Below are 72,089 nucleotides of genomic sequence, written 5' to 3' on the forward strand. Positions count from 1 at the left end.
TCCGCCCATATGGGAATTCTAAGAGGTTGATGCTTTTAATTCATTTTAATTCTAATAGAATTACTTTTTATAGCCTAAATGCATTTGATTAGGACTGATATACATTGCGCTGGAAATGCATACCAAATGTTCCATGTCTATTGGAGGAGACAATATATTCTTTATTGCAACAGCAGATGAAATGTAATGAATTTAGTGTCACTAGTGTTATACATGCGGAAATTTACGGCATATGGAAGTAGTCTTCGGTAAATCTTAAAGATGAATGAGGAAATTCCAAAACGATCAAATTTTTCTTACAATGTTTATAACGAGAGAAACTAATAAAGTTATTTGATAAGCTTTTAGCTAAGATCAATATGAGAGGTGATCAAAAAGTTCGCCAACTAATTGAATAACTTCCTTAAAAGAAAATGAGGTTTCAGTGTTCATTATTTTTTAACGTAGTCTTCTCCAATTATAATGCACATCTGCCGTTGTTCTGACCATGTGCGAATCACGTGATCCAGGCGGTCACGTGACATGCTTCGTAGTGGTCCGTTCACAGAAGATAAGAGATTTTTCCTAGTCTTATATTTCTTACCATGCAAGTTATTTTTTAAAACAATAACAAACCATCTGTCAGAAATGGCCAAATCTCGGCAATAGAATGGTTGGATAAGGATATCCCTTCCCAGAATTAGCATGGTGACCATCACATTCCGTGTCTTCTGTCTCGGGAGCGTCGTTTATTCAATGTGGAAAAAGTATGGGCGCCTTCTTTTTATCATATCTGATGTTTTTAAAGTTTAAAATAACGATATTTTAGAGATTTGATAATCATATTATTGTTCAGATATTCAACTATTTTTCTAATTTTATCTTGGCGATCTTTCCAAACAAATTGCGCAACTAAGGACACATCTTTTTACCGGCTTGCTTTCGCTGGGCAACAGAACAAACATCATTTTTAACCATCTCCCTGCCTTCACTTCAATTAACAATTGAACTTCTTGTAAGTCTTTTGTCTTCATAAACCGTGTACAAATTATTATATTCTACTGCAAAGGAATTTGCGAGATATATGTTAAACTTTACAGCCGTTCGTTGCTCGAGTACGACTGAGTCAACCATTTTTTTGTCACAAGTCACCTACATATTGACGTCATTTTCACATTGTGACGTCACAAACACGACGCAAAACATTATATAACATCTGCTATTTATAGAACATGTGTATGACTATATGTGTGCTAAATTTCATACTGATCTGAATTGTTGTTTTGTAAATATAGAGATAGAACTTTTTGATCACCCCTCGTATTTAATGCACATTTCCTAGAGAAAAATGATATCCAACTGCAGGCAATGATAAAAGTTGCAAGTACTTCATATACCTAAAAAGATCGTCCTGTGACACATGAATGTGAAGTTTACAGCTGGGAATCCAATATATGTTTCACTTTCAACTCCGTAAAAAGTACAACCCGATATGTACTAACAATAAATACATAGATGTAACTATAAAGCATATATACTATGAAATTAAAATGAATATATTTCATTATTATCAATTCTTAAATACTGTAGATTGGCAAATAATCACGAGGGTTTTTATTTCACTAAGTTCAGCAATTTACCATTTTTCCGCGAAATCAAACCCATCGTGAATGCTATTATTAGTTTTTAGAAACGTTTAAATGCTTATACAAAATTTTAATTAATTTCTTGCAGCGTGAAATTAAAACCTTTGCGATTGGTACTTTTTGAGAAATCGTGAAATTTTAACATCGTGAAATTAAAACGACTTACAGTAAACCATTTTGATACAAAGAGGTAATATTACATGCATATTAAATGATTATATCCAAAATTACCATATAATTGTTGATAGGGACTTTGAGAAATAATAATGCTTTAAATTTCAAAACATGTTCTAAAGTTAAGATTCATCTTAATTCAAAGTACAAAGTAGGTACTATGAAATATGAAGATAATGAACAGCATTCAATCTCGAATACTATAGTTAGATATTTTGAAATATAGTTTATTGCAATTTTGTTAGGGTGGTCCCTATCTTGTGGATAAAATTAGTGCTCTAGTAAGTTTCTAGCCAACAATAGAAAAACAGGTGGTCCATACGTTCCACAGGCTGATGCATCCTGCACAGTTTGGCGCCTGACTTAAAGACTTGGAACCATGATAAAAAAATATTACACACTGAAGATTTTTTCACTCGTTTTCAACATCCTTTTAGCTGCTTCACCAATCCAAAACATGCTAATGTCCTTTGAATAAAATTTGATTTGTTTTCATAAAAAATGTTATTAAAAATTGAAGTTTACAATTCCAAACCTTTATTGTCAGACTTCATCATGAATAATGATAAGCAACGTGAAACAAATAAGTATGACATGGTTTTTGAAAGTGTAGGGAAATTACAATGTACATTTCGGCCATTATAAAGCGCACGGGGGAGTTACAGGTATTGTTATTTCCAGAGGTTTATCATTTGTGATCAATTATTTATATTCCGAACGTATAATATATCATTACGTTATCGATGGCAGAAAACGGAAAATCGCGAATAATGATGGATTCCTTTCCGAAATGCAATCCAATTGCGATATTATTTTAAACCGTAAAAATGCTTTCTCAAAAATATATGCGTATAATGCGTAATGTATGTAGTGCTTTTAAAGAAATAACCTTTCTAAAGAGTACGTGAGGGTCCGTACGTTTTACATACATTTAATGTAAACGATATAATATCGGCTCATAAAGATACAACGGTTGTCATGTAAGCGTTTTTTTTTTTGTCTTATCTAGGATTTTTAATAAATTGAAGGTGTATAACACCATCCAATAGGTACATCGGTAGAAGGAAAAATGACACATTTACAATCCCAAAAATATTTTATTTCAATGAAATATAGTACAGTGTATTTATGAATGGGATTTAGAGAGTACAATGTATCAAAAAGCACTATGATGCATGAAAAACAATATAAAATAGCAAACAAATTATTAAAAAAAAACACTTATGAAACATTTAATTACAAATTCTCTTTTTGCAATACATAGTCATTTCATGTATTATTCCACCATATGTACTGTGAATGTCCTCATTTTAACTTTGGGAGTTTTCCTTATTCATCAACATGCATGGTCATTTCTCGAGGATATCCTTGGAATTTTCTAGTAACTCGTGTTAACATTTTCTTCAGCAGAGAAATCTAGAATTTCGATTTAGTATAAATAAACTTCATATTTTTGGGTTAACGCAGAGCGAGCCTGTGTTCATAATTACATGTGCAATAAAATACACTACTGGGGACTTGAATTTACTGATTTGTTTATGACATGCCTCCAAAGCGTTACAAACGTTCTTATTATTGACCTCAGCTCAGCGGTAAAACTATCATCGGATAGCTTAATTTCTGAACAATAACTGTGACTAGGGATTTTTAACTGATGCATTTTATTATCAATAAATTTTAAATTTTATGTAAGTTGAGATTGGTTTTTCTGGTATTTTTAGGTTGTTCTCACCTATAACAATGCATGGTTGGGACATTTTGTTTTCAAAGATAAGGGTTAAAAATACAATATATTTCATCACATTTCATGCGTAGGAAAAAAACTTTTTCTTATTCTCAAAAATACCCTTGCAAATGGATGAGAAAAAAAGGATTTGTCACTGATGCATTTTTTTTTTCAATAAATTGTTAATTTTATGTAAGATGAGATAATTATAAGTTTTGCTGGTATTTTAAGGTTATTTACACCTATAACAATGAATGACTTGGACATTTCGTTTTTATAGACAAGGGTTGAAACTACAAAATTTCATCACTCGTCTTGAGTCGTACGAAAACTGTTTCTTATTCTCAAAAATATCCTTGCAAATGGAGGAGAAAAAAGGAAATATATCAAGGGGTTAATGCTGTTATTACATAAAAGAAATAAATCAAATAATTCATGCAATTCCACAGAGCACAAAAATCCCGTATCAGTCAAATGTAAAGCATCGAGAATCGTGTAAAGGAGAGGATAACTAATCGTGAAAAGATAAACCATGATAATGATAAGAAGCATTACTGACATTGAATGGACGATTCTGATTCGATTTTGTCTTTCTGTTACGGATAGATTGTGTAAATGACAAACTTTTTTCACATGGAAATAAACTATTAAAATAAAAGGAGCTCCAGCTATATAGATAGCAAAAGCTAATTCACTCCAGTTTCTCATACGTTCGGAGAATATGTCTTCTAGCAATAATATCTGTTGCACGGTATATATTGCTGTCATTACCAAGGAAAACATCCAAATGATTTGAGAGTACTTTATAATTTTTCTGGAACTCATTCTTAGACTCTCTAGAGGCATTGCAATAAAAATATAACGAATATATGATATAAGTACGGTATGAAAGTTTGCAGCATGTAAAAATAGAAAAGTGAAAATGTCAAACACAGATTGCCGTGGAGGGATTTTGAAAAATGAGCTTACAGGATTTGGTAAAACCATGATATAGCGTGACGTCAAGGCAAAGACGTCAGTAAAAGCCAAACAGGCGATTGTTATATAAGTCGGGGTGTGTAGCTTTTCCGTCCTGATGATTACTGATAGGGTGATAATATTTCCAACAAAACCAATACAAAAGAGCATGGTTCCAAAGATAAAAACGTGTTCGTCCCAGCTATGAACATTCTGTGAAGATGTATTCATGCATGGAAACGAATCAGCAACTGTGGCATTGCTTTTAGAGCTGTTTTCCAAAATCTGGTCGACTGAGTTGCTTGTGAAAGTGATATTCCCGGGGCAAACTACGCTTGAGTTTTGCATTTTCACGTATCACCCTGCAAAATATATAATTTGTACAGATAAAAATCTGTATTAACTACTCATATTTTTACATGAAAAAACATCAAACAAGATATGTAAGAACAAAAGCAAAATTTAAACTGCTTACAAGGACTTACACGGTACACTGTAACACACCTCTCGTAAAAAATCCTATTAAACCAGAGAAATATGGGGCAGCTTCGACTCCAGGAAAACAAGTAGGCTCCAAATAGTGTAATATTCTAAGACTCAGCAGCTCTTTTTCACCTGTGTAAACAAAAATCAAAATAATCAAAATAAATTTATATCGTCATAATCATAAATAACTAGTTTTAAAGAAACAGTCGTAAACATTCCCTATTGTATTTGCCACATATAAAATAGTGCACATGCTTAATAGAACAGACTAACCCATCAAATGTATGTTTTATATCGGCATCAAACTATTTTGATAAGTAGTTTAAATGTCAAGTTGAAAAGTCACGAGATGGGAAACCATGACATTTTACAGAGGCCAATGAGCCAAGCAATACCTGACAAAAGTATCAAAGACATACATCCAACAGTTTTCAAGATGTAAGGTGTGACAAACAGCTAGACACACAGAAAGGCGGGCGCCGAATCAAGCGATTCCAAAGTTTCGATCTGCTCTGCAGGCGACATAAAAAGCACTTTAAGACTCACTGAGAGGATTGCGGATGTTTTGTTTGAGAAGATAAAACTCCCACAATTTAAGCTAAATGATATCAGGCCACTATTGGATTGATCTATTACATATGTTGTTTCAAATCCCATTAGAGAATTTTTTTACTCATATAGAGGCACCACTGCATATCAATGAAAGGCTTCAAATTTAGACCTTTACTCGGCCTCCAGAGTCATTCAGCAATCATGGCTCTTTAGCATGCCAACGCCTATAGTCTGGTCCGATTTATAGAAAAAAAATACTTCTAACAGCAAATAATTATTATTTGGTCCAGCATAGTTTTTTAACCTATTTTGAGTATGCTGAATCCGAAAAAAATATGCTGGCCTTCATGAAAATGGCGTTAGAAAGGTCAAAATGGCGGATATCCAATTTTTCTAATTTTCTCTTAATAGTTGTACAAATAGGAGAAAGAATGTGTGAATATCTCACTGAGTGTAATGCAACTATAAAATGATAAAAGAATGCTAATATTATTACTTTAATTCAGAAATTTTAGTCGTTTCTTCACTTAATTCGAATTTTCTCCGATTTATTTGTCTATTGTTTCTATATTCTGCTTTATTTATTCAGGATTTTACATTTGCAAAATATCCATACACTGCAGATTGGTTTTTTTCCTCTGCATCTCACTATTCTACATCTGAATGATGGTACAGCTGTAAGTTATAGTTTGAATTTCTGAAAAATCTCTGCAATGGCCCATTCATAAGTTTGCAGCAAACAACCAAGAACATCCAATCCATCTCATTGGACTTAATAATGTGAGGTTACCACTACATCTGCCTATCTTTATATCACGTACTGCCTGGCATTGTGCTCGCTTTACATGCATATAAAAATGGGAAGCGTATGTAATTCCTTAATTTTTTTTCGATGCACGTTAGTGGACACTGTGTATTTGTTCCGCAACGTAAAGACGATTTTTTGGGGTTTTTGATCAGTTAATTTTCCTTCTCCTCAACCTTCTATTGATATGTACTACAATGAGTGAATTGTATTAAATATATTTTTCTGAAGCTCTGAAAAAGGCAGATTTATCGCCGAAGCAATTTAAAAGGAATAATAGCAAGCTTTCGAAAAGTTCCACTCACAGTGTTCACGTGTCTATTTCTGGAAAGAATGAGCAATGACACCTCCATATATGATATGCTAGTATGAGAACAGCTAAAGGTGCAAGAGGGCACTCAAGAACAGTACTAGAGCACTGCTTGAAGAACTACAGACTGCTTCTTCACTTAGCGCAGAATGCATTAACCAATATCATTCTCGCATTTCACTCAATCTTCAACCATCCACTCACCCCTTCCCCCTCCCTCCCACATACATAGCGAGCAGTAACAATGTTTTTCATAATGGGTGGTGGGAGGAGACAGGTTAATATGTTTTTTTCCCAAGGAATAGCAAAGTTAATAGGAAGAGGAATTTCTCTTGGTGTCCCTTTGTTCTGAGTGTTACTGATTATATTGATTAGTCCATTTAATGATCAAACAAAAATAATACTAGAAAAGTTTCTTTTTTTTCTGGAAATAGTTAAAACAAACTCGACTTGTTTTGACCGTGTTCCAAAGCTCTGAACCCCTGTCCACCTAAAATCACTGCTGAATCCCTGTCATTATCAACTCGCACTTTCACTTCAACATCCCTCAGCACACCATTAAATATTAGTGAAGAAATTCTTGCCCGACTTCATTGAAACCTTTGCACTAGCTTTTGAAATTAGCACTTGTAAGAGCTTAGTATCCCCCCCCCCCCCCAACATCCTCTCTCAAGCATTAAATGCTGTATGCTGTATGTTCAGTCAGTCTTCGGAATTTTGGTCTTCTAAAAAGCTCAAGGAACAACACATTTATGTTCAAATGTTAAAAGACTATTTTGTTGTCCAAAACCTTATGCAAAATGGAAAAAAAAATCTCCGATAAGACATAATTATAGCTTTCTTTTTTGTGACCATATAGATTATATATATATATATATATATAAACTAAATTCTATGGTACAAGCATTTTAAAAAAGTAGAAAGAACTTACAGTGTATATAGATAGCTTAACAGCTTGAACATGTTGAATTAAAAACTTAATTCAACTATTAGGTTAATTTAAAAGATAGTCTTTACCATGTTTACTAGCATAAGTTTTATACATCAAAATTTGCAAAATAATTTGATAGAAAGCAATCCAAATATAGCTTGACAGAGGCCGGTAGCAACGTTTTTTTCATGTAGGGCAGAGGGACATCTGACGTTAAGAGCATAACGAAAACATACGCAAGTTTTGACTCCACTCAAGGATTAGAGCCCGTACTCCATTCCTTTTTTTCATTTTTACAACAACGCTTTGCTTTTGAACAGAAACGCCAAAAGCATTCATTTTTTGATGACTGAACTAATAAAAAAATCATAAATCTGCTTAATACAGGGGACTTGCAACTGACAAAACTATGGACTGCCAATTATTGCTGTTTAAACTAGTATCTCTGAACACTCTGAAATTCGAATTTCGATTTGCAATTCCAATAACCCCCACCCAATCCTGAGTCTCGGACTACAATTTCCAGAATTGTTGATACAACGGATGCTTTCCCATCCCAGCTAAAAATCTTAACTAGTAGTTATGACCATATCATACAAACAGCAAACCGCAACGTGCAGCTTAAAGCGAATGCAACAAATCTAAGAGATCAAGATAACGTAAATTCGTGTATACTAATAAGCATAGCAAAAATTTCAAAGAGAATTTTGCTTTAACATTCACTACCTTGATCCTTGAAATTTAAACTTAACGAAAAATAGGCCACATCATTCTAGTTCATTGGGATCATTATGCTAAAGTATGAATTCGCCTTAAACAAGACATTGGAAGTTAAGGACCGAAAACGTCTTTCTGGCAGAGAGACGATCAGCCAGAACCAATATGTCTCCAACAAAATGAAAGACATTTTTTAAGATTTTTTTTTGTATTAAGTAAGAAAGAAAAAGGTTTCTAGAAATCTATTTTGACAATGCATCTATGGGATGTAAGCTACCTTAAAATGATGAAATAAATAAAGTCATACTCACATTTACTTGTAGATTTTAAATCGTGGATACACATTAGCAGAACATCTTTACCAATGAATAAGCACAGGAATAATCGAGAATGAATTAAGTTTGATTTATTGTTCTGGTAAGGCATGAATACCTGAAATCTTTTTTTTATATTTCAACGAAGCTTCAAAACTTCAATTATAACTTAAACCTCCATTGCAAATAAAACAAAAAAGATAGAAATCATTTTTATCGAATTACACATGAAATTTTCAACAGGAGAAACAAAACTTTTTTCAACTGTATACTATTTCATATTTAATAATACACAAACATATTCTAAAGCTCTAAGCTGAAAATAAATCAATACTTGGGTATAATTCTAGGAAATTTGTCCTGAAAAGATTGACTGCTTTTTAACGTTTCATTCGACAATTGTTTACACATAGAGAGTTCACCAAATCACGGTGAAGTTTGATTCAAATTAAGACCTTCATTCGGCTCTCGATACCATTAAGCAGAGGGGGGCTCTTGACCATGATACGAGACCGTCTTTTTAAAGATCTCGTCTGAGAGACCCGTACTTTCACTTCTAATGCGGGGCACGGCGGAGGAATAGTCACTAGCTATGTTTACGCCGTAGATTTGACGAAGTGAACGAGAATCGAAACCGGGACTCCCTAACACGAAGCACGCACCCTTCCACTAGGCTACCCTGACCTTTGTCCTGGAAAGACAAACTTCCTATCATCAATATTCATGATATAAATTAAATTTGTACTATAATTGCCAGTAAATATAAGGAACACTTTCGTTGTTTGACTCTGTATTTGAATAATGGACTCAATGCACATCGTTCGGTGATCTGATTAAACACTTTAATATAAAAATATTATAATTGTCTTTCATTTCTCTTACATCGATACGCTATGATTTGATAAGATAAACAATATAATAAAAAAATTAATGTAGATTTGCACGTAAACATGTACTAGCGTATACGTTTTATCAATATGGAACACATAGTGGAAACCCATGTACATGAAGGTCTTAAAAAATTTTCTACAATATCCCTCATTTTTTCCTTTCTGTAAAATCATTTTCTTTGGTTATTTACCGAATAGTTCTTAATAAGCATTCAAAACAATTTAAACCGAGGCAAACTACTGACAAATAAGTTGATGTTACAATGATCTCAACAAGCTCGTTTAATTCAATTTTTTGGCAAATAAAACGCTCAAAGTGTTGATGCGTTTTGTAAATACAACCTGTTATTGGGTGGTGTTTTATCTGACATGATTCCTACCAATTGTTAGGTCATTGCTTTTATATTAAAGTTAACTACAGAGTACTCTGTCTACCTCATCAATACATAGGGCTCATGGCGGATGTGACCGGTCGACAGGGGATGCTTACTCCTCACTCGGCAGCTGAATCCATCTCTGGTGTTTCAGGGTTCTTTTTTTTAGCCCTGTTGATGATTTTTTTACTGGATTTATGAGATTGATCAATGATCTTTATCTTATCTTCACATTTTCTATTGATCAATGTTCGTTATATACATTTACATTACTAAAATCACAGATTGTTCTTTTCAAATTTGTTTAATACTCTTAAGCTTCGAGAGTTTGCTTACAACGCTGAATATATCAGTTAGAACCGTGATTTTTTTTTTTTTTTTTTATTTTTTTTTTGTATTAATTGTCTTCCTTGTAAGCTATATTCGCGTAGGCCTAGATAAATACATTTCAGTTTAACTAATAATGACGCAGATGGGAAATAGACATCAAAGTAGTGAAAACTGTAAATTATTTTTCATTTAATTGTCTAAAATTGACTTTTTTTTTACCGTTGCATGATACATGCCAATCACGATAAGGAACTAACAGATCAGGAGAAATACTTTATTGCAGATAAAAACAATTAAGTTGTAAACAGAAATCACTCAGTGTAAATCTGCATTTTACTTACTATTTTTCTAATTTACAAATAGTTTGAAAATAGCAAATATCATAAAAGATAATTAATCAATCAATGATATATGAAGGTGTGACTACCGATTAATACTAGAAACAGGCTCCTGCAATACATGCATGACACATCATTTCTTCTTTTGGGGGATTGATTGATTGATTGATTGTATGTTGTTTAACGTCCCTCTCGAGAATTTTTCACTCATATGGAGACGCCACCACTTGCCGGTGGAGAGCTGCAAATTTTGTCCTATACTCGGCACTTACGGCTATTGAGGAGTGAGGGATCTTTTTCGTGCCATCACCTACTGCGACACGGGACCTCGGTTTTTACGGTTTCATCCGAAGGATCGGTATCCACGTCCCACAGTGGGATTCGAACCCGCGACGTAAGGATCAACCCCTTACTTCGCGGCTCTAGAGCAGACGCTCTTTTGGGTGAAAGAAAAGAATATGTACAATTTTTAACTATTCAAGTGTAAAATGAATACCATTCGTCATGTCTCTATTTGTAATGCGAATGGTATGCAAGACATTCTTGATCCAACCCAAAAACAAAAGAAATTGAAAAAAAAAATTAAAAACAAACCTTAAAAGGGATTTCCAAAAGTAAAATATAGAATAAAAATAATACGTACATGTCATGTTAATACAGATTTATTTTGATTTATATGTTAAAACCTAACTACTTGGGTAAATCAATTTGTTAGAAAATGAACGGAGAATCAAATTCATGTCTATCCAGAGAAAATGTGCAATCCTTCTGTGAAGTCAAATATTATTTTACAATCAGGATAAAATATGTCCATCGTAGATTTTGGTGGATATTTTTTCGTAAGAGAACCTGTAATTCCAAAAAAATGTAAATAAAATATATTTGCAATAATAGCTGTTATGCTATGGAATGGGTTGTATTACAGAAAGAAGTTGTTGAAAATACAATATAAGGAACTTCTTTTTACATACATTTGGTACATGTAAAAGCTGTTCCAGCTCCTTCTTTCCTTCTTTGTCACTTTTGTTGCCAGTATGAAGATAGACTTATCTAGGAACCACATCTATTATATACAAAAACATTGAACTTGCATGCACATATATGTATTTATTAGGTCACCTGAGTCACTCAGGTGACCTATTGCTATCCGTTTTTGTCCGTCGTCGTGCGTCGTCCGTCGTGCGTTAACATTTAAACATTTTCAGCTTCTTCTCTGAAACCGCTCAACCAATTTCAACTAATTTTCGCATATAGCATCTATGGGTAAAGGGGGACAACAATTTTAAATTTCATGGTCCCTGCCCCCCTGGGGCCTGAGGGTTGGGGCTAAAACCACCAAAATTAATGCAATCTTTAAAAATCGTCCTCTTTACTCCTGGACATCAAGCAGTCAAACTGCTGGCATGATTGTAATAAGCATTGAGCCCTCTACCAAATTGTGAAATTCATGGCCCCAGGGTCAGGGGTTCTGGTGCTAGGGTGGGGCTACATATATATCATATAGTGAAAGTGCATTATTTCTTTGAAAATCTTCTTCTCTCCTCCTGGGTATTAGATAAACTAACTAAGTACATAGTTATGTAGAGCAAGACTGCCTCTTCCAAATTTGTGCATTTCATGGCCCCTGGGTCAGGGGTTCTGGTGTTAGGGCGGGGCTCTATTGATGATATAGTGAAAATGCATTAATTCTTTGAAAATCTTCTTCTCTGCTCCTGGGTATTAAATAACCTAACTAAGTACATAGTTATGATAAGCAAGAGTGTCTCTTCCAAAATTGTGAATTTCATGGCCCCTGGGTCAGGGGTTCTAGTGTTAGGGCGGGGCTCTATTGATTATATAGTGAAAATGCATTAAATCTTTGACAATTTTCTCCTCTGCTCCTGGGTATGAAATAAAGAAAGTAAGTACATAGTTATAATGAGCTTGGCTGCCTCTTCCTAAATTTTGAATTTTATGGCCCCTGGGTCAGGGGTTCTAGTGTTAGGGCGGGGCTCTATTGATTATATAGTGAAAATGCATTATATCTTTCAAAATCTACTTCTCTGCTCTAAGGTATGAAATAAAGTAACTTAGTACATACAGTGGCTGCAACGTTATTGTTGACAAACCAATCGTGTAGAATCGTTCGTGTAACGTGCGTGATCGTTCGTGTAACGTGAGAGATCGTGCGTGTATCAGGCTCAATCGTTTGCGGTTTGAAACGTGCGTGATCGTGCGTGAAGAAACGTGTAAATTTCGTTTTGTAAGTTTTTATCGGAATGTTATTTGTTATACAAGCATTTCGCTTGTCTTTTTTTTATTTTTTTTTTTTCAATCCAAATAAAATAAATGAAGCGCGATTTATATAATTGAAAGCAGAACGAACTAATTATCGCTTGGAAATAAGCAATATAGTAAGTCGTACAATATTATGTTCTCGTCAAACAGCGTGATTTTTTATGATTAACCGTACTTAGATGTTTAAGAATTTTTTCTGATGTTAATTATGTTTACTGCTAATTATGGTCAAGATATTTTTTTTTAAATCAATAGATCAAAGATAGATATTTTTACAAATAAATAAATAAACAATTCTCAATGCTTACATAAATATTTAGTCACCGAATGTACATGTACAAGACATGATTGTCGGGGTTTCGTTTATCAGTGTTTATCTCTGGAGCTTACTTTTATTTTTTTATTTTTTTTTTTTTTTTTATAATTTCTGCAAATAAATGATTTGTAAAATAAATGTTGATTTTAGAGATTCACAACTGAAAACATTTAATTCATTTTTATGCCATTTTTTTTAAATTCATCCCTTTCTGCATATTATGAAATCCAATTCAATCAAAAGTCACGGTCCATCTACGTGTACATCTTCTGATAGAACAAAACAAATCAGTTTTCTTAAGTCGGAGAAATATGAAAATAATTATTTGTAATCTAAAATAATTAATAAGCCTTATATGTATTTAGTTCCAGAAATATCCATCTCTATTTTTTTTTTTTCATTTTTCAAACTCGATGAAATAATAGCAATAATTATTTGTAATCTAAAATAAGTATTAAGCCTTATTTCGTTTTGAAAATATCAATTCTTAAAGAATTTGAACTATTTTACGTGAAGAATCGTGCGTTTGCGTTAGCAATCGTGTAAGATCGTGTAACGTGTAGAATCGTGTGCGTGAAGGATCGTTCGTGTAACAGATTTTATCGTGCGTTAATCGTGCGGAATCGTTCGTGTAACGTGATCGTTCGTGTAAGTTGTCAACAATAACGTTGCAGCCACTGTAGTTATAATGAGCATGGCTGCCTCTTCCAAAATTGTGAATTTCATGGACCCTGGGTCAGGGGTTCTAGTGTTAGGGTGGGGCTCTATTGATTATATAGTGAAAATGCATTAATTCTTTGAAAATCTTCTCCTCTGCTCCTGGGTATAAAATAAAGTAACTTAGTACATAGTTATAATGAGCATGGCTGCTTCTTCCAGAATTGTGAATTTCATGGCCACTGGGTCAGGGGTTCTAGTGTTAGGGCGGGGCTCTATTGATTATATAGTGAAAATGCATTATATCTTTGAAAATCTTCTTCTCTGCTCCTGGGTATTAAATAACCTAACTAAGTACATAGTTATGATAAGCAAGAGTGTCTCTTCCAAAATTGTGAATTTCATGGCCCCTGGGTCAGGGGTTCTAGTGTTAGGGCGGGGCTCTATTGATTATATAGTGAAAATGCATTAAATCTTTGACAATTTTCTCCTCTGCTCCTGGGTATGAAATAAAGAAAGTAAGTACATAGTTATAATGAGCTTGGCTGCCTCTTCCTAAATTTTGAATTTTATGGCCCCTGGGTCAGGGGTTCTAGTGTTAGGGCGGGGCTCTATTGATTATATAGTGAAAATGCATTATATCTTTCAAAATCTACTTCTCTGCTCTAAGGTATGAAATAAAGTAACTTAGTACATAGTTATAATGAGCATGGCTGCCTCTTCCAAAATTGTGAATTTCATGGACCCTGGGTCAGGGGTTCTAGTGTTAGGGTGGGGCTCTATTGATTATATAGTGAAAATGCATTAATTCTTTGAAAATCTTCTCCTCTGCTCCTGGGTATAAAATAAAGTAACTTAGTACATAGTTATAATGAGCATGGCTGCTTCTTCCAAAATTGTGAATTTCATGGCCACTGGGTCAGGGGTTCTAGTGTTAGGGCGGGGCTCTATTGATTATATAGTGAAAATGCATTATATCTTTGAAAATCTTCTCCTCTGCTCCTGGGTATGAAATAAAGTAACTTAGTACATAGTTTTAATGAGTATGGCTGTCTTTTCCAAAATTGTGAATTTCATGGTCCCTGGGTCAGGGGTGTTAGTGTTAGGGCGGGGCACTATTGATTATACAGTGAAAATGCATTATATCTTTCAAAATCTACTTCTCTGCTCCTGGGTATGAAATAAAGTAACTTAGTATATTGTTATGATGAGCATGGCTGCCTCGTCCAAAACTGTGATATTCATGGCCCATGGGTCAGGGGTTCTGGTGAAGGGGGGGGGGGGGTACTCTATTGATTATATAGTGAAAATTCAAAATTTCTTTCAAAATATTTTTTCTACTCCTGGTTAATATAATGAAAATGTGTGAATTCTTTGAAAACTAATTGCATAGTTATGATGATGAGGGCACCTCTTCGAAATTTGTAAATTTTCAACATCTGGACCATTTAGTCAAGTGTTCTGGTCCTGGCCAGGGCTCTATTAATTTGTATTCTATTGAGTGAAGTTATTCCCCTTTGCCATTCACTTTTGATAATTAATCACTGTAGATAATGTATTTGAAAGGTTAATAGAATAAGAGAATTATGCAAGAACATTTATTGTATAATATAAAAAGTGCTTTCATAGTTTTAATAATCTGGTAGACTTGGAAATAATAGATAAATAAAAATGAAACAAAAATAACCTATCTTCTTAAATGTTCTTCAAAGGCAAAGTGAGGCCAATGTGAGGGGTAATAATGTAGACATTTTGTTGAAAGTCTGCATGGTAATAGTGAGAAATGGGGGGCAGATAGAAAGATACTAGACCAATTATTTTGTTGATCTTAATCATACTAATTTTTTTGCTATTTGGTAACAATTAAAGCTTCATTTATCAGTTAATGGATCCTCTAAATTGTTGTACTCAGGTGACCGTTAAGGCCCTGGGGCCTCTTGTATTAAAATTATATTTCATGAGATCATATTATTTCATTTCATGCTTACTCTGCTCAAAGAACATGCAATTGCATAGCATCGACATTTGTTTTATCTCAGGTTGTAACCTATGTCATTCAACTTAAGAGTTCAAACCTTTGACACAGCAGCAGGGAGACTTCAAGGCATAGTTAAGCAGATATTCATTAAATGAAAATGAAATATGGAGATAATGAACAGTATTCAAGCTCAGAAGTCCATTCAAATAAAACAAATCAGGAGCAGAGCAAACACCTGCACGGACCTCTAAAACATGGATCTTCTGGATCAGATGCCATATAGGAGTAAGCATCTTCTGGCGACCGGATACACCTGCCGTGTAATCCTTGTCATGATCTGGCTATAACGGAAAGATACGTAGACAATTCAGTGTGTAAATAATGGACTAACAATTAGTATGAAAAGGTTCAGTCAGCATTTGACTTAATGGTAGATTGTATTTGCTGACAAGGTCATTGAATCGACCATAGAACTTGCAAAATGATGACTTTTGACGAGACTGTTGATAATTTGGTTATCTCAATTTGTTGGTGAATATCTTGCCCCGTTTTAGAAATTGTTCGTAAGTAGAGCATGCTCTTGCGTATTGAATCAACTGAGAGACATATACCCCACAGCAATTGATAAGGGTACATTGCTACATGTACATTAATAAGGGTAGTTGATGATTAAAATTTTAAGTTATCATGTTTGTCATAAAATCTGGTTGTTAGGTTACTGTAAGAATATAGCTATACATGTATTTATTGTTGATACTCATACTAGTAGGTAGTTGAACATAATTTACGCTTTTGACATCACCCCCTAAAGTTTGATTTGTGCTTTTTGTTCTATGATGCGTATTTTGATCGTTTTGTCGTTAAACGTATAAATGATGTGTGAAATAATTTGTCAACTAAGTAAAGCCTAGTTTTATACAGCATAATTACCTGAATTCCATTGTTTATACTGATTTCATGTTTCTATGAAAATATCTGTTTTGTCCAGCCTATTAAAATAAACACATCCATGATTTCAGTAAATTCTAAGCTCATTATTATTAAGAGAGCTCGTTACCTAAGGTAACAGCTAACATGTTTATTAGCTTTGGGTCTCTCTCTCTCTCTCTCTAGCTAGCTATCTAGTTCTGTCTAGCTGTCCGTATCGCTGTCTGTCTGTTGACAAGGCATATGTGTTTTGTTACGATTTGGGAGTTGTGAATTCCTCATTTATTAAATATTAAACATTTTTCTTTTGGAGCAATTTGTTACTGTATTTGTATTGAAAATGGAAATTGTCTTTTCGTGATCAATACGTGCAATTTTATTGGCAGCTCGAAGAGATATTTTATACCTGTGAAAGATGGATTCTTCTCTTATTAATATTGCATAACAAAATCCATATTCAAAACTTTTACAGAATTGCTTTTAACAGAAAAGATCGATTGGTGCATTTCAAAAGCATGTAAATTTCATCTGTTTCAAAGAATTAGATCAAATTACAGGAATGGTCAGATTATCATGTATAATCCGTCTCATTTTGACCATGTCTTTCAATATTGATCTGAAAATAGCCAGTTGTGGTCTACAATCCTGCGTTGACTGTTTCATTGGAAAGAAACTTTCGATAACCCAAATCAAAATCCTGCCTGACATTGGCCTGGAAACCTGTTTTAATAAGTGCCAGGCTCATGCTGATTGTCTTTCTGCAAATTATAATCGCTATGAGTTTGTTTGTCAGCTAATAAGTCGAAAAAAGAGCTATAATGAAAAACTCATAGATGATTTGGATTTTATTCACGTGGAGTTGCCAAATATTGTAAGTACAAATATAAGCTGAAACTATTAGGTTACACAGATGCATAGTTAACCATCGCCAACCCTTTAAAACTCGGAAATAATAATCAAGTCTTGGTTTATTAAGGAAAATTTTGAATACCTAAAAGTATTCAATAGTTTTTTTTGTTTTCATTTACTTCAAGGAAAATGTAAAAAAAAAATTCTGATTTTTTTAATGATTTCATATTCTCAAACAATGGATGAAATTCAACTACCATATCTATCGGCAGTTTGGTTATAAAATGAAGTGTCTGCAGATAAATCAAATTCATATGTTGATATTGAATTTTTTTTAAATTAAACTATCTTGCATATTATTATAAACGTAAAGTATTCGAACTGCTACATGATTGTATCTTTTTTAAAAGTTAGAGCTCAAAGAAGTACATTTTGGAAAAGTTAGCAAGTTATTTAAATCAAAGTCTGCAAATATTTGAAAGATGCTAATTTCCTTATCTAAGAAATTTAATAACTCAGATGTGAAGGTAATTGGAGATTCTAATATTGGCCAATAGAATGCGTCTAGACATACATGTATCATGCAAAATTCATGGAATAACTAAATACATAAATTTTAGTTTACATTAGATTTCTTTATTGTAATCAATAAGTGTCCTTGAATGTTAAAGTCTGCATGAGAATTTTGTTTCATGTCTTTGGAGCGGCAGAGATTGACCAACCAAATTCTAACAATTAAAAATCCGGCCAGGCGGCGCGTCACTCCGCCTCTTCTCCCACCTACAGCCTTGAAGGACGGATGTTTTTCTTAAACTGGTGATTTACCTTCTTCATCCCCGCCTCCGCCAATTTTTTTTTTTTTCTTTTTTGGTTAAGAAAAGAAATAATGAAAACTGTTCCAGACCTTTCTTCCGTTTGTTTTTTTAACAACACTTTTCTTTAAAAGGGATAATGCTAAGTACATGAATTTTTATATACAAATGCTTACCTGGTTGAAAGCAGAAAAGTTTTATTTATTTCAAATGTTTGTATGGCAAGAAAATTGCATCAAATGTTCCAAACAACATATTGATAAAACGCTGGAACTAACTGATGTCTTAGATGTCCTACAATGTTGATTGTGCAGACATTTGAAAAAGAAATTAGAGTAAGCATGGTATGGTCATTTTTGTCGCTCTTATGACATACATGTATTGCTTTCAGTTCTCGTCCGTAAATCTTTCACATTTTATTAATCTATAAAGCAGAAATATCAATCACATTATCCACATGGCATTTCTGCCAAAACCTAGCGGTCTAATTAAGGTCTTTTGTTCCAGACGGAAGACCTTATAGTGATTGTACTGTTTATTATTATTATTAGGGTCTTCCGAACTTCCGTCGGAAGATCCTTCTGTTATTCTACTGTTTCTTATTAGGGTCTTCCGAGCTTCCTTCGGAAGACCCTACTATTATTCTACTGTTTCTTATTATTATTTTATTTTTTTTTTCCCGCCGATTTTCAGCAGGCGATTTCTCGGAGACCTTTTGTCCGATTGCTATGAAACTTTCAGGGTAGATACAATGTATTATTGCCTAAAAACGGTTTTTTCAAATTTTTGATATGTACCTCCGTTCATGAGTTATTGCCCCTTAATCGATATTTGGAGGGTCTCTTGTCCAGTAGAATTCTCAATAACGACACATGATATTTGCATGAAAACTGGAGAACTTGTAACTAATACATTGCAGATGCGCAGAACATTAAAATTGTAGGCTAATTTTTTTAAGTTTGGAAGCTATGTGACGGCAAGTTTTAGGAATTATTTTTCCATGAAATTTTGCTGCTTTTTGTTTAATAACTTTTAAACTGATAAAAATTTGGTAAGACATATAGAATGAAAGTTGTGTGTAATTACGAGAGCTTTCAGATAACATCAAGAAAAAGGGGCTGGTTCCTATATTCAGGGGACAGCAGGCCATAAAAGTATTTTTTTGATAGCTAAAAATATTAAAACATTATGAAAAAGTTTGAATGACATAATTTCTAACATATTAAATCTTGTCATGTGGTATAAAGAGAAACAAGCTCCGTGCTATATTTTATTCTATTTTATATAATAATTATTCGAGAATCGTACAGGAACAAGTTGTCTACAAACCAGCCACGCCTTTTAGGGCATCGTAACACGTGCTTGTACGGTTTTAGATAGTTGTTGTGTTTTAAATAAATTGTTTTGATTCGATTTCTCTGTTTTCTGTTATCTAAATCGTTTATAAATGCAAGTTATTTACACAAGTAAAGGTAAATCAACATTTACAAATGCATCCGTATAGAAAGAGTCCTAATCGGGGCCTCTTGTTTGTAACCTGGATGTAAACAATCACGAGCGGCATTGTGGGAAGAAGACACTAAAGACCCGATATACGGAAAACGTGATTTGATCTGATGCTTTGTTGGCAAATATTTAAAAAAAAGTGTAGTTTAGTATAGCATAATGCTTCATAATCAATAATTTTTAAAAAATAAATCATGTATAACACTCAATCTGATTATTTTATTTTTTGAAAAATCATCAGGTCGAATATCAGGTTCTTTAGTATATCAAGTCTTTAGTACGTCCCCGGAAGTAGCCATGCAAGTCGGAATTACAGAAAATATGATTATATGTGAAGTTGACAGTTGTACATTTTCTTAACGTACGAGCCGTATGTAGAAATGCACGTTTAATCCACATCTACGAAGCACATAAAATCCTTGGTTGCGTACAGGGAGCATTAGTTTTAAAGGGATATATATATTCTTGTGCAAATTGTTTACGAGGAAATTCTGACGATCACATTAACAGCGATGAACAGTCTTGTGTCGGATTTTCTGTGATAAATGTAGCGAGTGATGAAAGAGTTCACGGTGACATTTTAATATATGATTGGCGTGGACCATGGAAATGAAGGTTAGAATTTTTCTTATCTAAAATTTAACAGCTGCTTACAGCACTGATGTTTACATGTATATGCCAGCAAATGTATAAATGTACGCACAAACACTGAAGTATGTTATCTATTTTATGGTTCAGTCTCTGTCTGTTAGCCCTGACATGACATTGTCAAATCCCCATTGCTTTTCCTTATATATAAGTGCATGAGAGCATGTAATTTCACCAATTCATTTTGAATACTGAATTTCATTTCATTTGAATAAAAACTTTATCATATTTTTCTTAAAACTAGACAACAACTTAATAAAATAAAATTTGTAAAGTAATAAACTGGGAGAAGGTATTTTTACCTGAATTAAGGGGGTTGGATGGTCTTTAGCGATTTGAAAAAAAATGTCGATAAAAAATCTCCAGCTTTGAGACCCAAACTCCAGCTGAAAAATTTCAAATCTCCAGTTGTGGTTTTTCAGTTCTGTCACATGTATGGAAGCCACTACAAAATACATGTATGTCAAACAAAAAAAGAAAGTAAAAGATATAACAAAACATTTATTGACCATGTTCTCGGGGTAAAATGCAATTTGCTTACCCCTTGAACCAAACTGTTTCCCTTCGGCCTAATGGCCTCAGGCAAACAGTTTGGTTCTTGGGTCCGACAAAACACATGTTGCCCTCGAACCCAGTTAGTAAATGTGTATTATTATTGGAAAATCTCAAAAATGTCACTCAGTTAAATTGCAAAAGAAATTTGGAAATATATTTATACATAAAAGTTTGAATTATTTCTGTGATAAGACTGCAGGATTGATTTGTGTTTTGTTTATTGCCCCTTCAAATTTTTTTTAGTCATATTATTATGCCACCACTTGCTGGTGGAGGCCTGCAAATATAGACCTGTACTTGACACTTACGGCCTTTGGGAAGTGAGGGATCTTTTTCGTGCCAGCACCTTCTGTGACACAGAACCTCGGTTCATACGGTTTCATCCGAGGAACCTATCTCCACATCCAGCTGTGGGATTCGAACCTGCGACGTAAGGATCAGCTTCTTACTGACACTTTGATTGATTGTGTGTTGTTTTACATCTTACTTGAGAATTTTTCTCTCGTATAGAGACATTACCACATACTTGTGAAGGGCTTCAAACATAAACCTTAATACTTGGCACTAAGGCCCATTGAGCAGTGAGGGTTCTTTATTGTCCCAACATCTACTGTGAGGTTTTTAAGGTCTCATCTGAAAAACCTTTGACTTTCATTCTAATGCTGGGCGCTTGGTGAAGGAACCTTCATTACCTGTATGTTTATGTCTTAGGTTTGACACAGCAAATGAGAATCAAGCCCAGGCCTCCTGATTACAAAATGAATGCCCTACAACTAGGCTACCATTACAGATAATGAACTAGATTAATTACCGTGTAAAACATTGTTTAGTAAAAAATTAGTTCTTGAAATTAGAAAATAGAATTTTTTATGATTGGGGTATGTAAACTTAGAGTGGTATTTGGGTTATACAGTAAAACACGCTTACTGCGAACAGACTTAAATAAGGAATTGAAACATATAGTGAAGTGATTTTCATTCCCTGTGGTTTTAAAACATACTGAAAACTAAACTGAAAAATGAATACATTTATAATGAATCAAAATTATTTGTCCCTGGCACTTATAAGCATGTTTTACTGTAATGACAAAATAATGGGGATTTGTTTTCACAGTGGCTGTATATTGTGAATAATTTAATAAGTCGATAGCAACTTTTCAGTTTTAAACTAATCTTATTCAAGCAGATGCTTGTCTGTCTCCGTAAACTCCAATGAGCAGGAGTTTATGGAGACAGTTGAGCATTTGCTTGAATGAGACTAGTTTTACACATGCTATCTACATGATCTAAGTGGTAATTTTTTTTTTAAAAAATATGTATACTGGTATATTATTTAAAAAGTACATATTATACAAAAAATACCGACTAACCGGTTATGAAAATCATAACCCGTCATCCCATACTAAACCGGTTACTATATTTCTGACTGATTAGATGGTTACCCAGTTGATCATTGCCATCCCTAATAAATTTTTTACATGTATAAGTTATGTGCATTTCCTTTGTGAAATCATGAAAAAAAAACTAACTAATCCCTATTTATATTATATTTTGTAATTACATCCTCAAAATTGACTGCATGTAAACATCTATTTAATAGAGTACTTTTTACAAATAATACACGGAAAATGTGACAGTATCTTTGAACTCTGTTTGATGGTTTCATTAGGGGTGTCAATGAATTAATATTCGAGTCCTCGACTATCATTCAATCATATTGACTATTGACTAAAATTTGTTAAGTCGGTTGTTCGTTTAAAATTTGCTACTCTTAAATTCAATGTAAAAAAAAAATTGGATCTGCTCAGTTCATTTATTAACGTATAAGTGTTCAAACTCAGGGAAAGGCTTAACCAGTCTTTGTTAATTGTTCAAAGGAATTTTGTTGTTCGACAAACATGCATTGGCATACTTTAAAAGATGTCAGATCCAAATTGTAAAGTTTCAACCTGCAATTTCGTAAGATCTCAGATCTCATATAATGCAACTACCAATTAATGAAGAATAATAAAACTTTATAAATACATGTAAATTGGGGAATGGTTATGAGCATAATTCAAAGGTGTTTCTTTCTGATATTAATATCAATCATTTTTAAATTGTATTGATTGAATGCAAAAATCTCATAATTAAAATTTTTGTTTTTATAAGAGTTACACTTTAATTGTTCAACAATCACGGGTCACTGACAAGACACATTCAAATGGCTTCAGGTAAGAAATCAAAAACGGGTACATGTACTAGCAGCAGGAAAAGAAAGGATAAATACGAGCATTTGATGTTCTGTATATAGATAAAATGTCCAGTCAGTGATTTTTTTAGAGCCGACTTGGGGCCGAAATTCGGCCCCAGTCCCAATTGAAAATATGCCTGTATTTTCCCAAAATGTAATGGAAGTTTTCCCAAAGAAAAACTTACAAAATATGTGATCAAATTTAGTTTGTTTATTGCATGTTTTTCAAGCAGGTTTTGTTGTTCAGGTGGCAGGGGATAGTTTCGTACTAAAGACCCGGTCAAATTTCTTAAAGAATTGAGATATCCCTTGTTTGATGTGATATTTTATGTAGAAAAATGATTAGAATAATTATGGGACACATTTGCAGTGTAGTAGAGTGCTTGCTGAAATAAATGATGTGCAACTTGTAGTTGTCACTATGACGCTTATATACAGAGTTGTAAATGCGAACCTAAGACACATGGTCAGTTGCAGAGGAAATTCACTGAAAAGCTGTAGGCCATAGAAGAAGGTGTGTATCTCAGAGGGAAGATGAATGGCCCCATATCAATTGGTGAATTTTCATTAGGGCATGCATTGATTTACAGACTACTGGGTGTTTTATCCTGCTCGCTCGGGCCTGGGGGTGGGTTGTATGGGTACGACTGAGGCCCAAATCTTGGAAAAACAAGCCAAAATTTGGGGAGACCCCAGGTGTATTTTTGGTACATGTGCACTCTACTAGGCAAATTACATGTAATTTGTTGACATAATTTGTGAGCCATGGGCATATGAAGTGTAATTAATTAGCCCCTGGAAAACTGTCCCCATGTACATGTTTTTATGGTTCGCATGTATGTGTGTACCCCCTCGGCACATGTTTGGCATTTAAAAAAAACTATCCTCTGCCACCTTCAAGAAAACACCAATTTTCAGAAATATGTTATCTAGTCTAATTCTTACGATGGCCGATATCAGCCTGTTTGAAATAAAATTACACGGCCTATAATTTTGTCTTTTGTACATGTACATTTCTTGAAATTTGTACATGTACAAAAATATAAAAAGTTACAATTTTGCTTAAAGACAAAATGTACATGTACAATTCTTTAAAATTGCACATGTACAGACAAAAAAATCTATAGCAGTATATAAAAGAACTTCTTGAGTTCAGATCACACCTTCAAACAGAGAATAGGAGGTAACTGAGACTGACCCAATTATTAATGAATCCTTGGCTTTAAACAGAGTCATAACGCTACATAAAACCAAGAAAACAAAGGAAATACCGAATGTTCCAATAACAAAGTATGACCCAAGAATCAAAGGTCTGAAATCCAAATTATCAAAATACTGGTCATTGGTTTTAAAAGATGAAACACGCAAATAAATCTTTCAAACAAAATTAATGATTGCATATGCTATACATAAAAGTATTGGTAATTTGCTGACAAAAGCTATTTTGCCATATAGAAATTACGGTTTGATCCCTGATGAAGGCGGAACCGTGATATATATTTTTAATACACCATTACGATATCAAACCGCCGAAACACATTGTTGTCACATAACAATTAATACAGTCAATATAAAAAAGGAAATAAAATAATCGCAGCACTGTGTCGGGTCCTCTAAATTTTGAATGGCGTGGCTGATGGATGTTGCCTAAATGCACCTGCTACAGATTTTTTTGTCTGTACATGTACAAATTTAAAGAAATGTATATGTACATTTTGTCTTTTTGCGAAATTGTAACTTTATATTTTTGTACATGTAAGAAATGTACATGTACAAAAGACAAAATTATAGGCCGTGTATTTTATTTTAGACAGTCTGATATCGGCCATCGTAAATTCTTCTCTAAATAAGTTTATTGATGTATGCCATTTTCAAAACTCACCATATTTCTTTTATTTGACTCTTATTCATTTAGGTAGAGAGACCTAAACACAAGGGGGGTAAACCTTTCCCAGTACACATTTTCTCAGAGTTTGAAGCATCAGCATAACAAATCTTAACAGAGTAAGGCAATTTTTGTCTGAGAAAAATTTATTTGTTTGAAAATAATAGTTTGGGCACTGTCACATATATTTTATCAAATTTTGATGCAATCACTTAGTATTAATTAAAATTAAAGGGGCTCAGTTATTGCCATATGACTGAAATTACAAATTATAAACTTGCTCTTTTTTACATGTATTTTCACTAAATATCATTATTTTGAGAAAAGAATGAGTCAGTATGCAAAAAATATCAGTTCACAGAACCACATTTATTCAAAGAATTGCTGTGCTTTAATTTTTTTTCAAATTAGACCCATCTTACTATTGATAATTACATAAAAAATAATACCCCCCTCCCCTTCATTTTCCCCCTCATTTGTCTTCTATAATGTGATAGAACTTAAACTTTTCATTATTTTCATATAGATTATATATTTTTCTTTAAATTATAACAAAACAGATGGTCTTTTTGCATATTTAATGAACAAAATATCAGAAATATGTACATTTTCATGTAATTATTGGATTCTACTTAACACCTGAAATTTACTCACAAATGCCAAGTAAGGACAGGATGATCACTTTAATTATTCAGGGGAATCAAATGCATGTATTTGATCACTCAGGTACATTGAAATTGAATGGAAATATACTCAGAAAAAGGACAGTCAGTAAAATCAGATTTCCACAGTATATTTTCTATAGAATCAGGTAATGGTTGGAGGGGCAGGGTAGATAACTGCAATTTTCAGGACACTTCTTCTTGAACCTTTGATGCAAGAGGGGTTTTTGTATATTACAATAAATATCCTGAAAAATAGATTAGGTTTTCTTTTTGGAAACAAGCTATAGATGTATAAATTCAAGCAATTAAGAGGTAAAATGGGATTTCTCAAAACATCAAAAATAGGAGAGTATGTGTTTCATGTGAGTACATTTCATGAAGGCATGCAATTCTTATTGAATTTTTTATATGTAGCTGCATTTGAAATTGATCAAAGTTACCATTAAACACTGTTTGGATAAGAAATAGATTCTTTTGGATTGTAGGAGTTGGTCATTTTTGAAGTAACACAAAGAATATGGGGTTAAGGTGGTTGACCGACAATTGATGGGGTCACTTATTTGCCTCTAACATTTTTATTTTTCATTGAAATAAGACATATTTAGTATATTTTTACTCAGAATTGATTGCACTTTCTAAATATGGAAAGTTATTTTAATTAAAAAGCAAACTTTGAAAGTTAAAGGTGGCAGGGGATAGTTTTGTACTAAAGACCCGGTCAAATTTCTTAAAAAAATGAGATATCCCCTGTTTGATGTGATATTTTATGTAGAAAAATGATTAGAATAATTATGGGACACATTTGCAGTGTAGCAAAGTGCTTGCTGAAAAAAATGATGTGCAACTTGTAGGTGTCACTATGAGGCTTATCATATACAGAGTTGTAAATGCGAACCTAAGACACGTGGTCAGTTGCAGAGGAAATTCAGCTGAAAAGCAGTAGGCCTTAGAAGAAGGTGTGTATCTCAGAGGGAAGATGAATGGCCCCATATCAATTGGTGAATTTTCATTAGGGCATGCATTGATTTACAGACTACTGGGTGTTTTATCCTGCTCGCTCGGGCCTGAGGGTGGGTTGTATGGGTGCGACTGAGGCCCAAATCTTGGAAAAACAAGCCAAAATTTGGGGAGACCCCAGGTGCATTTTTGGTACATGTGCACTCTACTAGGCAAATTACATGTAATTTGTTGACATAATTTGTGAGCCATGGGCATATGAAGTGTAATTAATTAGCCCCTGGAAAACTGTCCCCATGTACATGTTTTTATGGATCGCATGTATATGTGTACCCTCTCGGCACATGTTTGGCATTAAAAAAAACTATCCTCTGCCACCTCAGCCAAGTTGGATTTCTTCATAATTAGATAATTCATACCACTATTGTTCTTGATGCAAGTAGGTAATTAGATAATCCATACCAAGAATAGTCTTGATTAGATATAACAATTGTTTGTTAAAGTAATACAAAGACAAAAACAAAGCTTTTTGACAATTGATTTTTAAGTGATTGGGCTTTCTGGGAGATTCCCAATTTAGCCTAACTGATGCTGAAATTCCCAATTCTGAGGGCCCCAGCCCCCAATCCCAAAGTCCTGTAAAAAAAACACTGGCAGTAAAAATTATATTTGAAATCAAATACATTTGATACATATATTTATTACTACAAAAATGTTAATGATTCAATAATTTGTTGTATAATGGTTATAACGTAGCTTAAATATTGTACAGGCTAGCAGTCTCTTAAAGACAAAAAGGAAAATGACATGAAAAATTAATTTAAATTTCAATGAGTACTCAACTTTCATTTGACTAAAGCCTCTGACTGTGCGACTTAGCTGTCCGAGTAAAATTAACATCGCTATTTATCATTTATAAGTTGTACAGTTTTTTTTTTTATTTTAAATGAGAAATTTCAATTTCTTTTGGATAGGTGTGACTGCCATCTGATAACTGAAATTTGATACCAAGCATGACCATATTTGCCAGAAGAGCATCTGTTTGGAGATGACGAAGAATAAGCAGCATAGTGAAATTTAAACAATCACACAAGGATAAAAGTCCTTCCATCTAGGATTATGGACACATCAGGCCTTAATACATTAAGAACTTGTAATATATGTATTTTTACAAAAAAATTTAGAGAGAACTGCTATTTTGGCATATACAACAACAAATGTTGACATATGTGCATATTTCAAATGACTTCAGTGCTAAGGGCATGTACATGAACGAGGATTGTTAGAAAAGTTTGCGGACACATTGATTTAAGGAAAATTTACTGTGCACTTTGAAAAATGACCTGTCTGAAGAAATAATTTTTTAATAGCTCGGTGTTCTCCAAGACTTTCAATGACATTGCAATTTTCAACTTTGTGTTTTCGCATTGATTATCTATAATTAGCGAAGAAACAGTCATAACCCCTCTAATTTAATTCAAAATTTTGCAACATGCCCTCTTTGAATATTGTAGCGACATGTAAAATATCATTAATTTTTTTGCACTACAACAGTGCAATTTTTTATTTCAAGAAATTGGTCTGATTTTAATATAGCTTTGATTACAAATAGATAACTCTAAGATACATAATTCTTTTTTATCTTTTTAGCTCTTGTGAGCCAAAGGCTCAAAGAGCTAATGCTATGGCCATTTGTGTGGTGTACGTAAACTTTTTAGCTCACCTGAGCTGAAAGCTTAAGTGAGCTTTTCTGATCACCAGTTGTCCGTCGTCTGTCCATCTGTGTAGCTGTCTGTCTATCCGTCTGTAATTTTTTCATACTTTCATCTTCTTCTCAAGAACCACTGAGCCAAATTTAAGCAAAGTTGGTACACAGCATCCTTGGGTGAAGGGGAGTTTGTTAAAATGAAGGACCAACCCCCTTTACAAGGGGAGATAATCAAGAGAAGACAAAAATAGGATGGGGTCATTAAAAAATCTTCTCAAGAACCACAGGGCCAGAAAAGCTGAAAGTTATGTGGAAGCATCCTGGGGTAGTGTAGATTCTAAATTCTTCAAATCATTGCCCCCAGGGGTGGGGCGGGGCCACAATAGGAATCAAAGTTTTACATTGAAATATATAGGCAAAATCTTTAAAAATCTTCTTCTCAAGAACCGCTGGGCCAGAAAAGCTGAAACTTATGTGGAAGCATCCTGGTTTAGTGTAGATTCTAAATTCTTCAAATCATGGCCCCCAGGGGTAGGGCGGGGCCACAATAGGGAATCAAAGTTTAAAATATATAGGCAAAATCTCAAAAATCTCCTTCTCAAGAACCACTGGGCCAGAAAAACTGAAACATATGTGGAATCATCCTGGGATAGTGTAGATTCTAATTTTTCAAATCATGGCCCCCGGGGGTAGGGTGGGGCCACAATAAGTATTACAAGGGAGGGAGGGTCTGGTGAAGAACAGCAGGGCCAAAGTAACTCAGGTGAGCGTTGATGGAATATGGGCCATAACTCAAGAACCCCTTGGCCAATTATTGTCAAATTTGTCACAGTGTATCCATGGCCCAAGGGCTCCCGTTTATAGTAAACTTAGGGTTGTGACCCTTAAACAAGGGGAGATAATTAGGTAAATAATACCAAAAGTACTGGTTGCTAAAAAATCGTCTTCTCAAGAACCACTGGGCAGATTATCACCAAACTTTCACAAAAGGATGAGGATATATTGTAGATTAAAATTTGCACAGGGAATCGCTCTGGGACAAAGGGCTTGGTCTCAAGGTCACTTCAAAGTTGACCAAAACTTACATTTATTAAAATGTTGATATTTTGCTTACTATAAGGACTAGGATCATCAAATCTTGTCAGTTGATGCATCGAAGGACCTCGTGTCATGTTGACTCAAAAGTAGTTCATGGTTACCTACTTTTTAAATTTTGCAGCCATTCTTTTTCAAAATGATTTAAAGGCATATTTTGAACAGTTTCAGGCCTATTATCATCAAACTTTTTTAGTTGACAAATGACAGAATGAGACCACTATTCTTTAAATTTGCTTGTTGTGTCTTAGGCTCATAATTCACATTATATCTGCTGCAATCAACTTCAATGGATTCAAATATTTTTAATGAATTCTTATTAAAAAAATTTACTTGAATATATGTGTAATATACATGTACATGTAAAAGATTATTTTAACATGTTACAAAAATTAAATACATGTTTCTTTTTCCCCCCTTGTAAAACATTTGAATAAATGAACCCAAGAAGTACAGTAAAACCATTTTTTCTCAATTTCAACTGGACCAAGATTAAACATCAAGATATCCAATGACTCCAGATAACCATGCAGGGTAAAAAACAAAAAGAATAAGGGGTTGGGAGTACCAACTCACTTCACCGTATAAATGGTACATGTATTTAGATATCGGTTTTTGAGATAATGAAGTTTAACTTTTAAGTTAAAGGCTAAAAAAGATGTTATGTTAAAATTTTCCACAAGTGACACCGTGTCTTACTGAAATCATCCCTGTGCATTTCTTGTAAGAGTATTTTTCTACTTACTGATTGTCAAAGAATGGATATCCTCAATCAGTAACACATTTGGATTACTTACTATGTAGTTATGCTGTGTAAATGTTTTGTCAAGCAATTATTATGACAGTGATGTAGCAAAACACTGATGATTCTGTAGTATGACACATGTTACTAACATGATTGCATCAGAGATGTTAGATGAATAGAAAAGTCTAGAAATTAAAAATCAAAAGTCAAAGTTCAAGAAATGAGGGTCTGGGAGTATTAGTGTTTTGGATACAATTTCAGGAGTACTGTTGGAGAGAGTACAGTTGAATTGTATATCCTCATGCTCACTCCAGATTCAGAGATCAGGAGATGAGGTCTCTTGATATTTTGGTCAAAGAAGAAAGAGAATGTTAGCAAAGTTGACAATCTAAACAGAAACATGTAACCTTTAGGTGGAAATTAAACAAATATTTATCCTTTTATTACGACGTCAACTTACAAGCTAAGAAGGAAGACCCACTCGTTGCTTTGCAACGAGCTTTGCTCTAGTTATTATTTTATTTTTTTTCCCGCCGATTTTCAGCAGGCGATTTCTCGGAGACCTTTCGTCCGATTGCTATGAAACTTTCAGGGTAGATACAATGTGTTATTGCCTAAAAATGGTTTTTTCAAATTTTTAATATGTACCTCCATTCATGAGTTATTGCCCTTTAATCGATATTTAGAGGGTCTCTTGTCCAGTAGAAATCTCCGTAACGACATATGATATTTGCATAAAAATTGGAGAACTTGTAACTAATACATTGTAGATTTGCAGAACATTAAAATTGTAGGCTAATTTTATTAAGTTTGGAAGCTATATGACGGCAAATTTTAAGAATTATTTTTTCATGAAATTTTGCTGCTTTTTGTTTAATAACTTTTAAAATGATAAAAATTTGGTAAGACATATAGAATAAAAGTTGTGTGTAATTACGAGAGCTTTCAGATAACATCAAGAAAAAGGGGCTGGCCCCTATATTTAGGGACAGCAGGTCATAAAATTATTTTTTGGATAGCTAAAAATATTAAAATATTATGAAAAAGTTTGAATGACATAATTTCTAACATATTAAATCTTGTCATCTGGTATAAAGAAAAACAAGCTCCGTGCTATATTTTATTATATTTTATGAAATAATTATTTGAGAATCGTACAGAAAAAAGTTGTCTACAAACCAGCCACGCCTTTTTGGGGCGTCGTAGCACATGCTTGTACGGTTTTAGATAGTTGTTGTGTTTTAAATAAATTGTTTTGATTCGATTTCTCTGTTTTCTTTTATTTAAATCGTTTATAAATGCAAGTTATTTACACAAATAAAGGTAAATCAACATGTACTAATGCATCCGTACAGAAAAAGTCTAAATCGGGGCCTCTTGTTTGTAACCTGGATGTAAACAATCACGAGCGGCATTGTGGGAAGGAAGATACTAAAGACCTGATACACGAAAAACGTGACTTGATCTGATGCTTTGTTAGTAAATATTTCAAAAAGGTGTAGTTTAGTATAGCATAATGCTTCATAATCAATAATTTTTAAAAATAAATCATGTATTACATTTAATCTGATTATTTTGTTTTTTTAAAATATCATCAGGTCGAATATCAGGTCTTTAGTATATCAAGTCTTTAGTACGTCCCTGGAAGTAGCCATGCAAGTCGGAATTACAGACAAAAGACTGAGAAGAGAAGTTGACAGTTGTACATTTTCTCAACGTGTACGAGCCGTATGTAGACTGCATATTTAATCCACATCTACGAAGCACATGAAATCCTTGGCTGCATACAGGGAGCATTAGTCTTAAAGGGATATATATATATATATATATATATATTCTTGCTCAAATTGTTTACGAGGAGGAAATTCTGACGATCACATTAACAGCGATGAACATGCAGTCTGTGTCGGAGTTTTCAATGATAAATGTAGCGAGTGACGAAAGAGTTCACGGTGACTTTTTAATATGTGATTGGCGTGGACCTTGGAAATGAAGGTTAGAATTTTTCTTATCTAAACTTTAACAGCTGCTTACAGCACTGATGTTTACATGTATATGCCAGCAAATGTATAAATGTACGCACAAACACTGATGTATGTTATCTATTTTATGGTTCAGACTATGTCTGTTAGCCCTGACATGACATTGTCAAATCCCCATTGCTTTACCTTTTATTTAAATACATGTGAGCATGTAATTTCACCAAGACTTATTTTTTTGATTGAAACAAAAAATTGCAAAAATTCATCAATAAACTATCTAACATACTACATGTATAAACATGATAGTTATTGTTATATATTCTTCAACAAGTATGAATGGCTGTGAGAACTAGGGCGTTAATTAATATCATAATTTGTTATACCTTTAAAAATTTGTTCCTATATAAATCTATACCAGCTGTATACTTAAAATGTCTAACATTTCCAATGTTTTAATGAGCAGTCATAAATAATCGATGTTGAACCGCGAAGTGAGATATTGAACATGTCGATGAGATCATTGGACCGCTAACATCACACAATGGGCGGGATTAGTTAAATCTCATTTTTCATTTGCATTCGTTGGTGTTTGACAGTTACGGAATTGATTGAGTTTTACCTCAGTGCTGGTAAAGGAAATTTACATCACAGAAGCCAGCACAAAATACATGTATGTCAAACAAAAAAAAGAAAATAAAAGGTATAACGAAACATTTATTGACTGTGTTCTCGCAGGGCTCTCAGTTCGATCTGTATAACTGGTGCCGTTGAATGGCCCCATTCCCAATGCAAAATAGGTACCTTTTTTCCCAACAGAAAGATGTAAATTTCCCAATTTTCTATAACAAAATATTTTTGAAAAATCAATCGATGAAACTTAATCACCAAAAACAAACACAACTGAAAGTGAAACAAACTAGGTGGCAGGGGATAGTTTGTACTAAAGACCCGGTCAAATTTCTTTAAAAACTGAGATATCCCCTGTTTGATGTGATATTTTATGTAGAAAAATTATTAGAATAATTATGGGACACATTTGCAGTGTAGCAGAGTGCTTGCTGAAAAAAAAATGATGTGCAACATGTAGGTGTCACTATGACGCTTATCATATACAGAGTTGTAAATGCGAAACTAAGACACATGGTCAAGAAGGTCACAGTGTATCTCAGTGGGAAGATGAATGGCCCCATATCAATTGGTGAATTTTCATTACAGCATGCATTGATTTACAGACTACTGGGTGTTTTATCCTGCTTGCTCGGGCCTGGGGGTGGGTTGTATGGGTGCGGCTGAGGCCCAAATCTTGGAAAAACAAGCCAAAATGCGGGGAGTTCCCAGGTGCATTTTTGGTACATGTGCACTCTAATAGGCAGATAACATGTAATTTGTGGACATAATTTGTGAGCCATGGGCATGTGAAGTGTAAATAATTAGCCCCTGGAAAACTGTCCCATGTACAATATGTTTTTTATGGATCACAATCATATGTGTACCCCGGCCCTCGGCACATGTTTGGCATTACAAAAAAACTATCCTCTGCCCCCTAGTTCTATGTATGACTGTATTAGTTCATGCCACATATATTCGTAAACTGGTTCGGGGAACCAGGTAATTGTTATTAGGGATTTAGGAAACAATGAGCCATTAATGCAAAGTATTATGTCAAGAAAATTGACAAGAAAACATCATCTAGGTGCCAAAATGTAGACATTTTATTTAAACAACAATAAGCTGCACCTAGCACCACGCCCACCAGTCAGTCTCACACTGAATCTGAAAACCACAATGACCATGTGATCGAGGAAATTCTAGAGGATGTGACTAGCGAATGTCAATGAGGAAGACAAATAACCGCAGTTTCAACACTCAAAGTTAGAAATGAGCATGCAAAGCCAATGTACTTCCAAAAGTAGACTACCCATGTTTGTTCTGTTTAACAGTTTATTCAAAACCAGAATTAAATTGATGATGAAATACTAGAAAAGCAAAATTTGGTCAGTTTTTTTCATAAATGTTGGTTTTCCCAACTTTCCCGAAAATGATGGTAATTTCCCAATTTGAACGGCCCCTGCCCCTGTCCCAAAAAGTGGTGTGAGAGCCCTGTCTTGGGGTAAAATGCAATTTGTTGACCCCTTAATTGAATCAAACTGTTTTCCTTCGGTCTAATGGCCTCAGGCAAACAGTTTGGTTCTTGGGTTCGACAAAGCACATGTTGCCCTCGAATCCAGTTAATAAATGTATATTATTATTGGAAAATCTAACAAGAGGCCCATGGGCCACATCGCTCACCTGAGCACATTGGCTAGGCAAAAGCACAAATCAGTTCAGTATTGAAAAGGGGGGGGGGAGGGGGGCTTGAATTTTAAACTACCTGATGATGCTTCCATGTGAATATAACAAATGGCTTTGTTGTACTTGAGAAGATTTTTTAAAAAAATTTCCTATATATTCATTTGTAAAAATTTGATCCTCAATTGTGATTGTGGCTCCTCCCTATCCCAGGGGTCATCATTTGAACAAAATTGAATCTACACTACCTGAGAATGGTTCCATATCAAAATGACTAATCATGGTTTGCAGTTCTTCAGAAGAAGATATTTTCCTATATATTTCTATTTAAGACTTTGATCCTCCATTGTGGCCCCGCCAAACCCACGGGGGTCATGATTTGAACAAAATAGAATCTACACTACCTGAGGATGCTTCCACATAAATATGATCAATCAGGGCTTTGCTGTTACTGAGAAGAAGATTTTGAAAATTTTTCCTATACATTTCTATGTACAACTTTGATTCTCCATTGTGGCCCCGCCCTACCCCCAGGAGTCATGATTTGAATAAATTTGAATCTACACTACCTGAGGATGCTTCCTTATAAATATGACCAATCTGGGCTTTGCTTTTCCTGATGAGAAGATTTTTCCTATATATTTCAATGTAAAACTTTGAGAGTCCATTGCAGCCCCCACCCTACCCCCGGGGGTCATGGTTTGAACAAACTTGAATCTACACTACCTGAGGATGCTTCCATATACATATGACTAATCATGGCTTTGCTGTTCTTGAGAAGAAGATTTTTAAAAAATTTTCCTTTATATTACTATGTAAAACTTTGATCCTCCATTGTGGCCCCACCCTTCCCCCAGGGGTCATGGTTTGAACAAACTTGAATCTACACTTCCTGAGGATGCTTCCATATAAATATGATTCACCATGGCTTTGCTGTTCTTGAGAAGAAGATTTTTAAAAATTTTTCCTTTATATTACTACGTAAAACTTTGATCCTCCATTGTGGCCCCGCCCTACCCCAGGGGGTCATGATTTGAACAAACTTGAATCTACACTACCTGAGGATGCTTCCACATAAATATGACTGATCCTGGCTTTGCTGTTCTTGAGAAGAAGATTTTTAAAGATTTTTCCTTTATATTACTATGTAAAACTTTGATCCTCCATTGTGGCCCCGCCCTACCCCCGGGGGTTATGATTTGAACAAACTTGAATCTACACTACCTGAGGATGCTTCCATATAAATATGACTCATCATGGCTTTGCTGTTCTTGAGAAGAAGATTTTTAAAGATTTTTCTTATATATTTCCATGTAAAAATTTGATCCTCTATTGTGGCCCCGCCCTACCCCCGGGGGTCATGATTTGAACAAACTTGAATCTACTCTACCTGAGGATGCTTCCACATGAGTTTCATCTTTCCTGGCCCATTGGTTCTTGAGAAGAAGATTTTTAAATGATGTCATTATTTTTTCACTAATTCCTAATTATCTCCCCTTGAAAGAGGGTGTGGCCCTTCATTTGAACAAACTTGAATCCCCTTTACCCAAGGATACTTTGTGGCAAGTTTGGTTGAAATTGGCCCAGTGGTTCTGGAGAAGAAGTCGAAAATGTGAAAAGTTTACAGACAGACAGACGGACAGACGGACAGACAGACGGACAGACGGACGCCGGACAAAATGTGATCAGAAAAGCTCACTTGAGCTTTCAGCTCAGGTGAGCTAAAAATGTCACTCAGTTAAATTGCAAAAGAAATTTGGAAATATTTTTATGCATAAAAGTTTGAATTATTTCTGTGATAAGACTGCAGGATTGGTTTGTGTTTTGTTTATTGCCCCTTCAAAAATTTTTTTAGTCATATTATTATTATGCCACCACTTGCTGGTGGAGGCCTGCAAATACAGACCTGTACTTGACACTTAAGGCCTTTGGGAAGTGAGGGATCTTTTTCGTGCTAGCACTTTCTGTGACACAGAACCTCGGTTTATACGGTTTCATCCGAGGAACCTATCGACCACATCCAGCTGTGGGATTTGAACCTGCGACGTAAAGATCAGCTTCTTACTGACACTTTGATTGATTGTATGTTGTTTTACATCTTACTTTAGAATTTTTCACTCATATAGAGACATTACCACATACTGGTGAAGGGCTTCAAATATAGACCTAGATACTTGGCACTCAGGCCATTGAGCAGTGAGGGTTCTTTATTGTCACAACATCTACTGTGATGTTTTTAAGGTCTCATCTGAAAAATCTTTGACTTTTACTTCTAATGCTGGGCGTTTGGTGAAGGAACCTTCACTACCGATATGTTTATGTCTTAGGTTTGACGCAGCAAATGAGAATCAAGCCCAAGCCTCCTGATTACAAAATGAAATTGCGCATGCCCTACAACTAGGCTATCACTACAGATAATGAACTAGATTATATACCATGTAAAACATTGTTTAGTAAAAAATTAGTTCTTGAAATTAGAAAATAGAATTTTTTATGACTGGGGTATGTAAACTAAGAGTGGTATTTGGGTTATACAGTAAAAACTGCGAACAGACTTATAATGAATTGAAGCAAATAGAACTGATTTTCATTCCCTGTGGTTTTAAAACATACTGAAAACTAAACTGAAAAATGAATACATTTATAATGAATCAAAATTATTCGTCCCTGGCACTTATAAGCATGTTTTACTGTAATGACAAAATAATGGGGATTTGTTTTCACAGTGGCTGTATATTATGAATAATTTCACTAGTCGATTGCAACTTTTCAGTTTTAAACTAATCTTGTTCAAGCAGATGCTTGTCTGTCTCCATAAACTCCAACGAGCAGGAGTTTATGGAGACAGTCGAACATCTACTTGTTTTAAACATGCTATCTACATGATCTAAGTGGTATTTTTTTTAAAAAAAATATGTATACTGGTATATTATTCAAAAAGTACATATTATACAAAAAATACCAACTAACCGGTTATGAAAATCATAACCTGTCAACCCATACTAAACCGGTTACTATATTTCTGACTGATTAGATGGTTACCCAGTTGACCATTGCCATCCCTAAAAAATTTTTTACACGTACAAATTATGTGCATTTCCTTTATGTGAACTCATGAAAAAAAAAACTCCTAATTCATCCCTATATTTTATTTTATTACATCCTCAAAATTGACTGCATGTAAACATCTATTTAATAGAGTACTTTTTACAAATAATACATGGAAAATGTGACAGTATCTTTGAACTCTGTTTGATGGTTTCATTAGGGATGTCAATGAATATTCGAGTACTCTACTTTCATTCGATCATATTGACTATTGACTAAAATTTGTTTAGTCGGTTATTCCTAAAAAATTTGCTACTCTTTAATTCAGTGTAAAAAAATTGGATCTGCTCAGTTGATTTATTAACATATAAGTGTTCAAACTCAGGGAAAGGCTTAACCGGTCTTTGTTAATTGTTCAAAGGAATTTTTTTGTTCGACAAACATGCATTGGCATACTTTAAAAGATGTCAGATCCAAATTGTAAAGTTTCAACCTGCAATTTTGTAAGATCTCATATAATGTAACTACCAATTTATGAAGAATAATAAAACAGCTGATACATATTTATAAATACATGTAAATTGGGGGGCAGTTATGAGCATAATTTAAGGTGTTTCTTTCTGATATTAATATCAATCATTTTAAAATTGTATTGATTGTTTGTAAAAATCTCATAATTAAAATTTTGTTTTTATAACTTTTTTAATTTTTCAAGAATTTCTTGTATAATGGTTATAACGTAGATTAAATATTGTACAGGCTAGCAGTCTCTTAAAGACAAATAGGAAAATGACATGAAAAATTAATTTAAATTTCAACAAGTACTCGACTTTCATTCCACTTAAGGCTCTGACTGTTCGACTAAGCTGTCCAAGTAAAATTAACATCCCTATTTATCATTTATAAGTTGCACATTTTTTTTTTTTTCAAATTTTAAATGGGAAATTTCAATTTCTTTTGGATAGGTGTGACTGCCATCTGATAACTGAAATTTGATACCAAGCATGACCATATTTGCCAGAAGAGCATCTGCTGGGAGATGACAAAGAATAAGCAGCATATTGAAATTTAAACAGTCACACAAGGCTAAAAGTCCTTCCATCAAGGATTATGGACACATCAGGCCTTAATACATTAAGAACTTGTAATATATATGTATTTTTACAAAATAATTTAGAGAGAACTGCTATTTTGGCATATACAACAAAAAGTGTTAACATATGTGCATGTTTCAAATGACTTCAGTGCTAAGGGCATGTACATGAACGAGGGTTGTTAGAAAAGTTTGCGGATACATTGATATACGGAAAAATTACTGTGCACTTTGAAAAATGACATTTTTCTGATTAAATTCTTAAATTTTGTTTATCTGTTTATTAGTATGTAAAAAATCAGGTTTATTTACTAAAATTTTGAAAATATACAACGACTTTTACTGTGCAGTCATAGGATTCATGGAGCAATCATTTGATGTTTTTTTGACGTTAGGTGATGTGACAACCTGATTCCAAACCTGTTCAGCTTTTCATAGCTATAAATAACTTTCAGTTCTATCATTTACATGTCTTTTCCCTACTTCAAAATTGAATAACTCTAGCAAGTCATGTTACTTTTTTTATTGTTGCATATCAAATATTAGTGAGATCTTAAAATCTATGTTTACGCAGTAAAGCAATAGGTATGGAAACTATGCAAAATCCATAGGTGTAACACCCATGCGATAAACAGTGTACTGGGATATCGCATGGACTGGGACATCAAAAATGTTAATCCTTCCATGAACAAAGCTACTACTATTTGAACACTTTTGTCCTAGATATGTATAAGAAATCCCTGAAGCATCGTAAAACATTTTAGTTTCTTTTGGGTATTTTCCTGTCTGCAGAAATAATTTTTTAATAGCTCGATGCTCTCCAAGACTTTCAATGACATTGCAATTCTCGGCTTTGTTTTTTTGCTTTGATCATCTATAATTAGCGATGAAACAGTCATAACCCCTCTAATTTAATTCAAAATTTTTTTGACCTCTCATGAATATGGTAGAGACAAGTAAAATATCATTAATTATACCCCTCTCCGAAGGAGAGGGGGGTATACTGTTTTACCCTTGTGTGTCTGTCTGTCTGTCCTTAACAAATTTTTCGTCAGTTTTCTCAGCAACTACTCATCACAGATGCTTGAAATTTTAGCACACACTTTGTTGAGGTATGCCATATGGTGGGATTCATTTTTGTACGAATCCCATTTCAACTTCCTGTTTATCCGTGTGTCTGTCCATAACATACATAACATATTTTGGTCGCAGTTTTCTCAGCAACTATAGATTGCAGATGCTTGAAATTTTAGCACGCTCTTTGTTTTGGCCTACAATATGGTGGGATCCATTTTTGTACGAATCCAATGTCAACTTCCTGTTTATCCGTGCATCTGTCCGTACCATACATAACATATTTTGGTCGCACTTTTCTCAGCAACTATAGATTGCAGATGCTTGAAATTTTAGCACACTCTTTGTTAAGGCCTACAATATGGTGGGATCCATTTTTGTATGAATCTGATGTCAACTTCCTAGCTGTTTATCCGTGTGTCTATCCGTACCATACATAAAAAATTTTCATTGTAGTTTTCTCAGCAACTATTGATTGCAGATGCTTGAAATTTTAGCACGCTCTTTGTTTTGGCCTGCAATATTGTGGGATTCATCTTTGTACAAATCTAATGTTAACTTCTTGTTCATCCTTGTGTCTGTCCATAACTGAACTTGTGTACATTCACATCAGAATGTATATTCACATCAAAGCGGGGGTATTACTAGTGAGCATTGGCTCAGACTTCTTGTTTTTTTTTTGCACTACAACAGTGCAATTTTTTATTTCAAGAAATTGGTCTGATTTCAATATAACTTTGATTACAAATAGACAATAGACATCTTCTCAAGAACCACTGGTCAGATTATCACCAAATTTACACAAAAGGATGAGGATATATTGTAGATTAAAATTTGCACGGGGAATCACCCTGAAACAAAGGGCATGGTCTCAAGGTCACTTCAAAGTTGATCAAAAATTACATTTTATTAAAATGTTGATATTTTGCTTACTATAAGGACCAGGATCATCAAATCTTGTCAAATAATCCATCTAAGGACCTCATATCATGTTGACTCAAAAGTAGGTCATGGTTACCTACTTTGTAAATTTTGCGGCCATTCTTTTTCAAAATGATTTAGAGGCATATTTTGAACAATTTAAGGCTTATTATGATCATCAAACTTTGTCTGTTGACAAATGACAGAATGAGACCACTATTCTTCAAATTTGCTTGTTGTGTCTTAGGCTCATAATTCACATCATATCTACTGCAATCAACTTCAATGGATTCAAATATTTTTAATGAATTCTTATAAAAAAAATTTACTTGAATATATGTGTAATATACATGTACATGTAAAAGATTATTTTAACATGTTACAAGAATTTAAATATGTCTTTTTTCCCCTTGTAAAACATTTAAATAAAGGAACCCAAGAATGTACAGTAAAACCATTTTATCTCAATTTCAACTGGATCAAGATTAAACATCAAGATATCCAATGACTCCAGATAACCCTGCAGGGTAAAAAACTTAAAGAATAAGTGGTTGAGAGTACCAACTCACCTCAACATATAAATAGTATTTAGATATCGGTTTTTGAGATAATGAAGTTTAAAGTTAAAGGCTAAAAAGAGGTTATGTTAAAATTTTCCACAAGTGAGACTGTGTCTTACTTAATCCATCCTTGTGCATTTCTTGTAAGAGTATTTTTCTACTTACTGATTGTCAAACAAGGGAGATCATCAATCGGTAACACATTTGGATTACTTACTATGTAGTTATGTTGTGTATATGTTTTGTCAAGCAATTATTATAACAGTGATGTAGCAAAACACTGATGATTCTGTAGTATGGCACGTTTTACTAACATGATTGCATCCGCAGCACAGTTAAGGCTGCAATAAGGAGGCGGGGCCTAATTTATACGGGAAATGCTTATTATGACATCACACAAAAATATTAGTTCTTCAAATTACCACAAAATGAAATGATTTGCTATTTGAAACTGTCGGATAGCTTTAAACTACATGAATACTAACTATTGCATGCATTTCTGTTGTTGGTTAAATCCCACACAGTAATATATAAACAATTTACTGATCGCAATGCACTTGTCAATGTGACGTCATATCGTAAAATTTGACGCAGTCTGTATGCAGTGAGAGGCTGATCAAATTATATTTTATAGAATGAAAAATATATTTTGTAATTAAAATATTATTTGCAGATATATAAGAGACCAATAACTTGGATGCGATGATTATTTTATGATTTTATTCATATACTTCCCGTACATTCCCTAGACAAGCGATACTGCAGTATATTTGTATGCAGATTTATTGAAGAGTAATAGAAGGGTCGTTATAAATCGATATATTGCAAGGGCATACCCTCAATGAATTATAACGAGCTTTTACACCTAAACTCAAGAAGTATGAAGATACTTGAAAAGTGCTGCGAACCTGTTAAATTATTGCAAATGAATTGATTACATCTGTATTTAATGTACTTGACCAGCGAAATATTCAACATACGGTCTAACAAATGTAATTTTAGCAATTAGATAGTAGAATCTATATAGGTTCGCAGCACTTTTCACAAAGTACAAAGAATGTTAAAAATAATTATAAATTAAACTTAGTTTTTTGACTTGGTTATGCCCTTGCAATATTGGAATTTATAGATGACCTCAATACTTCAGATATATTTGATAAAATCAGGTGACTGCCACATCACGTGACAAGTCTAAATAAGAAATCTAATCGTCCTCCACATGTAGTTTTCAACCACATTGCATTTGTCCGATAATAGTAAAGTCCTAAAAAGAATCGCCCATCCTTGTAAAGAATGTATTTTCTATTTAAAAAATTCGCCGATATTTCCATTTGGCACCTTAACTGTACTGCGTCAAAGATGTTAGATAAATAGAAGAGAAAAGTCTAGAAATTAAAAATCAAAAGTCAAAGTTCAAGAAATGAGGGTCTCGGAGTATTAGTGTTTTGGATACTATTTCAAGAGTACTGTTGGAGAGAGTACAGTTGAATTATATATCCTCATGCGCACTCCAGATTCAGGGGCCCGTTTTACAAAAGAACTTACGACTAAGCCATAAACTTAAGTTGATTGTAAAATTTTGCAAAATTAATTATTCTTTTTAAATTTTCTAGCATATAAGTATCTTTTTCAATTTATTTTAAAAATATTAAAACCATTTTTAAATTAATGTAAAAGCCGAGAAAGTAATGAGCAAAATTAAATTTCAGCCTTAGTCGTAAGTTCTTTTGTAAAACGGGCCGCAGAGTTCCGGAGTTGAGGTCTCTTGACATTTGGGTCAAAGAAGAAAGAGAATGTTATCAAAGTTGACAATCTAAACAGAAACATGTAACCTTTAGGTGGAAATTAAACAAATAATTATCCATTTATTACGTCAACTTACAAGCTAATCGCTAAGAAGGAAGACCCACTCGTTGCTTTGCAACGAGCTTTGCTCTAGTTATTATCATTATTTCCCCCTTTTTTTGTCGGCAGGATTTCTCAGAGATGACTGGATGGATTTTCCTGAAATTTTCAGGGTTAATAGAGAATGAAAATACCCCGAGGCGTTTTTTTTTCATTTTTTCAAAATTCACTTCCGGTCGTCAGATATGTCCGATTTCCGTTTTTTTCAAAAATATTTTTTCCGAGTGAGATCTCAGAAACGGTAAGAGATAAAGACACCACACTTATATGAGCAATAGATCTTGAAAAGTAGGCGAGCCCATTTGGGTTAAACGTGTCAGTCGTCACTTCCGGTCGTCACAGGAAGTGAACAAAGAAATCGAAAATTTCAACTTTTCGTTTTTGAATCTTTTTTTGCATCACTTTATTGCATCTCATTTGTAGTGTCGAAATATGTCAGTCCCACCGGAAACAAAAACGACAACTTCCGGTTATAAGAGGAAAACTGCATAATTTGAGTATTTTACTTTCCCTTAAATATCTTTTACAGATAAAGTATTTGAAATGATTTTTAGATATGTTATTCAGACTGCAAATGTCTAGAGTAATGACAAATATCTTAGTAAAATTCACTTCCGGTCGCGTGTTCTTCCTGTCCTCAAAATGAAAAGTTATCCGAGCGAGATCTCGGAAACGGCATGAGATTAAGACACCAAACTTAAAGGAGTAATAATCCTTGAGGAGTAGGCAAAAGACATAGGGTTAAACGCGTCAGCCGTCACTTCCGGTCGTCACAAGAAATGATAAAAAAAATCGAAAACTTCAACTTTTCCTTTTAAAATCAAATCTTGCATCACTTTATTGCATCTCTTTCGTTGTTTTGAAAAATGTTAGATTCCACCGGAAACAAAAACTCTTAACCTCCGGTTTTCAGAGATAAACTACGTTATTTCGATGTTTAACTTTCTCATAAATATCACTTACAGATAAATATTTGAAATTTTTTTTTACATATGTTGTAGATACTACAAATGTCTAGAGAAAATCAGAGATTTTTATTCAATTCACTTCCGGTCGTGTGTTTTCCTGTCCCCAAAATTAGAATGTGTTCTCACAATTGCTCGGCAGCAGTAAAAGACCAAAGTCTAAAACTTTCAGGACTTATAGTCAGTCATCAGTTCATATACATCGTGTAAAAATCGTATGTCGTCATTACTTCCGGCCTTGACAAGAAACGAAGCAAAAAAGTAATTTTTTTAGTTATTTTGTTTCTACATCAGTTTTAGGCTAATACCGACGTTGGAAAAGACATGTTCTTGCAAACGGGAGGTAGTATAACGGAAGACCTTCTCATTACTAGTAATGAATTTCTAGTTATAAATATTTTTTGAATGAAGGGGACAGAAAAACGTCATGCCGAAAAAAAATAAAAAATTGAGCTGGGCCATTGAAAAAAAAATCGTTCCCAAATAATGATAGAAATGATAAACTCTTGTGCAGTAAAACCATTGTCCCTGGGACTTAGGTTTGGCCACAAAAGGCTCTATCAACTGTGTATAGGGAAAAAAATGATTTAATAATGTAAATTCAACTTTGTTTGGAACAAGGAAGCAATGAAAGGATGATTCCATGTAAGGTGTTCTACGTTTGCATAGACATAAACAGGACATTTTTTTCCAAGACCTTTTTCCCAAGAACAACATTGCAAGGAGGTATAAAATATACCTGCTATAAGAGATTGTTCTATCTGACGTATCCGTATAAGTATCCGTATCCGTATACGTATCGAGCTCAGAGAGGCATCTCGATCCCGATGTCTATACTATATACTATAATTTCCATCGTAATTTGTTTGGTTTTAAAGCAGCCCCATTCATTTAAGAATAGCATATGGTATTTTTTTCTAATAAAAAAATGTATTAAGCTACTGTAAAAGTTTGTTATTTCGCTGGAAAATTTTTTAAAAAATGGATAATGAAATTCAATAAATTTGTATTTGTTTTCATTATATTGTTTAAAACTTTAATTGCAATTTTGTTTAAAAACATTTATCGGGATCCCCCTCTCTCCCTCTTAACATCAGGACATTTTATTGATTGATTCTGTAATTTACATTAGATGACATAAAAGTTAACCCCCTCACTCACACACTGAATGCAAAAGACGTTGATATCCACACAATCAATAAAACCGTTTAGCAATTTTCTAAAGAGAATCTGCTTCCAGACCATTACCAGTATATGGTTAAAAATACCAGCCTCCCCCCCCCCCCCCCCGAACATGCACACACAAACTTTCATATCGTCTGTTGACTTTCTTCATTCTTTTTTTTTCAATGAACTATTTGACAAATACCTGTATGTCCCCCCTTCCCCTCCGCAGTTGAAATTGCTACTTTCGGGTCTATTCTTGATTTTGTTTTATATTTTGTCCTTTCAGCAGTAATAACTTGAAAAGACTTCATGGCGACAAAAATAGGTAATGAAATGAAAATTCAATTGTTAAATTTGATTTTTCTTTTTAGTTCTCTTGTTGTCGTACATGTGTATTATAATTCATGGTTTGATATAGAACTAAAATAGGGTATTCATTATCTTAACTCTCTTTTTATAAGAAAGAAAAGAACATTAGACTAAATAATGCCAAAACAATAGATTTATCTATTTCTTCTATGCTACCTTGTCCATCCTGCTGATTTTTATTCATTTATATTTTTATTTATTTGTTTATTTATGCATTTTGGCCCAGATTGGGACAAGTGTGAGTCAATTCAACACGCAGTTCATAGAATTGAATAGAAGAGGCTGCTTCAACGTAGCAGAGAAATAAAAAAAAACACACACACAGAATAAAGGATAAAATTTATACAAAACATTAAATTGATAAAATATCAACATTTTTTCAGAGTTTTGATCCCACTTGTACACAAAGAATTACAGTCATCCTAATTTCAATAAATCATTTAAGTAAACTTTAGTCAACATGTATATAAAGTAATGTATAAGACATAAAAAAATTTCTCCGTTTATCTCCTTTTATCGACAATTGTTAATTCATCCCCGACAAAAACTGCGTGTAACTGCATCACTTTCGGAAATCGTAGTCCTTTCTCAAGCTCTCTGGAATTTCGGATACGGCTATCACCTAACAATTTAGGGAATTTAGAGTCTTCAAACCACCCCAGAATTGCCAGTTTTCCAAAGCTTTTCTGGAGAACTATGTCCATCAAATATAATCAAATGATATACAGAATGTTGATAATGATAAAAAAGAAAATGAGGATGGAAATTTTCAGTGATCTCCCCCCCCCCCTCCCCCCCCCCCCACTCACACATAGAGTATGCAGTATGGTCACCTTTTTATTGTCAAAGTTTTGATAAGGTGACTTGTCATATTTTAGTTTCTCCCTGCCTCGGCCCAGCTTCCCCCTTCTCCACTTTGTTAATCAATTTTAAGTGTCTGCTTGATGTAGACAAACTTATACTCATCTAGAATGTTTGATCTCTGACACCCCGTACAGTTAAACTTTGTTAACTCAAACCCTTGGATATATCGAAGTTTTAATTGATCCAATCAAGTTGCATGAGATAACGAGCGTTGACTGTATGCATTATGGGGATGATGTCTTGTACTGGTAAAGGTTACTTCTAGAATGAAACAATAATATATCCTGATACTGTGAGAGAGAGAGAGAGAGAGAGAGAGAAATCCCTTTTTGAACCTTTTTTTTTATTTTTAAACAATTTAATAAAAATATACGTATTTTTTTTTTTTACTAAACAAATTTTTTTTAAAATCCTTCCATAAAATGATAGGTGTGAACAGCAACTTGATACGTTTCATTAGAAATATTACTATATATCTTATTTTCCAATGAATGAGGTTAAAATCAAACAAGAAACGATGGAAATGTTACCCAACGGTTAAATCATCGGGATCGAGATGCCTCTCATACTTCGATACGTATACGGATACGGATACGTATACGGATACGTCAGATAGAACAATCTCTATTTGTAGATTTTAATTAGTTTATAATCTATATTTTATAAATCATGCCAAGAAATTGATCCACAATTGGGCCAATAGTTTTACATACAACGGATCGAAAAAAAAAGTCAGTTCAACTTGCATGGAAGTATTTTCATGTAGTTAGATCATATCTTTTTTTTTCAAATCATGCCCCCCTTTATTTTAGAGGGAATTAAAAAGGGGGGTTTAAATGTAATAATGTTTATGCAACTAGTTTTTATGTTCCCCTGGAAAAGAGGCCATATTGGTCTACCCCTGTTTGTTGGTCAGTCGATGAAAAAAGTGTTGTCTGGTCAATATCTCGAAAACCTTTTGCTTTACAAGCTTGGTAGACGTAAATGGTTGTCAATTTACCAATTGAAGCATAAGAGGAAAGAAGAACATATAAAAAGGTTCAGATTAAAAAAAACAAACTTTAAAATATGCAAATATTTTTTTGCGAACATGATACACTATACTGATGAATTTTCTCCTAGGCTCATCAAAGTGAGAAGTTATGTGGTGTAATCGCATGCAACAATTATTCATCATGTTTACGTACATCATCTGGAAAAGATGTGTGTATTGCAACTGGTATGTCATCAATCATATTTTTCATTTTAACTAGCTTTCGAGTTTCCACATGGGTAGACATACATGTATTTATGTCTACTTTATAACCATAAAGTTATTGTTATTTCTTTCCAGCTGCTAATTAAAGCTGGTCCGAAAAATTACTGTGCCTCAGTTTTGCTTTTGTTTGGGTTTTTTCGGGGGGGGGGGGTGTTTGTATTGTATTGTTTTATTTTGTTTTTATTTTTAAACACATTTTCAAATGTTCATTTTTTTCTTTTTTTTTTAAATTCCAAAATAGATATGCTTATTTAATGAATTGTGGTATAATTAGAACAATACACCAGGTTCAATCCGATCTTACAAATACGTCACATACTTAAGAGGAAATGCCACAAAATCTAGTTCTTTTTTTATTTAATTGCATCGTACTAGGAAAAGTAAAAGAAGTACCTGGCCAGTCACAATCATTGAAATTGAAATTATATGTTGATTTCTTTAAAGAATGAAATGTGAAGATTATTATTAGCAATCAGTCTAAAAAGTCTAATTAAATTATGCAAATTGAGATCATATTATATTTTCATATTTTACACAGAGTTCCTTGTACCTACTTTACATTATATGTACCTGTATGTAAAAACATTTTATTTATTCGTCTAGATTGTTCAGAACCTCTTCCGACACTGAGGAATGGTGTCGTTAGCAGTCGCACTGATTCTCCTATATCCGCTACTTATGGTTGTATCCTTGGTTATACTGGTGTAGGTTCTAAGAATACTATATATTGTCCTCCAGGAGGAAAATGGACCTCATTATCTTACAGGTGTGAATACCCAGGTGAGTTCTTCTTTGGCACTTTTTGTTAAATTGTATATTTATTCATAAATCAATTCTCAATTTTAAAAAAAGTACGGATTAGTAATGTTCTTCATAAACTTTTTTTTTCAATTTTGGGATCATTACATTCTCAAGAAACATTTCAATTTCTGAGTTTTCGACGTTTTTCTGTCCTCGGCGTTCGCTAAAGTGAGGGATATAAAATATCATTCGTCGATCTGTTTGTCTGTTAGCCTGGCTGTCAAAAAATTTACAGTTGTCATCGTTTCATTAATAAGAAAAGATAGAGCTTAGATATTTTACATATGCATTTCTTGTAAAAATACATTTCCGAATGTTCTATGAATTTTTACTTAATGAAAAGGTAGATGCATTTTATGCATAAAATGGCCTTGTATATGTACATGTGTAGATATACCAATTTATTGACTAACGTCCTTCTTACTACCAATCCCTGCTACAATTTTCCGCTGAGAGCCCTTATTAAGGATATCAAGGAAACAAATTAAATTAATAGTTATGATGAGGAAGGGTGCCTCTTCCAAAATAGTGAATTTCATTGCTCCTCTCTCAGGGGTTCTGGAATTAGGGCTAGGCTCTAATTATTACATGTTTAAAGAGAAAATGCATTAATTCTTAAAAAAAATTCTTCTCCTCTGTTCCTAGTTATTAATGAAACAAATGCATAGTAATGATTGGGGCAGATACCTTCTCCAAAAACTGTGAATTACATGGCCCCTGGGTCAGAAGTTCTGGTGTTAGGGCGGGGCGCTTATGATAATATAGTGAAAATGCATTGACTCTTTAAAAATCTTCTCCTCTGCTCCTGGATAGTAAGCCGATGAACTAAGTAAAGTGTTTTGATGAGGAAAAGAGCCTCTTTCAAAATTATGAATTTCATGGCCCCTGGGTCAGGGGTTTTGGAGTTAGGGTGGGGCTCTAATTATTACATCATGAAAATGCATTAGCTCTTTAAAGATCTACTCCTGAAAATTGCATTAGCTCTTTAAAGATCTTCTCCTGTGCTCCTGGGTATTAATGAAAAAAAAAATAATGCATAGTAATGAGAGGGACAGATGCCTCTTCCAAAATTATGAATTTCATGGCCCCTTGTACTTAGTATGTGTGCATTGGGGTGTCCTGCTTGAAGATAGAAAGAGTTATGGTCATGTAAATTCAGAGATCAGAGTTTAGATTGCTAGAGTCTGCTTGAAGTTGAGAGTGCTGGTAAAATTTTTTACTAAGTTTATTGTATAGTCAAGAAGCAAGTGTTGGTACCACGAATTACCAAGTAGCAAGCAGGTCAGTTGTTTGTGTAGCAAAGAGGCATCACCTCGAGTAAATATACATGCATTATAGATTTCTGTGTGTACTTAATTGTAGCACTTTGCAAGTGACCAAAACAATATCTGTACATACTGAATAGCTTCACACTAGGAAAGTGTCAATTGTATTTGTATATTTTGCCTTCATTATCATCCCTGTAAGACTTGGGAAAACCAAGAACGATCCCAGGGAGATCACTCGGGTCTCACTTGTTACAATAAGTAAGGATAATTTTACCAGATGTTTAAAATTCTTTGGCTAAGAAACTTCAATTATCAGTTTCTTTTATACTTCTTTAAATCCTTTCGGTATTGTATTATACTCAGGTGCCCGTTAACGCCCTTGGGCCTCTTGTTTTTTAATCTCATGAAATAGAACTCGGAGTGTGACATTCAAAATCTTTAATATTTGCCGTGAATTTGGCTCCAGAACAAACTACTTTGAAAAAACGAATAGTACATGTATTATGGACAGATAAAACATGGCGAGCAAGACAACTTTCATATAAATATATGCTATGGATCATTGCAGCCTTACCAAAATAAAAATCTGCAAAGCGGCGAACCACAGTTCTCTGTTTTCGCTTGTTTTAAATGTACATGTGTGCCCTCAATATTTTAGGTCTCTTTAAATTGCTCAACGTGCTTTTTTGGTTTCAGAGGTCTTATCATTAATTAAACGTTTTCAGATTACAGCCTTGGACAAAGAGATGATACCGAGCAAATTCTTCCAGCACATGAAATGAAAAAGCATTTGACCATTCTAGAATGTACTTTCAATATTTTCAGTACAGGGTGGATGGGGTCCCTGGGAAAGCTGGTCTTCGTGCTCCAAGGACTGTGACAGTGGTGAAAAGACAAGGAAAAGAAACTGTAACAACCCTTACCCAATGTATGGAGGGGCGGATTGTTTTGGATCCTCAACAAATAAATCGTCCTGTAATACAAACCCATGTTACGGTATTATATCTCATATAATGCACTTTTTTCACATGTTCTTTTGGTAAGAAATGTGAAATAATCTTAAATATGGGGGAAAAATCTCCATTTGAGAAATTAATTCTTGAAATAATGATTTCTTTTTTTTTTTTTAATTTAAGAAATCTTTACAAATGTACTCTCTATATATTTGATACATTATTATTTTCACATTTAAACAAATTCATTGTTTTACCTTCGAAGGTCTCAGCATATAATCAATAATATCAAGACTGAACATATTTTGTTTTAAGACAATACTCTTTTGTTTTTTGTATTTGGGTTAAATGAAGAATATCGTAATATACAATTCGCGTTCGACAATAGAGATCAAACGAATTGTATACTGTGTTTATTTGAATATTCAAAAGTTTAATTTGATTGACTTTTTATAATCGAACTGTATTAAAAAGACAGTAATGCCAGTAGAAGTTTGCGTTAGAGTGTTTTATCGTAGATATTCTTAATTATGTTACAGGTGGAGGATGGTTTGGACGAAGAAAGAAATAAGTCTCCTTCTGAAGGGTTTTCCGACAACTTGTACCTGGATATGAGATATACGCTTGGTACAATGTATATATACGTAACTGCTGTGCTTTATGAAATTCTTTGGCATGACATGTAATAACATCATGGCATTTTGAGTAGGGCTGGGACGATATATCGAGATATCGATAATATCGATTCAATGTGAGGATGATACGCATATAGATACGTATGAAGAAATATCGACATATCGTAAAGAAATTTCTGACTTGTGTTTTTCTTTGTTTACTTAACATTTTGGGTTAAATATATATAATAAATAGGCTAAATATAAACATGAAATACATAATTAATACCACTTGGGTAAAATGATTTTGTTTTACAACAGATACACAACTTCTCTGAATAAATTATTCTTATTTGTGAAGAAATGTTTCATTCATTTCACTCCAAAAAATATTTTATAACCAATTCAACATATCGTATCGTGGCTCAAATATCGTGATACATATCGATATAGAAAAAGCTGTATCGTCCCAGCCCTAATTTTGAGATGAGTTTAATTGGTATTAGTGTTGTTTTTGTGACCAACACCTACATGTACCCGAAATCAAGACACATTTTTTGTTTAATTGTCTTTTTATGACCAAATCAGAAATTACACATTTGAAGAACTTTACTATTACAATTTTCCATCTTTGAACGACTGTTAAAAATTAAATATTTTAATGTCATTTTATCCAAGAAAACTTGCAAAGTTCATGGTACAAGCTTATTCAAAGAGACATAAACATTTGTATAATTGAAAATCACGTGATGTATATTATAGTATTTCTTAAACAGATTGTTGAAGGTGACATAATATAAAGGTCCATTGGGCCAGGTGTTTGTAAAATGTGATATAATTCAGTGATTATCTGTTTTGTTTAACACATGTCACTATGATAAATAAACACTAAGACTACATACCAATTAGCCTCGAGTCCGATTTATTTCATTTTTCTAATTAGTTTAACTTTATCAGAATATTTAACAAATTAAACCTTCGAATGCATAATGCACAAAAATAGAAATTTGATATGTACAGTAAAACACATGTCAACATTGCTTTTCCATGGTTTAATACTTAAATATGTAGACAATGGGCAGCAAGCGATACACAAAAGAGAAAAAAGAGAGAGGGAGGAAGAAAAAGAGAGGGAGAGAAAGGAAGAGAGAAAGGGATCGAAAGAAAAATTGGCCCCCAAGTCGCAAAAAAGAAAATCTATTTTTTTTTTTTTTTGCTGTGCTTCATGACCTTACGAACTCTCCAGTGGATCGATCCCGACAATAAATCTATAGCAAGACTAATTTTTGAGTTTGATTTTTTATGGATTTTTCTTCTTTTTTAAAGCCAAATGATATGAAAACTCCAAGGAAGGTGTAAAGACCTCTTATTATTCTCTGAACAATTAGTTTACTAGTTTTTTTTTCATCACAGGAAATACTTTGTAACTGTGTGCCAGAAAAATATTTTATGAAGTAGACCCCCCCCCCCCCCCCCAAAAAAAAAATAATAATAATTACAATGTACGAGGGTTGTCTTAATTAATCATGTTGCATGTTGACATACTTTTCTTCATGTTAACATAATTTATCTTGCATGAAGGGGGCAGAAATATGCCACCATAGGACACGAATGCTGGACAACTCGCCCCCAAGACAACTCGCCACCTATTTAGGACAGCACGCCCCCGATTCAGGACAACATGCAACATGAATATGTCAACATGCAAAATAATTATGTTGACAAGCAAGATTCCAAACTTTATTGAGAATCTGATTTTTAATGTTTGTAAAATTACTTACTAATGCCAGTATACGACATCATACAAGCAAGCTGCAACAGAAATATGTTGACATGCGACTTATTATGCATAAAATATTTGCCGGTCCATTTTTGTAATTTCCAACTAGACTGTGCCTCGTTAAGTTATCTCCATTTAGTTTTTACACGGGTAACAGTACTGTTTGGACCTTGACTGCTCAACATACAACTTGGCCATAAGTTAGTCATATAATTTCGTGTTTTTACACTGTATATTTCACTGAAAATACGGCCAAATTCAGGCCAGTTTTCAATGTTTTATTTTTCACTAGATTATGCAGAACAGATTTTATTCTTTTTTCCCCAAGAATGCAATAATAAGCGAAATGATGCACTTATTGAAAGAAAATTAAGAAACCATCAAGGGATTTTTTTTAGAACAAAAATACTATGATTTAACTAAGATTGAATGACCATACAAAATGTATATTTTGCACATTCGTAAATATTTTGTATTTTCGGCTTGTTTATGAGTCAATATATTTTACATACGCAATCTTATAGAATTCTTCTTGAACGTAAATCAATGTTAATAAAAAGTTTTTACTGTAACAATGAAATAGTAAATCAAAGATATTGAATATTGCTTAAGGGTAAAATACTTATAGGATAGTGAGGACAGATGAAAGATGCATTTCAAGATCAAAAGAGTGTTTGACACTAATTATAATTGAGTTAAAACGTTTAGATAACAATTAGCGGATTAACGCAGGTGAAATAATGGGCGGTAACCTTTAGCGATGGTCAGTCTTGAGTAATAAAGATTGACAGTGATTGGATTGATAATCTGATTAATTTATAATTGGAAATGCCAATCAAAGTAAAGAAAAATATTTTATAAAATGTTATTTTAGTTAGAGTAGAGAGTGAGAGAAAGAAACAGAGCTAGAGTAAAGATACATGTACATTTAAGTTAAAAAGTGTCCGTAAAAGCCGTAACCTTTACCTCATTGTCATAAGGTCTGTCTATCCGTTTATTTAATTATTATTGTGAGTTTCCCCATATATATTGTACGGAATGAAGAGTAACTGATTCCCAAGATTGTTATTATATATTTTATTAACGTTACTTTAATAAATGTGGTAAATATTGCGAGTGTTGAGCTCATTCCCTAGTAACTGCCAAGGTGGAGACAGCACGACAAAACGGGCTGTTAAAATTGTACCATAAAATTTTTATTTGGTATTTGACACGCGATCATAACAACGCCTACTGATAAAATTATCTGAAATTATTTGAAGAAACTGAAAAATTCTCTGCACTCAATGATATTATAAGATATGAGGAACAAATGATGTGCACAGAACTCTTTTGCCAAAAAGACATTTTTCAATGATTTTTTTTTAGTGAAAAATAAATTTATGTATTATAAATTTGTGTAAATTCCATAATTTTTTTCTCATCTTTGTGATTATTTTTTTTTTTCATCTGTGACATTTATCTTTACAATTTTTGTATAACTTGATAAAAAGTTGAATATTCAACAGTTTCTCTGAAATTCTATTGCTTACATTGTTGATATTTATTTTTCTGTTCATTTGGCACATCATACATCATGGAAGGCAAGACACAATATCATAAAAAGATGGAAAACAGTACATGAGTATAATCAATTTCATAAAACATCTTTCTATGTGTTTGAAGATCTGACCAAAAACCGTTCCTCGATTTCATATCATACAAGACAATGGAAAAAAGCGAGCAATCAAATATAACTGGACGGACGATGGCAATATCTTTGTGAAATACCATGACGACAAATTTAAAAATTGCACGCGAATCGATGACCTTAAAACACCACCAGGTGTAGAGTCGCAGATAAAAGTATATGCCAGTGCAGCCATGGAAACAGTCGGACTTTCTTCTTAATGGCTCCACTGACTATATATATATATACCAAGATGTCAGAATCCAGTCTGACTATACATACACAGAAACCTGGGTAAAATTTGTTAATTTTGCTCTACGAACACAATAAACAATGCACATATTCTGCTTTTAAAAATTTTATGTAGAATTTTATACACTTACTACGGAAGCCGGTAGGTGCCAGGTAGAAAAATATTTTATCTGGCGACCGCCAAATAATTTTCTGGCGGCCACCAGATAAAAAGATCTGGCGGCCGCCAGAAAGTTATCTGGCGGCCGCCAGAAATTATATGGTGGCCGGCAGATAACTTTCTGGCGACCGCCAAATAATATTCTGGCAGTCGGCAGATAACTTTCTGGCGGCCGCCAGATAAGTTATTTGGCGGCTGCTAGATCTTTTTATCTGGCGGCCGCCAGAAAATTGTTTGGCTGTCGCCAGATAAGTTTCTGGCGGCCGCCAGTTATTTATGTGGCGGTCGCCAGATAATTATTTGGCGGCCGCCAGATAAAATACTTTTCTACCTGGCACCAACCGGCTTCTGTAACTTACCAAATGTATTCGTGTAACTCCAAACCACGTGCACTTAGACTAAGATCTAAAACATGGAAAATTTCTAAAGTCATGTGAAAATTAAAGAAATCAATAAGATCAAAACGTACAACATTTCAACAATTCATACAACCATTCCCCATGATAAATTAAAATGCATCCTTTTTAACATCATGGACAGCTGCTATTTCAATAGAAATGGAACTCGTAAATATACTTACCTTGTTATTGGTCATTTGCAAAACTATTTTGTTAAAAAACATTCTTATTGTACACACAAGTACTCTGAAGTTGATATCAAAAAGATGCATGAGATTTTGATTGACAATATCTATGTAGTTTTTGGAGATCAGGTCTTCCAACAATCTGTTGGAATTCCCATGGGTACCAATTGCGCCCCCTTATTAGCAGACCTATTTTGTATTCATATGAAGCAGATTTTATTCAAAAACTTCTACATGAGAAGAAGAAAACACTTGCTATGGCCTTCAACTCGATATTTAGTTTATCGACGACGTTTTATCAATCAAAAAGACACCGTGACGGAAAAAGGAGAAAATTTACAAAAGTAGAATCTTTGCATGACACACGCAAAATTGTGTTCAATTCTTGAAAATGTTACGTATCAGAAAATTACAAGTTTCCGAACCTAAAAAATATACTTTTATGGAGAAAAATAAAAGTAAAAATAATTTTTCCTTGCCCCAACACAAAAAAATATTGCTTCACTTCTTACTCTTTATTGTACGCAAGCGCAGAAAAGTTGAAGAATTTAGCATGGTGTCAATTCCATAGATAAAAATGTTGGATGACCGAGGATTTTGATACAGTCTTCAATAAAGATGATCAGAACTTATTCCCCCCTTTTGCTTGCTCCAATTCAATGTTGTTTATAAGTTTTACGCTAAGAATAAAAGTCGCGTGACCTTGACATTGTTGACATTGACGAAAACAATTATAAAAGCAAAAGTTACAACGTTTGTTTTTCCGGCACTTACATTTTGCAATTCTTTTCTTGCTTCACAGTGCAGTGGAGTAGTCAAAACTTCGCTTTATTAATATTTCACAAATTAAATGTTTTGCTTTATGATACACTATTCCTAAAAGAAACACATGATTTTGACTCATTATGCAATATTAACAATAGTTACTTCCATTCATATGTCGACTCGATATATCAAAGTGAGCTTGCAATAAAAGATACCACAGGGTCTGACACCTCTGTTTCATATTTGGATATTTTACTAGAAAAATACATAAATGATAACCTAACAGCAAAGCTTTATGATAAACGCGATGAGTTCAATTTTTCAGTCGTCAATTTCCCTTACGTATGTAGCAATATATCCTTATCACCTGCTTATGGGGTTTTGTCTCCCAGTGGATTCGATACGTAAGAGGATTCTCTACGTCCGAACAATTTCTATAAGCATATAGTTGACAACTGTTGAATGCTCCTAAATATTCTTTGCAGTTGACCATTAGTTGAATACTCATCTATTTTCTTTGCAGTTGACCACTGTTGAATACTCCATTAGTCAGTGCATGTTGCATTTTTAAAAAAAAATGGAAGTAGTTTCGAAAACCTAAGGCTAGCAGTACAGTGAGTCCACATGTGCTTGGAGAAGCTGCCATGTCTTAGCTGAGTAGGAAAAGTCAAAACAATGGGACTAATAAAATGATATACATCTATATGCATGTATGTTTATAAAAAAGCAATAAAAATTAATTGAGCTGGCACATTCTCTCAAGTTGCTATGCCTCCTTTATTTTCTGTGCAGAAAAAGTAGATTTAGTATAAAGCAATGGCATATTTTTACCAACAACACAATAAGAAACACAAGGCCTAAAATAAAATTGTGTGTTTCGGGTAACCCGACCTAACCAATAAAAATGCGCCAGTCCTAATTTCTCTTTCAATGTCCGTATTTATCCGTTTATCCGTTTAAAATTCCTATTATTTCTAAGTAAAATTCGTTTTATCAGAATATTTTTTTCTCATTCCTAAGAAAGGTCTTTAAAACGGTTAGGCTTACATTGAACATTAACGATTTTTAAATCAACATGCAAGCGTTTTTATGAAGGGTCCGACAGCATGGAATGGGAAATTTTTTGGATGATATAATTTTGACACTGATATTTCTGTATTTTAAAATTTTTGTGACATAGTTGAAATGGTATTGGGTGGTTACGTTCCGATTACGTGTTCGAACCGCCTGGTTTTCATACTGCGTATGTATAAGCCACCATGTGTAGACAAGCACACAGGTGAATATGAACTAACGCAGGTGTGTGGTAAACACACTAGTGTACCGTAGCTGTCGATAGAGAGCAAAAGGCTTAATAGACATTTGTGTCAATTAGGTTGTTTCTGACATACAAATAGCAGGAATAATGAATAAGTACATATAACAAAACTTATTTTCTATCTTTCTTTTCTTAAAATCATAGATTTTTATAAATGTGTATTCGAATATTATATTTTGAATCGTTTTTCTCATAAAAGCCTGTTTGAATGTTTTGGAAAGAACCAACAAACGCAGGGACAAGCTGCAGTGTAAATAATAAGTAGATAATGAACATTCACAAAATTACAACCTACTTTGAAGATCAAAAACCTTCTTCACTGGTAAAAATATAATTGCTTCAAAATTACAATAATGAATTGAATAAAGATGGTATCGTTCTGCATCAAAAATGTAAATATATATATTAAAACCATCTTTAATCATTTAATGATTAAGAATATGTGATTTGTGTAACAAATGAAAGTTTTCCCTTGCAGAAGAAATATTTAATAAAAGAATTGTAAAGAAGGTACGGTTTTAGCTTTATTGTGCCCTAAGAATTTAATGTTTTCAAAACGTTTTGAAACTGACTTAATTATTAGTTGACTTAATGACTTTGATAAATGAGGAAAGAATATAGCATGAAAGAGTACCATTCTGGAAATATGACATAATTAATTTGATGCATTTCTCTATTGTAAACAGAAAAGCCCCAAAATGACCCATTTCAAGGGTTATTTTCCTTAAGAAAATAGTGTCCACAGCCGTTGCCCACTATTATTTTCGGATATGTTGTGTAAAATACTTTGAAAAATCACATACAGTTCTCAAAATCTTTGTCGGCGGTGCCTGTGGACAATATTATCTGAAAGAAAATTCCATTGAAAATTGGTGTCTTCTGCAACCTTTTAAGAAAATACGGGAAAATGCACAACTTTATGACGTCACAATAGCATTTAGAAGGTCATGTGAGAAAAATGATTTGTATGATCTTTCTGCATGTAATTTCAATGATTCAGAAAACATATGTTTTAATTTTTTACATCACATTCAATTTTAATGAAAACACAGGGCAATATTTGTATTGAAACCATACCTTGATCTTACCCGTTATTAAACTGTCATCTTTTTGATTCAGAACAAAACCACTGAGGTCGTAACCACAAGGGTCAAACACGTATTTCAAACTTAACCACTCATATTTGTTGAAATGAAGAGAAAAATGAAAAATTAAAATGATATGAAACTGTAAAATTTAGTTGTCTGATGTTTTTCACACAAGTTGGAGTTAAATACATTAAAAATACAGAATAATATTCTCATGATTTCCCATCGATATTTCAGTGGTCATACATAAAAAAAAATTTAAAAAAAATTCCCTACCTACCTACCCTAATTTTTTTCAGCCTGGTTACCCGAAACACACAATTTTTTTTAGGCCAAACAAAACACATCATGCACGACAAGTTATCGGAATTCTTTTAATATTTTAACGAGTACACAATAGTAGGGACCTATACTGGTTACAGTATTATGTCTTTCTAATATCTTTTAGAAAAAAAAAAATATAAAGAAAGAAATATCTTTAAATTTTATACTTACATGGATTGCACAAGCTGAATCATTTATGAAAACACTTGTTTCATTTCAAAATTCTCCAGTTTCTAACAAAACACACACAGACACACGTTTCTTGATTCAAATCTAGATTGTTGTAGTACTTAATTGAATTGCAAATCCGATCTATAATAATTTAATTTCAAACCCAACATAAATAGAGTCAGAGAAATTTTCTAACACTGGGTGGTCAAGTATAGTCAACTCTGCAAGATCTCACAAAGTCAGAGTTTTCAACAATGGTCAACTCTTTTCCCGCATGAAATTTTCAAAGTATTAGCATTAATTCAACTAATGATCAACTCGGTGAAAAGCGGTCAATTGACGGTCAACTGCCCATTTTATGCAAAACAGTTGACAGCTTTTCAGAAAAGCATTCAACTCCTAGTGGTCAATTGTTTTCGAGCATTCAGTTGACGACTAGTTGAAGGTCAACTACACATTTTCGTATGGGTTAATATAAAAAATATTGAAATTGATCTAAACAAAGACAATTGGGACTCGTCAGTCTTTAATTCAACAAACATAAATAAAATATATGATAATTTCATACACGCGTATAGAGCTATTTTGGATAAACATATACATAAAAAGGTAGTCACAATTCGGCCACGAGAAATCATTAATAAATAGTTGTTTACGTCAAAGAATAGGGCAAAGAAATCATATACACAGACTGAAAAGCAAAATACAAAAACTGCCCAAACCTATGCCGTCGTTTCAGAGAATTGCAAAATGAGGTAATCTCTATGGGCAGAAATGATAAAGAAACATACAAGCAAAATCTAACATGGAAAATGTCTTGGCGTCGTGACAAGACCCCTAAGGTATTCCATCCCTAATAGCCTCAGATTCGATGAATTTGAATAAATAACAGATGTGTACGGATGGAATACTCTGTATATTTAGATATAATTCCCATTTATTACCATTACCATGCAAGAATGGAACGTGTCCTAAGAACTAAGTACGTTACGTATTATTCGAATGCCCACAATTTTTCGTATTTTGATATACAAGTTTGCAAAAATATAACTACTATGTACATGTAGAAGAAGATTGGTAGTTTTGATATATGCATAACAAAATTTCGCAAGTGCGTTGATTAGAGGTATTCACAGGATTTAAACATCCGTTCTTTCCGGAAATTGCTATTTTTTCCACTATTTTTACAACAAATTCCCAAAATTGAAGTAGTGCACACCCCTCGAGCAAAATAAAACATATATATTTGAAAATAATTTGATAAAAGACAAGCAAAAATAATGCTAAGAATTTGCTCGAGGAATGTGCAGTATGTTAATTTTGACATTTCATGACTATTTCCGGTGGCGGATACCAAGTTAGTCGAGAGGCGAGTTCTTATCTAGGAGCAATAATAATGGTGTATTTCGTGTAATAATGTTAAAGATATAAATTTATCATTGATTGACCATATTTATATTGCTCATACAAATATATATTTGTCATGAAAATAGCATAAAAACTAAAAAAATGTTTTATAGAAATGACAAATTACGATATTTTTTTTAAACAACTAAGCCTTATACTTGCTAAATGTTGCCAGCAAGAAGGGAAGAGATCAATGTAATATACTAAAGCAATAAAATATAAATGTTCAGCTGACAAATGAAATCACTAAAAGTATTATTGCAGAAAAGAAAATGCTTAAATCCTAGCCTTTATTTCATCTTGCTACTGAAACGGTCTAGTGAACGTCTGCATGTATGTAAATAAATTACGCAAGAAACTCAACGATGACGTCACAATAGGTCCCCTTGCAACACATTCTTTTTGGAAAGGGGGAGGATAAATTCCCAATCTTTTGGATGCTGTTGGTCAGGACTGATTAGATTAATTAATTTTCAGTCATTTATACAAGTGCACGGTTGATGTTTCAATATATTTTTAGATTTTATAATACACGCACAATATAAGCGTGTTGCATCTGCATCTGTATATTGTAGACATTGCCGTTAATATTATGCAAAGCAATATAAAAAACAAAGGCTCATATTTCACCTAGTAAAAGAGCCACAGCGCATTTGATAGGTGTTTTCGCCTACTCTACTGGTGATTCCTTAAATTCATTGTTTAACCAAAATTTTGTCATACAATCTTAGTTTATACATGCGTAAAACCATACCACACATTAATGATATTTCAATATTAATAGTTTCCTCATATGATAAATATGAAAATTATCCAGTTTGTATGGAGTATATAGTAAAGATTGAGGTATCCACCTAAAGATGACAAACTGTTGTCAAAGACCACCCTTAACCAGGGAAAAAAAAAAAAAAAAAAAAAAAAAAAAAAAAAAAAAAAAAACTTTTGAAGGATTTTATTCGTACGAAAGCCGGATAAGCTCATTTTTGACAAGATAAAAAAAATATTTAACTCGTTATAACGAGATAGTTATCTCGTTATAACGAGTTAGTATCTCGTTATAACGAGTTAGTATCTCGTTATAACGAGTTAGTATCTCGTTATAACGAGATAATTAAGTCGTTATAACGAGTTATTTATCTCGTTATAACGAGTTAGTTATCTCGTTATAACGAGTTAGTATCTCGTTATAACGAGATAACTAACTCGTTATAACGAGATAATCAACTCGTTATAACGAGATAACTAACTCGTTATAACGAGATACTAACTCGTTATAACGAGATAACTAACTCGTTATAACGAGATAACTATCTCGTTATAACGAGATAAATAACTCGTTATAACGAGATACTAACTCGTTATAACGAGATACTAACTCGTTATAACGAGATAACTAACTCGTTATAACGAGATAACTAACTCGTTATAACGAGATACTAACTCGTTATAACGAGATAACTAACTCGTTATAACGAGATACTAACTCGTTATAACGAGATACTAACTCGTTATAACGAGATAACTAACTCGTTATAACGAGATAACTATCTCGTTATAACGAGATAACTAACTCGTTATTACGAGATACTAACTCGTTATAACGAGATACTAACTCGTTATAACGAGATAACTAACTCGTTATAACGAGATACTAACTCGTTATAACGAGATACTAACTCGTTATAACGAGATAACTAACTCGTTATAACGAGATAACTATCTCGTTATAACGAGAAAACTAACTCGTTATAACGAGATACTAACTCGTTATAACGAGATTACTAACTCGTTATAACGACTTAATTATCTCGTTATAACGAGATAGTAACTCGTTATAACGAGATAACTAACTCGTTATAACGAGATACTAACTCGTTATAACGAGTTAAATATTTTTTTATTTTGTCAAAAATGAGCCTATCCGGCTTTCGTATATTCGGATATGACTGCACTTCTAATTTTGGTTAAAAGGTGGTCTTCATATTGAAAATGATGAAAATATATATTTAATTTTTCTTCTCATATAATCGTAAGATTTAGCAAATCTGTCTTAAATTTATTCATTCAACATCATTGACTTCGTTGGCGCAATGGTATGATTGCTGGAATGTAAATATGGTGATAGCGAGTTCAAGTCCCACATTTTTTCCATTTATGCTTTCTTAAATTTGTTTTTCTTTGTGTATCTTTTCTACGTTTTTCTTTATTACGTTTTATGATATACATAAGTTCAGAAAGTTATAATATACACAATATACACTTTGAAAGTAGCTCGGAAAAAACAGTCCTAAACTATTTTTATTAAAGTTTGCAAATTCATAGCTACTTGTTTTATTTTTATTGATTTTATAAATCTTTTGTCTCAGAATTTGAGTACTGAACAAATTAAATGATTGTCATTTGACATACGTGCAACTACGAAAATATAACACTCGTCCTCAAATCATATTACATAGTTTGATCTTGAATTGAAAAGGTATATCTACAAATAGAATCAGGTGATTTCCTTTTACATTCTTGAGTCAGCCGTGTTGTCTGAGAGGCAGCTATGGCTCTTTATTTTTTACCCGTATATTCTACTTGAGATCATTCCACATATACCAGAGTTGTAATTTCTTATCTGTCAAGGATCCAGTGAAGTTAAAAGAAGACTGGAATGAGAAAGCGACAGAAAGGTTCAAAAAGGAATTTCGGACAAAAAAAAAAAAAAAAAAAAATAAAAAAAAAGCTGTATCGGATGATGGGTTCACTTTTCACAATGTTACCTGTATAGAAAATTCTTTCACCCCATTACGGCAGTGTAAGTGTATCACACAATATAAGTACTGTGGAACAAAATTATTTGTCAGTGTGGACAAGTCTGAAAACAAGTTATTTATCAGGCACGAAGAATCAGGGACGCAGGGCCCCTTCCCACTTTTTCCCGAATTTTAAAAATGTTCATTGAAAGACTAGCCACCCCCCCCCCCCCTCTATTTGCTGTAGCATAGGTAAAGTTTAGGAATTTAGTGTATTGGGGGAAAATTGGTTGTGAAAAAAAAATGAAAAAAAAGTTTGAACCTACCGTGACACGGGGCCTCGGTTTTTAGGTCTCATCCGAAAGACCCGCAACTTTCACTTCAAAGTGCCGAGCGCTTGACGAAGGAACAGTTGCTACCTATTTTTTATCGACTTAGGTCGGTCGCAGCCGTGATTTGAACACACGACCTTCCGATCACGGCGCGAGAGCTCTACCTGAAGTGGATTGAAAGTGCCTATATTCATTTTCTCCATAGGTTTGGTATCAAAGGCTCACAATACTTACTTAAAGATAGGCTCATATTGAGCAAAACTTCAAGCAACAAAGTCGAAACTTCAAGCAACAGTAGTTATTTATAATTATATTTACGTATTTAAAAAAAAAGATCGTAAAAGTGTTCTTCAAAAGAGTAAATGTTTATACATGTTTATTTTTATTATATTTATTTATTTATCTTTTTATTTATTTATTTTTTAATTAATTATTTTTTGTTTTTTGAGAAGCTATACTAAGTTGGTGAAAGTTGCTAAAGAAAATTCGATAGAAGGTTGCCCATGCCAACTATCCAAGAGAAGTGCTACAGCTTGTTTAGGGGGGGGGGGGAGGGATACTTGATTCGTGCATTTGAACAGAACCATCTGGAGACATATAAAATTATTAATCGAATGACAGTACTTTTTCAGGTTTTTTTTTGGAAACTTTTTCAGATGACAAGACAGAAACGTTTTAAACACACTTTGCTTAGATAAATTCGTGAATGGCGTCGCGAGAATGGGCTGGGGAATTTGCCCTTTCAATGTTATCTATTAATTAAAATTTCAAATACTTTTTGAAAATATCTTTAATGCTTTCTCATAAACTTTTATAGGGAATCTGACATTTATAAAATAGTGTTAAAAGTTTTAATGCAATCTTAAAAACAAACCAAGTAATTCGCATAAAAAATAGTCTAGCTTTTAAAAATCAAACTCTTGCTTGAATTAGAATAATCGGATACTTATAATAAACGTACTATTAAATATACGTTACGCATTTCTCTCTCACTCTGCCCCCCCCTCTCTCTCTCTCGTTTTAAAATCATATAAATTAATCTTTTATTTGTACGTATATTGTCGGACCCAAAAACCAAACTGTTTGTCTCACTCTGGGGCCTTTATTTAACCATTCGATGGGTCAACAAAACGCATTTTGCCCGAGAACCTAGTCAATAAATGTTTTGTTATACCTTTGTATCTTGTGTAGGCTTCCATGATGTAAATTTACTTAAATTACACTGCGGTTAAAATTGGTCAATTTCGTCACTGTCGAACACCAACGATTGCAAATGAAATTTAACTGATCCCGCCCACAATTTTAACGTAAGTGGTCCAATTTCTCATCGACAGGTCAAATATCTTACTCCGCGGCCAAACATCGATTTTTTTTATGACCGCTCAGTACAACATTAGGAATGCGTATAAATTTATATAGAAACCAATTTTAAAGGTATATATAACAAAATTTTGTGTTGTACTCTGGAAATCTTCAGAATAAACTCTAAAATATTATAGGAAGCAAATGTCAAAAGCGATTTGTGCATATGTGTATAAATGATAGAGGCTGTATTCGAATGATTAAAATTCTGTATCAGACAAGGGCGGTCTGTGAGAAAATGGATTATCTGTAAATATCTGAACAGAAACTTTGAGTTGCTAAAGTCATGGAAAGAGAGAGGCGCTTCACAGTTGCTGATCTTGTAAATGCACAGTTACGCGGTAAAATAAAAAAGAAATAAAACATGGACAAACAAAATTAAATTATACGATTGTTAGCAATATAAAATAAAATTGATGGAGAAACGTTTTTAATAAGTGGCTATTGGACCAAACTGAGTGAAATGTAAAGGGAATTTTTTTTTTTTGAAAACACCATGACGCAATGTTTTTTGACGTTATAATGTAGCTCCAGGGATACCAAACATGCTGATTTTAAAAATTAAGTAAATTGATTTAAGTTAAATCGAATGGAATGAAAATTCAAATAAATATTTTATATGAGAAAATGCGTTCTTTTTTAATATTTCTTGAAAGTAATATAACAAACTTTCCAACAACCCTCGTATTTGCGTAGCGTCGCTAAGTTGACGTCATAACGTCATAGTGTTATTTTCCAAAGAAACTATCTATATTCAGATAGTGTTGTAGGAAAATTGAGTTGAGATAATTACAAAAATTAAGCTGAATTAAAAAGATGACATCTTAGGCATGTTTCAAAAATATCTTCATCAGATTTGGGGACAGGGCCGATTTTGGTCCGTAACGTACTTTCTTCTTTATGACCTTGACCTTTGTTGAAGAGTTATCTTCCTCTTTTAAGTAATAAAAATCAATTAAAAAAATCTATACGGTAAAAAAAAATGTTTTCAGTTGTCATTCTATTTCTAATGATTTAATGCATCTTTCCACGGCAGTACTTATTGATATTCTTATCATTTGAATTTTTATTTTAAAAAAATAGATTGTCTCCATAGACCTAAATGCAATTTCTGTTAATTAATTACTGCTTAGTTAATACATTTTTGAAACTTTCTCTTGGTAAATCCTTTTCTTCTGTAAAATGCTTGAATGAATATCAGAGTATTATATAAGTGATGGATATTTAAGGATAGAGAATTGGGTCCTGTTAGGGATGGAAAACCTGAAATGACCATGAGTCCGAAAACCAATTTTCCAAAGTCCACTGCGCACCGTTTTTACCCTGATACAGGGTGTTTCATAATATATGTTACATTTTTAGATCTAGATATTTTTCTTACCTTTCATATTTCTAATACCAACCATACATCATTTTAAACATCAAATCCTCCATTTTAATTCCACATGAAAAAGGTAAGGAAATCTTTGAATTATATTGTTTAGTTGTGACAGAAATGCCGCTGTCATTATTTGATTTTTTTTTTTTTTGAAATGGACATAACTTATCTACATATTGCTGAATTGTAAAGATGTTTTATCAATACAAATAGCCAGAATTTATTCAGAAGTTGATGAAGGAAAATATTCCAAAAAAAAAGAAGCTTTCTAAGATGCTTATCAGAATGCTTGTAACAAAGTTTAGGACAGAGATGGCAATATGCTAGAAATGACACAATAACCAAGGAAGACCGAGGACTTCATGTGATCAAGAAAGGAAAATTTTCTTGTTGAAGTGGGGACTTCAAATAATGCAGCAAACTCCATAAAAAAGTATCAGATAGATGTTTTCAGAAATTGAAGCCGGAAAAATCAGCATTTTGTGTGTGTATTGAGCTTTGAAATATGATATGAAGTTATCAACATACAAATTCTCAATAATGCAACGCCCCAAAGAAAGAGTTTGGCCCCTGCGTTTGCAATCTTTAAGCCTTCTTCTGTAAAGGTTTCTCAAGAACAGGGTCTTTAATCCTAGATCCTAAATACTAAATGAGCTCATAAAGAACATCACATAAAATATGAGGAGTGTCTTACCAAAAATCTGTGACAACAGTTAGAAAAAGTTTCATGAGCAACTTTCTTTTGTAGTTGAAATAGGCGGAGATGATTAAGAACATGTAATGTGAGGCTTTGACGTTGTGAAATTCAACGGAACAAAAATGACGCAATTTAGAAATTTTGCTTACTTTCATTAATGGTTGAGATTTTGTCCAGTGTCTAATATTTTGATTGGTAATTTTACATAATGAATCTAATGGATACCTGCATTAAATTGATGTTAACACTTGTCTGTATCTTTTTCTTGTGTTTGATATTTTGAAGATTCAAAATGTAACATATATAATGAAACACCCTGTATGAAGGTGGTGGTTACCAATGATGTTACCAAGTGATGTTGCAACAGAAGCGGTCTCCCAGACATAAATCAAATGATATAGAGCAGTTTGCCTGTCACATCATCTAGTAGTCACCCAGTGCTCAGGTGTCCGTACACTTCCGGTTGCCCCAGTTTTGTGGAACAATCTTGAAATGGTCGTATTTTGACAACTGAATGCAACTGCAATCTCTGGAAAACAATTAAATGTCTGTTAAACTATTGCAACAATTTTTCACTGGAAGAAAGCAAAATCTTTGCAGTCCACCGAAAAACCAGGCAATGGGTGGAACATCGCATGTCATGGATTTTAATTATTTTTTGCATGTAGACTTATTAAAGCAAGTGTTTACACATGACAACAATAAAAAATAATTTAGTGCTCCTCTAGTCCTATTTTTGGTAAATGCTTAATTTTAAGTGCAAAAAGGTCAACATAAGGGTAAAAATAATTACTACGCTTTTATTTTGTTTTATATGTAACAGATACTCAAAAGCTGGATGTGTCGATGAATATTATTTATAGCATAGACTCTTATCTTTTATTTTATTATTGAATAAGACTCCAATTTATACTTCTTTAGAAAAAATTATATGGTCCAAATTTGAGTTAAGCAAGTAACTTTTTGAATTCAGTATCCAATTTTCATTACGTTATAAAACCCAATACATTACAAGGACAGATTTTTTTTCTTATGTTATTATGAATACAAAGTACAAACTTTTGAATCACTCAATAAAATCAGTGGGAACAGGTATATTGAAAGAAATAAAAGGAGTCAAATTTACCTTTTTTTTTTTTTAATAATTTTCTCAAATGAAACCGATCCCGACCGGAATTATATAAAGAAAAAAATACTATAATTGTAATGTTAAATTTGGCTCTTTTGTTGTAATATGAGTTAAAACTTACTTGATTTATTTTTTTTAACATGTTATATAGGTGGCAGGTGCCTTTGGTTTGATAAATTTGTTAATTCTGCATTATTTTCGATCGGATCGGGATCGGTTTTTATTGTAAATTTAGAAACATTTCCTAAATTTGCCTCTTCATTTTAATTTATCAGAAAAATATGCTTGTCTTTTATTTCTTTTCAGTCAGTTAACTGTTTTTAAATGAGTGTAACAATAGATTCAAATTTATATATTATTTAAATTACTAATGTCTTTTACGTACATGAAGATTACTTGTAAAACATCTGATTGAATTCTTAATAGATACTCGGTATTTAAAAAAAAGTATTTGTACATGCATTATGCAACAAATGAGAGCAGACAGCTTTCTAGCTTTATTATTTATCTTATTTCCAAGTAAAATTTCTTTTTTATTTCCTTAGGAATTAAAGAGTAAATTCTATCAGTGGCGAAATTAAACTTGCCTAAATACAGGAAATATTTTTATGTGTACAGTCTCGACTTTATCCAAGTTTTTTTCTTTTCTGTTATCTGTAAAGCCTTTTCCTCTTTTACAAAATTTGATTTTATATAAATAAGAAAATAAGTTCTTTCATATATAGTATCATTATTCAAGAGCCGATAAATCGCAAGCAAAAATCGGGGGGGGGGGGGGGTTGTCATGACATCATTATTTTTAAAAATTGGTTTCATGAACGTGAAAACATTTTAGAATTGGCCAACATAGTCACATGTTTAAACTCCATATTAAATGTGAGTGTGTGATTGTTTCAATCGCCAAATTAAAAAAAATAAATAAGTAAAATAAAAAAAAAAAACGAGATGTTTCACTAAACCATCTTCCGTTTTAGTGCCAAATTATAGTGGGGAGTTCAGCAGTAGTTTAACTCAATAAATATATTTTTATAACTTATTTCTCAGGGTTTTTTTTTTTCATTTTTAGTCGTACTTCGGATTGTTTATTTTGATTTGACTGCATAGATAAATATATTTAAGTTTTTACAAATATCATGAAGTAAACATCTCAACTTCGTTGAATTAAGTGTTGCGTAAATCTAAAACATTCATCATTGATTCCGAATTTTATAAGAAATGCTCATGATAAACACTTCATTAATTATTTTTACGCATATCCTAGTAAATCAGTTAAAAAAAATATAGTTTTCAGACATGTATAAAATTACTTATCAAAACGTCATCTAGCTGAGACGCCGTCCGTGTATAAAATACATTTTGATATTAAAATATTATTTAACATTTAGAATAATGCATTCTGAAGAGTAATTAAACGGAAAAAGAGAAATCATTTTTTTTAAAATCTTATTCTTTACACTTTTACGCAAAGAATTTACAAACTTCTCTGGAAACTTGTAACTATTTCATTGTGACGCAATATTAGTCAGGTATATGACGTCACTGATACATCAATGGAAACATGGATTCAACCTGAATAATAGAGCCAATTTTAATCTAAATATTACGTCTGGAGGCGAAAATGAATTATATTTTGAAAATAAATTATTTAGTTTTTTGTTTAATTATTTTCTTTAGTGTATCGATTCTAAATATTTCACTAGGATTCTAAAAAGGTGTTGAGCAGATTTACCGATGCCACGGGAGATAACTCTTGCATCGCAAAATTTCATAAAAACGTCCTTATAAATTTGCCAGAAAACTACTATCAAAAGTGTTTTTCCCAGCGATTTTATTTTTTAAACAAAAAGTTGAAATATTTCTAGATTTAGTTAAGTGTGAATTATAGTCCTGTTAAAAATGTATTAGAAATTACAGTTCTTTGTTTCTGACCTACATTCAATGGTTTATATAGGGGCATTCAAAAACACAAAACACAAGGATATTTTACTAAATAAGCAATTATCAAACAAATCTTCAATTACATTATTCCTTTTGGGCTACATTGATATTGTTTTTAATAAAATATCAAATATTCCTAACATTCGATGTGCCGCCTATTAATACAATACTGCCTGGTTTTTCGGTGGACTGCCTCTTAATTCTTTACAAACATTTCCAAAGGAACTCCCTGCAGACACTATACTTATACATCAGCACTCTCTGCTCGGGTTTTACACCGCCTACGTTGTTATTTTTTTCTGTGTGATTTATTTGTACACGCATAAAGAACACAAACACAACGAAGAAAATAGAAATTATTCAAAAAAAAAACAAAAACAAAAACAAAAAAAGAAAAGAAAAGAAAAGAAAAAAAAAAAAAACTCATTTCTATGAAAAGGGTACGCGGCAGTTAACATTGTATTTCTCAGTTTACACATTTAAGTGACTTACTTTTTAAATTTAGTAACATTTTTATAAAACAAATACATCATAAGCAATTTTTGTAAAGTTAAACATGGATTTTCTTTGGCGGTGCTTTAGAAATGTTGTCTCTTGTATTAAAGATACTAGTAAGGTACAAAAACTCTTTAATATCAAGGTGAATTATAACATTGAATTCTTCATTTGAATTGAACATTAAGTTCAAAGAAACCAAGTTTTATTCTAAATGACCTCTAAAAGATATTCAGTTTGAAGATAAAATTTGATAATTAAGCATATTTTTGTACATTTTAAGCAAACTTCAGTGAAAAAAATCTCTTGTAGCTTCTCATATATAAAAACAGCTGGATTCCTTTGAAACCCTGAAATGTTATTTCTTCTATGCAAAATAAGGTTTGCATGCTTACAAAAGATCGCTGTTAATTACTATTATCATGATTTCAGGGTTTGGTATGTGTACATTATTGTTTGATAGGACATTGATTCTTTTGACCTTTCATAATACTCATTCCGATTCAGAGAAAACACGATTCCATTCACAATGCCTCTATTAGTGGTAACTAACATGCAGGTTTTATAATATTTAGAACATAAAGGATATAAAATTAGCTGTTAATGGATGAAGCATTTTCTTTATATGAAGGATGGTTTCATCCTGTTTTTCAGTCATGAGTTTAAAGACATCAAAATGATATCTATATGAAGGGAGAATACATCAAAAGACTGACGTTATCATTTCAGTGCAAAGGGATCAAAATGGCATTGGAGAGGTGCCATGTCCGCGGCTCAATCAGAAATTTCAAATTATTCAACTTATTATTATTATTCAATATTTCTTCTTGTACATTAGTAAACTACATTAAAACTTTCCATAATTGAGGATAATATGTAAAACTTAATTTACATTAGAAATGTCCATATATAATTTGTTTTAAAGTGTACAAAATCAATCTTAGAAATTTCTAATCACCCCTCATTCTTTATTTTAAATGACAAATAATTTTTCAGTTTGAACTTAATTTTGATCAACAGCTACATTTAGG

At 33.1% G+C, this 72,089-nt stretch overlaps 1 protein-coding gene across 1 annotated transcript; it reads left to right on the top strand.

The window, feature by feature from the left end:
• Positions 1-17,239: 17,239 nt before the first annotated feature.
• LOC133204123 (hemicentin-1-like) lies at positions 17,240-51,558 on the top strand. The gene is made up of 5 exons (XM_061339892.1): positions 17,240-17,555; positions 47,701-47,797; positions 48,440-48,616; positions 50,731-50,901; positions 51,398-51,558. The coding sequence occupies exons 1-5, from the start codon at positions 17,244-17,246 to the stop codon at positions 51,427-51,429; spliced, it is 789 nt and encodes a 262-aa protein (XP_061195876.1). The 5' UTR covers positions 17,240-17,243; the 3' UTR covers positions 51,430-51,558.
• The last annotated feature ends 20,531 nt before the right edge of the window (positions 51,559-72,089 follow it).

This window comes from Saccostrea echinata, unplaced genomic scaffold (assembly GCF_033153115.1).
Source record: "Saccostrea echinata isolate AGI-Se365-2 ecotype Australia unplaced genomic scaffold, CSIRO_AGI_Sech_v1 ptg000052l, whole genome shotgun sequence".
NCBI lineage: Eukaryota > Metazoa > Mollusca > Bivalvia > Ostreida > Ostreidae > Saccostrea > Saccostrea echinata.

Bases quoted from the DNA above. Each gene is read 5' to 3' on its own strand.
- LOC133204123 (XM_061339892.1), top strand. From the start codon at position 17,244: ATGGTCAGATTATCATGTATAATCCGTCTCATTTTGACCATGTCTTTC. The intron at 17,556-47,700 runs GTAAGTACAAAT...ATTTTCTCCTAG, and splicing joins ACGTGGAGTTGCCAAATATT to GCTCATCAAAGTGAGAAGTT. The intron at 47,798-48,439 runs GTATGTCATCAA...TTATTCGTCTAG, and splicing joins AGATGTGTGTATTGCAACTG to ATTGTTCAGAACCTCTTCCG.